General features: G+C 35.6%; 4 protein-coding genes and 1 pseudogene across 8 annotated transcripts in view; all 5 read left to right on the forward strand.

Moving 5' to 3' along the window:
* The first annotated feature begins 1,821 nt into the window (after positions 1-1,821).
* LOC120320351 (olfactory receptor 14A16-like) lies at positions 1,822-6,753 on the forward strand. The gene is made up of 2 exons (XM_039369971.1): positions 1,822-1,970; positions 4,141-6,753. Exon 2 carries the CDS (start codon positions 4,165-4,167, stop codon positions 5,095-5,097), a length of 933 nt encoding a protein of 310 aa, XP_039225905.1. The 5' UTR covers positions 1,822-1,970; positions 4,141-4,164; the 3' UTR covers positions 5,098-6,753.
* Positions 6,754-13,610: 6,857 nt separating this feature from the next.
* On the forward strand, positions 13,611-17,175 carry LOC120320348 (olfactory receptor 14A2-like). The gene is made up of 2 exons (XM_039369969.1): positions 13,611-13,748; positions 15,280-17,175. The coding sequence occupies exon 2, from the start codon at positions 15,290-15,292 to the stop codon at positions 16,235-16,237; it is 948 nt and encodes a 315-aa protein (XP_039225903.1). The 5' UTR covers positions 13,611-13,748; positions 15,280-15,289; the 3' UTR covers positions 16,238-17,175.
* Positions 17,176-23,537: 6,362 nt separating this feature from the next.
* LOC120320365 lies at positions 23,538-24,457 on the forward strand (annotated as a pseudogene).
* A 15,368-nt stretch (positions 24,458-39,825) lies between these two features.
* On the forward strand, positions 39,826-42,785 carry LOC120320371 (olfactory receptor 14A2-like). Of its 2 annotated transcripts, none has more exons than XM_039370008.1 (2): positions 39,826-39,935; positions 41,573-42,785. In XM_039370008.1, the coding sequence occupies exon 2, from the start codon at positions 41,599-41,601 to the stop codon at positions 42,181-42,183; it is 585 nt and encodes a 194-aa protein (XP_039225942.1). In that variant the 5' UTR covers positions 39,826-39,935; positions 41,573-41,598; the 3' UTR covers positions 42,184-42,785. The 2 variants fall into 2 exon arrangements, with proteins under 2 accessions (XP_039225942.1, XP_039225940.1); XM_039370006.1 differs by having other exon boundaries at positions 39,841-39,935; positions 41,238-42,785.
* A 26,828-nt stretch (positions 42,786-69,613) lies between these two features.
* LOC120320370 (olfactory receptor 14I1-like) overlaps positions 69,614-72,089 on the forward strand; it is a 2,577-nt gene continuing 101 nt past the window's right edge. Inside the window, exons 1-2 of one of the 4 annotated variants that reach the window (XM_039370005.1) lie at positions 69,614-69,633; positions 71,080-72,089. The exon at positions 71,080-72,089 is cut by the window's right edge and continues 101 nt beyond it. In XM_039370005.1, the coding sequence (XP_039225939.1) occupies positions 71,091-72,032 (942 nt within the window). In that variant the 5' untranslated portion in view covers positions 69,614-69,633; positions 71,080-71,090 and the 3' untranslated portion in view covers positions 72,033-72,089. Of the gene's footprint in view, positions 69,634-70,254; positions 70,317-70,478; positions 70,523-71,079 lie in introns of those variants that run through there. The other 3 variants (XM_039370004.1, XM_039370002.1, XM_039370003.1) reach the window with 3 other exon arrangements.

Here is a 72,089-nt window from a genome sequence, read left to right on the forward strand (position 1 = left end):
TAGCCTTATTCTGTTGTTTTTGTGCTGTTCTAGATGCTCAGTTATTCTTTGTTTCAATTCTTTTATTTCTTTGGTTAGAGGGTTTTGTTCTTCCTGAGGAAGAGGTGCCTGGTTTCCAAATGAGAAAGTTGTATATCTCTGCTGGATTCCTTCACTGCCAACTCCCCCTGGTTTGCCTCTACATTCTGAATTACTTCTGGTAAGGCTTTGATTTCTTTGCCCTGGGTAAGCCTTTGCAGTTCGTCCAATTCTGTTTCTGTGAATATTTTATTTCGTATTATAAATCGGTGTTGATCTGCTAATCTCTGTTCTGTTATTTTTGATTCTGGATGTTGTTCTTTCCAGAACTGGTGCATTTGTTTTAGATATCCTCTTCTTGTTGGACTTGATCTGTAGTAACAGATCATTATTTCTTTGTTTTCCATCACTGTGTATCTGCGACGGGTAAACACCTTTTCTTCCAGTAGTTCTGCAGATGCTGGCCCTGGTTGCTCAGCCAACAGTCCTGAGTCCTGTAACCCATTTTTCACCAGATATCCAGGAACTGCAATATCTAGTGCGGACCTTGTTAACCTGGGCGACGTCCGAGCCGGTATGGCATTCTGCAATTTACGCCTCACCATATTTTTTATGGGAGAGACACTCTTTGTCTGACTCCTCTGATGAGACCTGTCCAATATGGTTGAACCTCTGGCATAGCTCTCTTCTTCTTCTTCTTCTTCCTTTTCTCTTCTTCTTCTTCTTCATTCTCTTCTTCTTCTTCTTCTTCTTCTTCTTCTTCTTCTTCTTCTTCTTCTTTCTTCTTCTTTTCTTCTCTTCTTCTTATTCTTATTATTATTATTATTATTATTATTATTATTATTATTATTATTATTATTATTATCAATCATCGCACAGTCAGCCAGATGTTCAGACTGGATTTGGCATTTTGTCTACCTATCGAGTCCTTACCCAGGACCTGTTGTTATTATTATTATTATTATTATTATTATTATTATTATTATTATTATTATTATCTATGAGTGGCACCAAGAGCCATGGAAATATACATGCACTGCATTACAAGACAAGACTGAAAGACCTGCACATGAATTAGAGAACAAATGAACAAACAATATCATCAAGAGAGTTAAAGAATTGAAATGGAAATGGGCTGGTCACATAGCAAGAAGAACTAATGGCAGGTGGACCAAGGTAATCAAAGAATGGATCCCATTTGATAAAAGCATCCACAAAATAGAACTAAAACAAAATAAATTGATAATATCAGCAAATATTACAAGTCCAATTGGCAAAAGAAAGCTCAGGACAGAGGAGGCCTTCATCCCGCAGTGGATAGACAATGGCTAAAATGATGATGATGATGATGATGATGATGATGATGATGATGATGATGATGATACAGGTATACAGGCTGCTACATTATTATAAGTAGCTGCTAGTCAAGATAGAATGTCCTGCAGAATAGGCAATTTTATGGTTTTTAATTTAAATATTATATTTATTTAAAATAATATCACAATTGATCAAAATATGAACATTCCATTGCTAATGGTACCATGGTATACCTATGTCCTCATTTTTGTTCTGTTATTTCATCCAATCCACAGAATTCATATCTCCTTTACGGTACCATCTTATACTGCAATTCAGATTGGTTGGTAGCTTCCCAGGTTGTCATTACTTTGTCAGCTTTATTCCATTCCCTCGCGTTCTCTCTTCCATGATGTTACATTGTGCTATATTTATTATAAATTCCCTTGATACATGGTTTATTTTAAAAAAGTAAAAACTTTCAGCATACATGGGCACATGGATTAGTGTCCTTTACTTGAAGTGACTACTGTATATGAATTAATTATAGTATGCAGTAGCCTTTTCCAGTCTAGTGCTTTCCAGATATGGAAGTGAGTTCTTGAAGTTTCAGTTCCAACACTTTGAAACCTATTGCCTTTTGGATATTATCAAAGGTAAATGTGTATTTCTAGAGGCTTCAACAAAAGAAAGATCACGGAAGAGAGTATGTGAATGGTTTCATCTTATTTGGGATTCTTTGACATATATAGTTGCTGTTCCCTTGGATTCCAATCCTTTATGGAGAAATGAACTCATAGACTTTCAGATTACAGACTATACTCAATGTGTTAACTTGAGGAATTACTCTGGTCCCATTACAGAAAGTTAGAAATAGCATTTATGAAAATGGTAGATTCCTTTCAAATCACAGAAAAGTGAGTTTCATCTTTGGTAATCATGAATTTATACTGATAATTGCTAAAATGATTTTCCTGCTCTATTATATTTTATGCTAAAGTGAAAGTTGACAACCATACTGCAATAGTATTGAAGTTAATTTAACACAATTCAATTTCTTTAAGATATATTGGAAGGATTTAAACTAGGATCAGGAATGCAAACACTATTGTTGATTAATAAATCCATTGCAGTCCTTTAGTCATCCGGTTGGATTATAGTGGAACTATAATCAGAAAATAACTTAGTTAATTTCCCACAGTCATGTACTCTTGAGATTCTTTTGGAGCACTGAGATCAAATTTACAAAGATGTAATAAATATATTTCATATAGTTTCTGTCAAGTGTAGCACATTTTTCATCTCTAGAAAAAGTATGGATAAAAGTACATAAAGTTCTTGCTTTACTGGAAAAATATATAAGTATCATCTTGTAATGAAGTCCACTAAGCAAAAATGTGTAAGTGATTTACTATATTTCTGTGTGCAGTAATCTCTTGCTACATTGCTTAATTCCCTTATATAACATCCCTGGAATATTTCTTAAATCCTTAAAATATTATAGATATTTTCCAGATTGATTAAATAATCTCTTCATCACTTTGTGAATTATGCTGATATATTTATTAGAAAAAAAAATATCCCTATCATTTTAATCCTATCTGGTTTGATGTGCCACCTCAGGTATAACATTTTGATGAGTGTAGTAGTAGTGATTAGTATATGACATTAATAATGATAATGATAATAATAATGATAATAATAATAATAATAAAGTTGAAAGCGACTTGGAGGTCATCAAGTCCAACCCCTGCTCAGCAAGTAACCCTGTACCATTTCGGACAAATGGCTGTCCAGTCTCTTCTTAAAAACTTTCAGTGTTGGATCATTCATTACTATTTCTTTGAAAAAAAAACCTCTTTTATTTCTTTCATTGATGTACAGATTATTTTTAAGTAGCTGACATATTTTAAACAAATTTAGCTACCTTATAAAATGTTGTTTGCAAAGCATATTTAATCATAATTCAATATTGAGATTTTTTTTAAAAAATGACACCAGTCACTGGGTTGAATAGCAGACTGCTCTAATAGCAGACCATTTTAATATAGATTGGGTTATGATTTTTAAAAAAATATGTTCAATAAAAAATTGAATAATCAGATCAAAAAGTCAGAAAATGTTATTTTTCATTAGCAGACTAAGAGACTAAAAATATCAAGCTTTAAGAAATTAAATATATTTCTTTAGAGGTGGAAATTTCTATCAAAGTCATTCTTACACATTTTTGCAAGACTAATTTTAATTTAAATGTTATTAAATCCAATCATATATTTATTAATCTGGTTTACATGATACATCATCAAATTTGAGATGTAATATCCTATCTAAATCCAGTTATCATAATTTTAACTATGATTTCCAAAAAAACTTTCATAAAAAGCATAATTAATACTCCTCTATAATAAAAGTAACCTTGTGGGAAGATGGGCTGCAAACAAATGTAATAAATAAACAAAAATAAAGGAAAATAAAGAATTATAAGGAACCACCACACCACCATAATTGGGCTATTCTATTGTCTCTGTCTTCTGGTTTATATTTTCACATTCATGGATACTGAAAAGGGAATATGAACAAGGAAGAACAGCTTACTCCCACTACATATCAAATGTATTGATCTTTTTCACAATGTTTAATAATACATGAAGAAGCCAGTGATTTATAAAAATCAATAGTTACAACTTCATTTACTTTATGAACACACTACTAGAAATCCGAACACTTATAGACTTTAAATTATTTGTCAATGTTTCATGGCAAGAAGAAATTACAATTTAACTGTAAAATTATATTTTCAAAAAGTTTTATTTTGTTTCTTCCCAGGGACAGAAAATATCTCATGAAGCAATGAGCAATCAAACAATCTCTGGATTTCTTCTTCTTGAATTTACAACAAATTCAGAACTTCAGATATTGCATTTTGTTGCATTCCTGATACTGTACTTGGGAATAGTTATGGCAAATGTTCTTATAATCTCTGCAGTAATTTTTGACAGTCACCTACATTGCCCCATGTACTTCTTTCTAATGAACTTGGCCATACAAGACATTGGTCAAGTTTCAGTCATTATCCCCAAATCCATGATCAATTCTCTCAAGAATACTAGATACATTTCTTATTCTGGATGTGTTGCTCAGGTTTTTTTCCTTATCTTTTTCATGGGGTCTGATTTCTCTCTTCTCACAGTCATGGCATATGATCGCTATATTGCCATTTGCAAACCTTTACATTATGAGATGGTGATGAGTAGAACAGTCTGCAAGCAAATCATTGCTAGCACATGGATAAGTGGTCTTCTTTATGGATTAGTACACACTGCAGGCACATTTGCAAACACTTTTTGCTCTAATGTTGCCAATCAATTTTTCTGTGAAATTCCACATTTGCTTACTCTTTCCTGCTCAGACTGGTATTTTCATGAAATTTTAATTATTTTATTAAGTTGTAGTTTAGGTTTAGTTTGCTTTACCTTTGTCATTCTCTCTTATACAAAGATTTTGATTATAGTGTTGAGAATTCCATCAGTTCATGGGGAAAAAAAAGTGTTCTCAACCTGCCTTCCACATCTCATTGTATTTTCTATATTTATGTCAACTACAATGTTTGCTTATTTGAAGCCCAACACTAACATTGAATCACATCTGAATTTATTATTTACTATTATATATTCTTTAATGCCCCCACTACTGAACCCAATAATTTATGGTCTAAGAAACAAAGACATCGGACTTGCCTTAAAAAAACTATTAGGTTTCAAACCTTCTTCAGAAAAAAAGTAATGTCAATTTTTCAGCCTAATATGTTAGAGGCTGAAATAAAGGAATTCTTCATATTTCTGCTAATTCTTCTTTAATGTGATGAAAGCTAATTTGTTTTATATTTTGCTTCAAAGTCATTTAATTTGAAAACTAAAAACAAAATCAAATGTTGAATGTGCATATAGAAAGACATGTCAGTACTGTGTGATTGTAGCAGGAAGATATATCAGAAATTAATCTGAATCTTTAACTTATGTAAGTTTGGAAGTATTCTGAGTGCTAGTTGGTGTTGATGGATGCACTCTTGTAATCTTCTGCTTGTTTATCCTACATTAGTTGCTGTTACTGCCCTTACTCTGTATGTTTTGTATGACTCATTTTTTTTGGGGGGGGGAGAGACTGCTGGGTATTTTGCTTTACTTAGGGCTATAGCTGGTTACAAACAATAGTTTGAGTTCCTCTCACAATTACTGCTGATGAGTCCCATACCATCTATTCAATACTTGTGCATTTTGTTTTTCCTAACTAATTGTAAAACCTTCTTTTTTCATAACTGAATTGTATTTTATTGGATAGGTCCAGTGTTCAAGTCTCTCAAGGTCCTTCTGGATCTTGAACCTATCTTCTAAAATGTTGGCTATTCTCCCCAGCTTGGTATCATCTGAAAATTTGATGAGTTCCTTTTCTATCCCCTCATCTAAATTATTATGAAGATGTTCAAGAGTACTGAGCCTGAGACAGAACTTTGGTTTACCCTCTGCATGCTTCCCTTCATGTAGATGTAATCTCTTTGAAGACTGCACATTGAGTGTAGTTGATTAGCCAATTACTAATTCAATTGGTGGTGATGCTGTCTATCCCACAAGTAGGTTTTAGTTTACTTTGTCAAAATTATCTTAAGGTAAGATGGGCAGTCTATATATTAAATAAATAAATAAATAAATACTATGTCAGCAGCATTTCACTTTTCCACTAATTTAATTACTTTGTTAAATAATACAATGATGTTTGTTTGGCATGATCTGTTTTGGATAAATTCATGTTGGCTTCCAGTAATTTCTTTGCTTGTTTCTAGTTGTTCACAGATCAGTTGCTTGATTATCTTTTCCAGAATTTTCCCAGGTATTGATGTCAGGCTGATTGGTCTAGTTTCCTGGATCCAATTTTTCCTCCTTTTCAAATATGGGAACCACACCAGCTCTTTCCAAGTCTTCTGGTAGTTCTGCAATGCTCCAGGATCTTTAAAAAATATACTTCAGTGGTTCTAAGATCATTTCTACCAGCTATAGTGATGGCATGTGATTGTAATAGTCTATTGGTGGTTTCTGATATGTTTTTGATGTGTGGCAGTGTTATTATTTTCACAGCTTGTGTTGATTGTGCAATATTGGTTTGAGTGTTCAAGCACTTTTTGATAAAATTACATAGATATCCATTTTGTTGGAAGATGTTATACAGACGATCTCTTTTATTTTTCTGATATTCAGGATTGCTTCAATGTATTTGTGCTCATCTAAATAGCTTCTTTTGTGAAAAGTTGGATTTTATACTGTAGTGGAGCAGTTGGTTGGTGTGGGTAGTTTTATGATAGATTTCTGTTTCTAATTTGCCATCACTGATGAGGATATTTAGGAAGAGTAGAGTATTGTTAGTTTCTTCTTACCTTGTTAATTTCATTCCTTTGTCGATGTTGTTACAATGCATATTTTGTGTATTATTGTGATACAAGATAAGATTACTACCATGCTGGTCAAATACTGAAGTTAAATTCCTGATTGATTGCATGAAAATTCTCCCGAGCAATGAGATTTGTGGTTTCTCCCATCTTAATGTGTCTTTGTAACTTTATTCCACATGTTAACATAGTTATAAAGTGTAAGTCATAATTGTCATAGTGATACAATATTTTTATTATTATCTTTGCCTTCTCTTTATTAATCTTGACACCAGCTAATAGGCCAAATTCTTTAACATTTCAATTTCTTTAAAGGACTTTGAGTTTTTAAAGGTAATGGGAATAACTATTGTGAATCAATAAAACATCAAATGGAAAAGTGAAAGAACTGCCAAACAATACTCTTTTGTCATGGTATTGCAGTAGTATTTTTTCTCAGTGTCAAACCTGAACTACTTAAAAAAAAAATACATTAGTCAATTGGCAACTTGTTCAGAAATATCCCATATGAAAATGTTGTAGCCAAATATATTTAGAGTGGAAATTTTTGATAACTGAAATACTATTCCTTTACCAATAAGATAAAATGGATTTAGACACCAATCATTCTTCGTACCTGAATTTTTCAACTCCTTAATCAACATAAATTATTCAAGAACATTGTATTATCAGAGCAATCAATTTCTATTCATCCTTTTTGCTTTTCTTCCTAAAGAGAGCACAGAATGCCAAATCTTATCTATTATGACTCTGAGTTCCTGCTTCTGAAGTTATCTCAAGTTCAAGAGTTACAGATCTTACACTTCTTCCTCTTCCTAGCAATATACATTATCACATTGCTGGAAAATATTTTCACCATCATTTCAATTGTCCTTGGCCATCATCTGCACAAACTGATGTACTTTTTCTTAATTATATTATCAATTATTTATATAACTTCAATTTCATCCATTATACCCAAATCTGTGTTGAATTCACCCATGAGCAGAAATTTCATTTTGTATTCTAAATATGCCATTCAAGTTTTCTTTTTCTTCAATGAATTTGAGACCTGTCTCTTAATAGTAATAGCTATTACTAATCTATTATAGTATGAAGCAATAATAACAGTGGAAACTATATTAAAATGGTAGCCATAGTGTGGATAACTGGTTTGCTTTATGCCATATTGCACATGTAGTGTTACCTCCTCAGAGGCCACCAAAAACCAGGCCCTCCCAGCCCCGTCCCTCTTTGTCAAGCCCTGCAGTAGTGCTCTCTAGGGGTTGATAAGATATCTCTTCCAGCTGGAGCTCATGCAGAATTAGTGGGTAGTAGGATCTTGTCATCAAGGAGGGGCTTCTAGGAACAAAAATAACCAGTCATGATAGTCAATGCTATGATGGTATCCAATAGCCCAAGTCCGTTATAGTGGGATGGAGGAAAACCCTGGCTCCAGACGGTAGTAGAAACAACAACATTCAGTGTGTTGTAGCAATAGCTCGTCCCCCAGGGCAACTCCCCCACAATGTCTAAAACCTGTACCAGCAGCAATAGTCACAGTCCAAATAGCCTTCAGGCTTCGCAGCAACAGTAGCCACCACCAGTCTCTCCTCTCCTTCTGTTGTTTCTTCTCAGTTAGGTTTCAGCGTCAAAGCCCTCCCCCCTTTATCTTTACTGTTAAAATCTGAGGCTAGGAGCCTCAGCCAATTCCTTTCTACACATTCCCCCTTGCCTCCGTTTGAGATATCCTCCTTACGAAGGAAGCAATAAAACTCCACTCTCTCTCTCTCTTCCATTTGAAATATCCTCCTTACGAAGGAAAGCAATAAAATTCCATAGAATTTTATTCTTCCTCTCTCTAGCCTCTGTTTAAAATATCCTCTTTACAAAGAAAAGCAAATAAAACTTCCACTCCCTCTTTACCTTCATCTGACAAACTGCAACAGCCACCCCATCCCTTTCCTTTCCTTCCCTTTTCTATCTTTTCCTTCTGCCCATGCTGGCCACACCCAAAGCCAGCAGCAGCTGTCCCAATCTCTCCCTTCCCAATCAAGCTCCTGTAAACACTCTCAGACAGCCCCGCTACACACACAAGCAGTATATTTTCAATAACCTTCTGTTCAAATAAAGATGGCCATTTTTTCTGTAAAATACCTAAGCTACTGAAACTTTCTTCCTCTGACCTATACCTAGTTGAAGTTGTTCTTCTCGTAGTAAATTCTAGCCTAGGGGTGGGATGCTTTGTCTTTACCTCTACAAGTTATGTATGGATCTTCAACATTGTACTTCAAATCCCTCCTGTACAGCAAAAGGTCCCGTCCACTTACCTCACTGTTGTTTTACTGTACATTTGTATTGTTTTTTGTCTCTACTAGATCTCCCAGCAATAGTTAATCTTATTTAGACTTAGTTTTTGCCATAATATGTGATTATTTCTCCTATGATGAAGTCATTCATTTATAGGATTAGAAATAAATAGTTTCAGTTTGTCTCATGTAAATTCTTAAATGCTAGAAAACTGTTTAATGCTCTTTCCATGTTTGTTCAAAAATTATTGGGAAAATTATTTTTTCCAAAAGACCTCTCACTGCATTATATGTATATTTCATAGTTTATTCTGATATATAGTACAAATTGTTTGTAGGCATAACTAGTATATTTTGGGCACTAATTAAACTCAATATGAACCCTACTTAATTTGCAAAGTGGAAAAAAGGGAGAGGAGAGGAGAGGAGAGGAGAGGAGAGGAGAGGAGAGGAGAGGAGAGGAGAGGAGAAGAGAGGAGAGGAACTGTCTCATGCCAATTATATTGACTTGTCCCACCCAATGAAGCAGAGATGGCATGCTGTGAATCCCATTAGTTAAAGAATTTTGACCAGGATGTAGGAGAAGATTCTGTTGTCCCCATCCTTTGGGGTATCTTTCTCACAGAAGTGAGGCAAGCCTCTACACTAATGGTTTTCTCAAAGAATATTAAAATATGGCTTTTCCAATTAACATGGGATCTTAAGATTATGATGTGACCTGGGGGATAGCTGGTGGTTTTAGGGCACCCCTCCATCCTTCAGCCTTCTAATTTTTTAAATCCTGATTTTCATTTTAACTTGTAAATTTTAATCTTGTTCTTAATTCTGTTTTTAACTATACTTCTTAGTCACATACTTACATTGTTTTATTATATTGATGTCCACTATGTGTGATAAAATATATTAGGGTGGAAGTTGATCTACACGGGGCTAAGACTTTGTTTGATATTGGGAATTTATGCCATAAATGAAGATAATACAGCATTTCATAAAAGACTGACAGATCAACTTTTTGAATTTTCATATGAAAATTGGTGTCTCCTAGGGCAAGGGTGTCAAACTGCCAGCCCATGGGCTGGATGCATCATGCCAAAACCATGTCCACCCCAGCTCCAGCAATGGGAAAAAAGTCATGATACGTTGTGACATGTCACGTGACGTGGCAAGTTTGACACCCCTATCCTAGGGGATGAGAATATTGTGGTTTCTCCACAGAATCCATTTAATTGGCTCCTGGCAAAGCTTTCTGAAAAGCAAGAACTGGACACAAGGTATAATGAATACTAGGTTACAGATAGTCTTTGACATACAACCATAATGGAGCCTTCCAATATAGTCATATGTTATGGCAACCATAAATTGAATCAATCACATAAATGACCCAATTTGATGATCATTTCTGTGGAAGCTATTAAATGAATGCCATGGTTGTTAAGCTAACCCCCTTGTTCGCTATGATGTGCTTTTGCCAAAAACTGAAAGTACATTCTGATTTTTGACAAAACCATTGAAAACATGTTCATGTGACCATGAGATGCTGCAAATGGCCATAATACAGTCATGTTGCTGAGTGCCCAAAGTGCAGTCATGTGTTCAGTTGAACAATCATAAGAACCTTGAAGGCTGAAACTCCCTATCTAACAAAATGAAATTCAATGGTGAAAAAAGTAAGGTTCTACATTTAGGCAAGAAAAACCAAATGTACAGGTATAGCATAGGGGGTACCTTGCTCAATAGACCTCGGAGTCCTCGGAGTCTTCGGAGACCTCAGAGTCCTAGTGGACAATCACTTAAATATGACCCAGCAGTGTGCTGCAGCTGCCAAAAAAGCCAACTCAGTGCTGGGCTGCATTAACAGAGGGATAGAATCAAGATCATGTGAAGTATTAATACCACTTTACAATGCCTTGGTAAGGCCACACTTGGAATACTGCATCGTTTTGGTCACCATGGTGTAAAAAAGATGTTGAGACTCTAGAAAGAGTACAGAGAAGAGCAACAAAGATGATTAGGGGACTGGAGGCTAAAGCATATAAGGAAACGCTGCTGGAATTGTATATCTAGTTTAATGAAGAGAAGGACGAGGGGGGACATGAGAACAGTGTTCCAATATCTCAGGGGCTGCCACAAAGAAGAGGGAGTCAAGCTATTTTCCAAGGCAGGACAAGAAGCAATGGATGGAAACTAATCAAGGAGAGAAGCAACCTAGAACTAAGGAGAAACTTCCTGACAGTTAGAACAATTAACCAGTGGAACAACCTGCCTCCAGAAGTGGTGAATGCTCCAACACTGGAAGTTTTTAAGAAGAGACTGGACAGCCATTTGTCTGAAATGGTATAGGGTTTCCTACCTAAGCAGGGGGTTGGACTAGATGACCTCCAAAGTCCCTCCCAACTTTATTATTATTATTATTATTATTTATTTTTTTTTATTATTATTATTATTGCTATTGTTGTTGTTATTTTTATTATTATTGATATGTTGACATTGAAAACAGTTGCTAAGTAACAAGTTGTCAGTCAAGGTCTATTGCACCCAAGTTCTTGAGTAGAATTTTTTTTCCTTGGGATGGTTTGCAGAATATTCACTGGCATCAGTTTTAGCTGTAGTGAGCATATCAGCATTGGGGATGGCTGCAATTATACATCTGAATTTGTTACTGTCTGTTATATGGTATATTCAGAAAATATTCACTTTTGCCAATTTTGTTATACTGCAGCCTGATTCTACAGTTGTTGAAATTCATTTTTATTTCATTAATCTATATATGTCATGTCTCATACAGTATAAGGGATGCACACTTATCCTATAGACATGGCTTTTTAATAGGGATCAGATTAATATATTAGTGAAGGAGACATATTAATGAGTGCTTCCATGGGGAAGCATTTGTTACATTTGAAAGTATAAATAGGATATTTGATATTGTATCTGGGGATAACTCATTTCTATTCCTATCTATTTGATCATTTCTTTTGTGGTTCCCTTTACTTGACAAGCTTCCAATTGAAATGATGTCTCCATCTTTTCTTTAATGTATATGCTACTCCAGCATTAATGTAATGATAGACATATGAAAGTCTTAAAAATGTACTTTGGCCTGTGCAGATCATGAATCAAGCACTTAAAAATCTATATATTACATTATAGTTATGTTGTATTGTGTTGTGTTGTGTTCTTCTATAGTTTACTATATTATATTATATTTTAATGTCATCTACATGAGTTTGCTTTGAAAAACAATCCTCAAGCTTCAACTGGTCCAGCAGTGGTGACTGGACCAGTCCGTGCCTTTTGAGCTGCACTGGTTATCAGTTTAGTTCTTGATATGATTCATGGTGCTGGCCATTAAAGCCTTACATGCCACAGGCCCTGATACATGATATATGAACTGACATTAGATTCAGATGAGTTGTAGTGCTCTTTGATCTGAAGTGGGTAGAACAGTGCAGTGTCCTATGATTAATTTAAGCATTTTGTTGTTTAGGTGTCAACACTGGTCTCTGAAGCAATGAAGGACCAGAAAAATGCAATGTGATCTTACTTGTGAGTGGAATGACATTGCTTATGTGGATTTGGGGCAGGAAGACCAAAGCAATGATAAATATGTGAGAGCTACTTGGAGTGTTCAGCATTATTTCCCGATGATTTCCTGCCTTTCTAAACCTTGTTGAGCTTGATATTGCTTTACCATTGTCATTAAACAAATAAGGAATACCTGAAAAATGAGGACAATCTAAAATAAAGACACTACACATGTATAAAGAAGTGGGCTGTGATTTGGGTTTATGATCTTAGCTCTTTACATACATGCACCCATGCATGCATGCATATACACACACTTACACACACACGCACTGGGTAAGACACATTCATTTGAGAATGAATTTTCAACAACAAATTAAATAAAAAAGAAAGGACTTAATGTTTCTTGGTTTTTGCTCATGGTTCTACAAACAAAAGCAAAACTATATTTCATTTGAACTTGATTTTAAAGAGGCAACACTTCATTGAACAGCTGTACAGTAAATTTAGATCACACATCCGATTGAAATAAACAATTGTCAAGACTCTTCTGCTATTAAAAAGAAATATTGGAAGCATAATCACTTTTAACCTAAAAGTCAAAGAAATTTCTGCAATTGAGAAATAGCTTTTTGATAGAATAGTTTTCTGCTGTAATGTTCACTAATATTTAATTGGGAATTACATGACCATAGTAAAAGTCAGCAAGAGAAATGATGTGATTGTCATTACCAATTATATTTTTATAGTATGGGTTGTACTGTGTAGAAAATACATAGCACAGGGTATTTTTTTTAACTCTGACCATAAATGTGAAAAACATACTGAAAACAATTAAGAGATGAGGCAATGGGACCAAGAATAATTTAACCCAATAAGTTTATCAATAACAGAAACTATGTATAGACCAAGCTTTTTTTTTAATGAGGAACTATTTTTAATTATTTGTGGTGGACTCTTGGGTATTGAAGTCATGTCAAAGAAGCTGAATCAAAATCAAATTCATTTACAGATGCAACAAATCCTTTAAATCCCATATTGATTGGAAGAAATAATACTTAATAATGTGGCAATTTTCAAAGGAATCATAAAAACGCTTCAGTGAACAAAAAGGCATGGCTGAGTTACCAAAACCAGCATTATCCTAGAACTGCAAATAAATCTTAGTGAAATTTGCAAGTAAAGTAAGTAAATACATTTATAATTTATTATTTTCCTTGTCATCAATCACCACATCACAATATAATGGTCAAGACAAAATACAAGAATGTTGCTAGTTTTCCATCAGACTTCATGTTTGAATTGCACATCAGATTTATGGACTCAGATGTGGCTGCTTATTAGTCTACAAAATAACTCTGAATTTGATAAATCAAATTATTCAAGTTGGACTATGACCAAGCAAAATAAGGGTAGAGGACATTGAGAGGCAAGTGGGCTTAGGGAAAGCTCCATCGTTTCTGTCTCCAGACTATATTAGATATATTGTTATTCCTGCCAGTTATCTTCGCCAGTTGGAGACAGTGAACCACTGGAAAGCATTTTCGCTTTCACGGTGCCATGTACTTCCATCGGCTGTCCTGCACAGTAAATATATATAAAAAAAATACATTGACAATAAGACTCTGTTCCTGTGATTCAGGAGAGGTGGATATCAATGGGCATATACTCCTTCAATGCTCTTTCTATAGAGATATTTAAAAAAAACCCTTCCAATAATTCATAGGTACCTTGCCATTCTGACATTGCTTATCTCCAGTTGCTGCTTAAGGATGAACAGATTGTGATTACAGTGCAGATAGTTAGATTCTGCACAGCAGCACTGGGGATTAATTGGGAACATATGATTAACCCACTATAGCTATTTCACACAACTAATGCAGTAAATCCTTTTGTATTACTATTTTTTTGTATTTTAGTATTTAATGACTAGGAGTCTCACAGTTTAAGGATTGATATTATAGTATAGTTAGGCAAAGCTGTGTTTTGCTCATGTGTACCTGATAGATTGGATGCCAAAGTGTGATTTTAATATAGATTTTATCTGTTATTTATTATTTTATTCTAGGATTTTTAACTCTGGTCAAAAATTAAACCATGCTGAAAATTAAATCCTGACTGATTGTATGAAAAGTCTGCCCAGCAATGATTCTCTCATCCTAATATATCTTCATAGCTTCATTCTATGTTTTAATATACTTATTTTGAAATAACATACAATTCATAACTACCATATGATATTCAGCTTTGTTACCTTCTTTTCAATCTTAATATTCATCTTTGTTATCTTCTTTTCAATCTTTTATTTATCAATTGTGTTTCATATTCTACTTTCATATTTTTATTTACATCTTGTCTTCTCTTTATTAACCTTGAAACATGATAATGCACCAAATTAATTAATGTTTCAAATCCTTTTAAAGGATCTTGGCATTTTAAGGATGATTTTTTAAACATACATTAATCAATTGTCAACTTGTTCAGAAATCTCCCATATGTAAACAATATAGTCATATACATTTAGAGTGAAAAATTACAGTGTCTGAGATACTGTTCCTTTACCAAAAAGTAAAAACTGATTTAAAGATCAATTGTTCTGCTCATCTGATTTTTTTAACTCATTAGTTAATATAAACTAAATGATTCAATTTAAGGGCACTATATTATCAGAGCAATCTTTTTTTAAAAAACTAATCCTTCTTCTTCTTCCCACAGAGAGAACAGAATGTCAAATCTTACCTCCAATTCTGGATTCTTTCTTCTGGAATTTTCTCAAGTTCGAGAATTACAGATCTTATATTTCTTCCTGTTTCTAACAGTATACCTGATCACCTTGCTGGGGAACCTTTTCACCATCATTTCAATTGCTCTCGACCATCATCTGCACACACCAATGTACTTCTTCTTAATGAACCTGGCAATTATTGATATTGGTTCCATATCATCCATTATACCCAAATCCATACTGAACTCACTCATGAACAATAGTTTCATCTCTTATTTTGAATGTGCCATTCAAGTTTTCTTTTTCTTTTTCTTTGATGCATCTGAGATCTTTCTTTTAACAGTAATGGCACATGACCGTCATGTTGCTATTTACAATCCATTACAATATGAAACAATAATGAACAGTGGGGCCTGTATTAAAATGGTAGCCATTGTGTGGATAACTGGTTTCCTTTATGCCACACTGCATACAAGTGGCACATTTTCAATAACTTTCTGCTCAAATAAAATTGACCAATTTTTCTGTGAAATCCCTAAACTACTGAAACTTTCTTGCTCTGACCTATACCTAGTGGAAGCTGTTCTTCTTGTAGTGGGCTCTAGCCTAGGGATTGGATGCTTTATCTTCATCATTACAAGTTATGTATGGATATTCAAAGCTGTACTACAGATCCCTTCTGTACTCGGACAGAAAAAGGCCCTCTCTACTTGCCTCCCACATCTAATTGTAGTCTCAGTGCTTGTTTGTTTGGCTGTTTTGGTCTATGCCCGACCTCCCAGCAATAGTTCATCTTATTTAGACTTGGTTTTTGCCATGATATATGTGATTTTTCCTCCTATGATGAATCCATTCATCTACAGCTTTAGAAATAAGGAGTTTCAGAATGCCTTGTGCAAGTTCTTAAACCTTAGGCAACTTTTCCACATTTTTTCCAAGTTTTTCTAAAATTATTGGGATAATAGGTTTTCTTTTCCAAACAGCCCTTCTCCCTATATTATATACTTCATAGTTTATTTTAAAATATATCTATTGTTTGCTTGTAGGCACAGCTAGTATAGTTTTGATAAAAATAAACAATATTAATTATACATAATGAGAAAAATGTGAAAAAGAAAGGAAAGGGGAAGATAGGAGAAGAGAAGAAAACTTTTGTCAGGCAAGTTATTTTTTATTTTATTTTTATTTTATTATTCTATTCTGTTATGTTCTGGGTTTACATTTACATACTTCCACAAGTTGCTAGTTCAAAATTGAAACAATGCAGCATAATTAAATACAATCAATTTAATACAATACAATACAACACTTTATTAGTTTAAAATAACACTAGTTATTTTAAAGGATGTTACAGTATATTTAGGATAGGCGGAAAGGGCAGAGAGAAAAGAAGATTTTAAAACAGTGTATGATTTTTGATAAATCACAGTGGTAGATCTAGCAAGTTGATTGTTTATTTGTTTGGATTTTTTTTCTTAAGTATTAAAATCAGTTTGGACAATCATTTGACAAAGGGAGTAATATAGAAGAAGAATGCTATCCCACTAGAGTTTTTTAGTTTGTTTGTTTATTTGTTTGTTTGTTTCAATAGATGAGTTTTAACTTTAGACAGAAAACAAAGCAAGGATCTCAGAAAATATTCAGAAATGGTTTATCAAGTTATTTGATAATATTTGTTAGTCATTTTTCCTGCTACTGTATTAAAAATGAACAATTAATACTTATCCTAAAGAAAGTGTACCAGCTTTTTCTCATTCATCTCCACTATGAAATTCAACCTATGTATTAGTTTTATACAATGTGCAAAAAGAAACTGTTTTTCAATATTAAAATAATTATCAAAAGTTCTTCTTAGATTAAATAAATAAATGTTATTATATTTAAATGGCTGACTTCACTGAAGTAGCATTTCATCACATCATATATACAAGATTACATTCTTTATGCTTTTTTAAAGTGAGTGATCTATTGAAATACATATATACAATGAAAAAGAAATAATTTCTCCTAAAACATGTTCGATTGTTAAATATATTTCTATTCAACATTAAGTTTCAAAATGTTTGTTTTAAAAAGTCAGACCACTGAAAGATAAAGTGATGCAGCTCCAGTCATAACAAATACTCCCAGAATTGGGAGTAAAGCCACTGAAATTCTAAGAATTCTCTGAATACTGCAGTATCCAGAGGAAGAGATGAAATGCATAATGAATGAAACATTAGTTACCTTTATCTTAAACAATAGAATTATTGTCTGCACTGCACACTGCGAGTTACTTCTGCCATTCTACTTAAATACCTTTGACAATGCTTCAATCAGCAAATAATGCTTCAAGTCAGTGAAGTAAGAAGGGAATCTTCATATACTTTATTCTGCTTTATATTCCTTGAAAATTATAGCATATTCTCAAGTGCCCTGCTAGATTCAGATGTGCAGGAGAATATCTCCAATTTCAAGGTATGTGGGCTAGACTATGGTTTTGATCAGCAATTGTAAATAGAATGCAAACATTATCTTGCAAACATTATAGCCCGAGCCTGCAAAGATGAAGTGAAGAAAGCCAAGGCTCAAAATGAACTAAGGCTTGCGACCAAAGTCAAAAATAACAAAAAAAGCTTCTTTCAACATGTAAAAAACAAGAAAAAAGTGAAGTAAATGATTGGTCCATTAGTGGGTGGAAGTGGCAAGAAGGTGACAAGCAACAGGGAGAAAGCAGAACTATTTAACTCATTTTTTGCATCTGTCTTTACACAAAGGGAAAAAACAGACCAACCTATCAAAAATAGTGCCATAAAAAACAAAACAGAACCACAAGTTAAGATAGGCAAGAAAATCGTTAGGGAGCACCTGTCCAGCCTAGATGGGTTCAAATCGCCAGGACCAGATGGATTACACCCCAGAGTTCTCAAGGAACTGGCAGATGTGATATCGGAGCCACTGAACTATATTTTTCGAAGATCCTGGAACACAGGGGGACTACCAGAGGACTGGAAAAGAGCTGATGTAGTTCCCATCCTCAAAAAAGGAAAAAAAATGGATCCAGGAAATTACAGATCTATCAGCCTGACCTCAATACCTGGGAAGATCCTGGAAAAGATAATCAAACAATGAATCAACGAACACCTAGAGGCAAACAAAGTCATTACTAAAAGCCAACATGGGTTTGTCACAAATAGATCATGCCAGACAAATCTTATTGCATTCTTTGACCAAGTGACAAAATTAGTGGATCAGAGGAATGCTGTGGACATAATTTACTTGGACTTCAGTAAGGCATTTGATAACGTAGATCACAACCTACTACTTGACAAGATAGAAAAATGTGGGGTAGACAGAACCACCACCAGATGGATCCGTAGCTGGCTGACCGGCCGTACTCAGCGAGTGGTCCTCAATGGAACTGCATCTATATGGAGAGAAGTGTGTAGTGGGGTGCCCCAGGGCTCTGTTCTGGGCCCAGTACTCTTCAACATCTTCATCAACGATTTGGACGAAGGGATAGATGGGGAACTCATCAAATTTGCAGATGACACCAAGCTGGCAGGAATAGCCAACACTCCAGAAGACAGGCTTCAGGTACAGAAGGATCTGGACAGACTTGTACACTGGGCACTAACTAACAAAATGAAATTCAATGGTGAAAAAAGCAAGGTTCTACATTTAGGCAAGAAAAACCAAATGCACAAGTACAGCATAGGTGGCACCATGCTCAATAGTAGTAACTGTGAGAGGGACCTCGGAGTCCTAGTAGACAATCACTTAACTATGAGCCAGCAGTGTGCTGCAGCTGCCAAAAAGGCCAACACAGTGCTAGGCTGCATTAACAGAGGGAGAGAATCAAGATCACGTGAAGTACTAATACCACTCTTCAATGCCTTGGTAAGGCCACACTTGGAATACTGCATCCAGTTTTGGTCACCACGATGTAAAAAAGATGTTGAAACTCTAGAAAGAGTACAGAGAAGAGCAACAAAGATGATTAGGGGACTGGAGGCTAAAACATATAAGGAACGTTTGCGAGAATTGGGTATGTCTAGTTTAACGAAGAGAAGGACAAGGGGGGACATGATAGCAGTATTCCAATATCTCAGGGGCTGCCATAAAGAAGAGGGAATTAAGCTATTTTCCAAAGCACCTGAAGGCAGGACAAGAAGCAATGGGTGGAAACTAATCAAGGAGAGAAGCAACCTAGAACTAAGGAGAAACTTCCTGACAGTGAGAACAATTAATCAGTGGAACAGCTTGCCTCCAGAAAGCAGTAAATGCTCCAACACTGGAAGTTTTTAAGAAGAGACTGGACAGCCATTTGTCCGAAATGGTTTAGGGTTTCCTGCCCGAGCAGGGGGTTGGACTAGATGACCTCCAAGGTCCCTTCCAACTTTACTACTATTACTTACTATCTTTCATAATCTTTAATAAATAGAGAAAGGAGTGACATCTTTCTCATTAACTATGAGTTTTTAGCATTCTAAACTCTGCCATTATAATAATGAGATTGCAATAAATAGAGCAGAAAATGTAGGTATTTTCCAAGTATTTTAAATGTCTTTCCAACAAAACACTTTTTTCCCATTACATAAATGAACACAAATCATTAAAACCTAACATACAATCCAAAGTACTGCTATAGAACGAAAACTATATTGATCTTGCCCTAAAAATATATAACAATTGTATTTCCATAACTGAGGAAAAAATTATAGAAATCTGATAGTAATGCTTTTTTATGCATGTTGTTTAAAGATGACCCATCATTGAAGAATTAGTGCAATCATGAATTTTCTAGAAATTGGGCAAGTAATGTCCTGCAAGACGATCACTTATAATCTAATAGAATATCAGTGATATGATCCTCTGTCAGATCATAAATTCAAAAACTACAAAGGTACTGAAAAGCAATGTGTCACTGTAGATTTCATGGTTAAAGAAGTAAAAAATAGTAAACCCATAGAGTAAAATAGAAAGCCATACTTTTAAATACGTTGGGATTGATTTATTACAAGTGGGTTAATGCCACTTTAATAACAATAATGAGAAAGAGGAGAAGAAGCAGCTAATGACAATGTATTGCAGACATCTGTCATACTGAAGAAGAAATTATAGGTAGAATGAGAAATGAGTGTTAGTTTGTAATAAAATATTTGAGTTATATCCTGGATCCTCCAATGGTGTCAGGTTTTTCTTTTGCCTGTAGTTTTCTTATATCGAGAGAGGAACTAATCTTGTAATTATGAGAATTTATTGTATTTCTCCTTTCTCCCTCTTTATAGAGAATGCCATGTCAGCACAGTGGAAACTGTTGAAATTATCATAGTTCCTAAAACTAAAAAAATGATTTTAGGACAGGAAAAAGATTTTCACAATCCAATTGACTGAAAAAAAATATTTGTGTGAATTCATTTGGAAACAATGACAATATATAATGATCTAATGATAGTATCTGATAACTTATATTCAGTGGGGAAAGGCCTCATTAAATATACATGCTCCCGTGTTTATTAACTGATTACCTTCAGGAAGAAAATAGAAACCTAAGTGTGTGACCTGGAATGGCAGAGAGACCAATACTTTTTGGTAGCAGTGATGCAGGACTTCTGGGGAACTGAGAAAAAACAGGTTGGAATAGAATTACATTTATTAATAATTATGAGAAAATCTGTCTGTCTGTATATATATCTATAGCTAGCTAGCTTTATATTTTCCACAGTATACTTTTCTCTCTTTTTTTTTTTGTTTCTTTTACTTCACTGTTCCCTCAACATCTGAAGTGGTAAAATAGTAAGTAAAGATTTTTTTTACTATTTTTACTATTGCTAAAGAAACTTATATATAACATATATCTTATGACAACCAATGAAAAACTGCTTGCATGGGTCTAATTCTGCACATTATATTGCAAAGAAATAATGCTATAAGTTTACCACATCTTGTATTTATTAGTCCTCTGTGGATTAAATAATTGTTTTGAGTACATTATTGCTGCAAAAAAAGTGTTACATAAAATAGCAGTTTCATCCTTCATATTTCTAGAATGATCAGAAATTTGAGTGAAAAATCTTGTAAGACTTTTTAAAAACTGCTGTATGTCCTTTATGTCTGAAATCTCTCTCTCTCTCTCTCTCTTTCTCTTTTGAATGTTTTTCTTTATGCAATTTGATGGACAATAATAACTGGGAGTATGACAAGTTCCTTACTTTGGAATTTTTCCCTCCTTCCCTCAAATATCTGTTTTGTTTTTCAAAAGAGCCTCTCCTATGTAATCAATTTAATCACTTGCTTTCTTTCCAGTCAACTCTTTTATCAGTTTCATTGACTTGGCTTATTGGTTTCAAAAGAGACTTTCTCATATAAACATTTCTCCATATGAAAGACTGTAGAATAAAAGTTTTGTGTTATGAATTAGGGTCAAAAAAGGTTTGTTAAATTCTTATGATTTTCTTTCTATCCTCCTAGAGATGGAGGAAAAAATGCTGGGTAGAAAGACTAAATAACCTCCAAATAGCTAAACCAGAGAAATTATAGAAAATTAGCTTTTTACAATTATTTTTCAGTGAGGAATCCTTGGAAGGATTAAAGAATCTCACATCTTGTTTGTAATAATACCTTTTTAAATGCTATAAATAGGTTTTATGTGCTGTAAGAAAGTTATATGGGAAAGGAAATGAACAAATAATACGCAGAGAAAAGATTCTTCTTGTGAATCAGTTCCCCCATCCATTATTAACGACATTTTAAAGTTCTATGAACTTGACTTTCACAACCAAAACTATGCAGCAGATAAATAATTGTCTTACTTCCCCTCCTTTCCACCCCACCATACATTACTGCTAACTTTTTCTCTAAATAGTCCCAAAGGTGCTTTTTCAAAAGGCAACTAGAATTTCTTGTTTTTCTATAAAGACATTTCGCTTCTCATCCATTCAGCTCTGGTCATTTGCATTCTTTTAGAGAGTCTTTGAGGCCACTTGGAGGTTTATTTGTGTCCTTAAGGTCGCCTGAGTGGTGCAAATGGATGTGTACCTCCAAGTGGCCTCAAGGACTGTCTAAAAGAATTCAAATGACCAGCTGTCTGCAAGGAATATAAATCCTTCCATTCCCCCTCCCACACGCACACAATTCAGTCAGAACTAAAGAAGCTTCCTTGATAAGAAGTGAAACATCTTCAAAAATATCCAAGAAAGTCCAGTTGCCTCTTGAAAAATGTGACCTGGATGACTGAGAATGTCTAAGTAAAACAATACTATATGGTCAAAACAGTAAATATGCAACTTTAATTGTTCTTCCATTGTGAAATTATTTCCCTTCTTGTGACAGTAACATTTCCACTTTATAGCAAGTGTGCCCATTTTAAAATGTAACTATGTACACAGCTATGTCCATGTTCCTTTCCATTAATCAAGGACCAATCTGGTGATTTCCCATGGCTGCTGGAATGTTCATTTTCTTATGTTTCAGATTCTCTTTTATCTGACGAGTGGGCTTGATCTCACTTTTTATTGTCTCTTGCTCTACCTCTCAGTGGTCTTCAATCTGGAATGGATTTATTCAGCAGCTAAAAGTACTTAGTTTGCTAGGTATTTTTCTTCTTCTTTGTCTCTCCAACTTCAGATAGCTATTACATCCACATCAATTTCTATCCAACTCTCTAAGAGAGATTTTGTGTCTTTATGTAAACCCTACTTTCTCACAGTTCTTTCCCACTCTGAGGTTTTCAACTACAAGTTAAATAAAAGGACATCAAGAAGAATAAAATAGGACAGTGTTCTTAAAAATTGTTTTTATTAGGGTAGTTAGACAATTTATTTTGCCATTTGAAGAGATAAAATTGTCTTTTTTTATTTTGAATCAGGAAAAATTAGCTACTATGAAAAACTAGAGCTGACAGGGTTGGATAGAAAGTGAAGTCACTCTATTGGATACCTCATTTATATTTGTGTTTCATGCTGATGATGGGAGGACTGGATGATAAATGACTTCAATTATAGAAACATTGTAATGGTTTATTGTAGTTAAATTTCTGCCTTCTGAAATTTTATCAGACTTAACAATATGAATACTAACAAGAAAATAAATATATGAAATTATGATCCCCATCCTTCTCTATTCTTCAGTTTTCAAAGATCAATATGAACTGAGTACATTTGCACAAAACTTTCCAGCAATGGAATTCATCTCTACATATTAATTATTTGCAAATAATTTTTTTTTTCTCCCACAGATAATTATACACTTTAAATTTCCACACAGCATGCCAAATCTTACCAGCCCTACTGGATTTCTGTTCCTGGAGTTTTTTGAAGTCTATCAATTTCAGATTTTTTCAAGTTTTCCTGTTCCTAACAATATACATAGTATCCCTTGCTGGCAATCTTTTTATTGTTATTGTAGTCATCATGAACCATCGTTTGCATTCTCCAATGTATTTCTTCTTAATGAATTTGGCTTTGATGGATATTGGTTCCATTTCAGTCATTGTACCTAAATCTCTGACTAATTCACTCATGAATAGCAGGTTTATTTCTTATTCTGAATGCATTGCTCAAGTTTTTTTCTTGTTGTTTTTTGAAGCCTCTGAATACTTCCTTTTAACAGTAATGGCTCATGATCACCATGTCGCAATTTGTAATCCTCTGAAATATGAGACAATTATGAACAAAGAAGCCTGTATTCAGATGACAGCCATTGTGTGGATTGTTAGTCTGCTTTATGCAGTGTTGCACACAAGTGGCACTTTTTCAATAAGGTTTTGTTCCAATAAGATTGATCAGTTTTTCTGTGAAATTCCAAAATTGCTTAAAATCATATTGCTCTGACTCATATCTAGTTGAGGTTGGATTAATTGCCTTTTGTGGTATCATAATATTTGGATGTTTTATTTTTGTTGTTGCAACATATGTGTGGATTTTGTCCGCAGTGCTCAAAATTCCTTCTGTACATGGACAGAAAAAGGCCATCCACACTTGCCTCCCTCATCTCATTGTTTTCTCTTTGATGTTGTTTACTGGACTCTTTGTTTATATAAGACCACCCAATAATACTTCATCTGATCTTGAATTATTTTTTGTGGTGATATATGCAATCCTTCCTCCTGTCCTAAATCCATTTATTTACAGCAGGAGAAATAAAAAGTTTCAAAATGACTTGTGGAAGTTATACAAAGCTTCGTAATTTCAGATACAACTTGCAGATTTGCTCTTAATGGTTTAGGAAAATGATTTCCTTGTTTTATTAGAATATTCTACCCAACCTTGTGTGTGCGATTATCTCTCTGTGTATAAATAATAAAATGTATTATACTGAATTTTAAATGTCTGTAACATTACTCATATTCTGATAAATATTTTTTCTATGCTGTTTGCATGTATTTCATTGAATCTGAAAAAAAAAGTCAGCTGTGTATTTCTATACAGAAAATGTAAAAATGCAAAATTTGGTAAAAGACTTTCCATTTGAAATGAAAATTTGAGGCATATATCTCACACCTTATAAATGATAGAATCAGCCCTTCCTTCCTTCCTTCCTTCCTTCCTTCCTTCCTTCCTTCCTTCCTTCCTTCCTTCCTTCCTTCCTTCCTTCCTCTCCCGATGTCTCTGGGTACTTTCTACTCAGAAAAATGAAATAAAAGAACCCATGATATGAATCTAGAAAGGGAAAAACAACAACAAAAACAACACAAAAATCTTACAGGAGCTTACCAACCACTCTATCATTAAAACTGGGAAAATAACCAACTTTTCAATGTTTTTTGGAAGGTCTTTGAGATGGGAGCCATATGAATTCTGGGCAGATTATGTTTCATGGGGAAGTTACCACAAGAAATAAGGCATACTTCCAGGGTCCAATTAGATGGGGGTGATTTAAATGAAATACTCCCTTTCTTCTGGATCTTACTAAATGGGCAGAAGCTATTGGAAATAAATGGTGCCTTAACTAACCAGGCCCTGTAGTTTTTCTCCCCTCTTGTTAAATAAACAAAGTAGAGGAGTAATTACAGAAAAGCACCACTCTTACATTTTTTTTAAACCATACAGTATATTTATGTGCATATTAGCATTGAAAAGGAGATGGTGGATTCTAAATTCAAAAGAAGTCTGGTTCTTGTATGTACAGATATGTCTATCTTTAATAGGATGATTTTAAAAAACTATGTGAAAAAGAATCATAACTGATACTGAGGGAATAATACAACAATTAGCTAGATTAATAAACTGAAATATTCCCACCAATTTCCCAAATGTATCCCTGGGTTGAGGCAGTTGAACATCAGCACGATATATTTTTGACAGCTGTTTTTCAGATCCTCCTCCCTCAGAGACACATAACCAAAAGCAAAGTGTACACAATTTGCATGATATTACTCAGAATACACTTAGACACAAGCATATTATCACTGATGAATTCCAAAGTAATTGGAAAGAATTCTGGAATTTTATTTACGTTCTATAAAATATAGATCTAGGTGTATGCCCAGTTTAAATGTACTTTTCTTTTTCTTCTGATTCCCTGAATTAAAAGTAAATTTAATGCACTTCTTGATTCTTGATCTTCCCTAATTCTCTTTCTCAGATCTCACATCTATACATCTTTTTTTTAAAAAAAGTTGTCAATATTACTTTAATGAATTACATTTATTTTTATTTAATTAAACAGATGTGGAAAAAAAGAAAAGATAATAACAAACAATTTAAAATATGTCTAAATCATCATTTTTATCACATAACACACAAGTCTGAATGAAATATTAGTGAACATCAATGTAGGAGACATCTTTTTTACTTAGCAGGTATAAAAGCTATTTTTCAACTGCATAGATTTCTTTGTTTTATAGAGGCTTTGGAGATTTTAGAGATTATGCTTCCAATATTTTCTTAAGTTGCAGAAGAGCTGCTTTGTCAATATGATTATTTAAATCGGTATTCCTGGCTAGCTGGGAAATTCTGGAAGTTGAAGTCCAGATATCTTAAGTTGCCAAGCTTGAACAATACTGATCTAAATTGAACATTTGTGTTATGGTTGTTCAGTGAATTGTTTTCTTCTCTAAAGTCAAATTCATGTACATGTTCATCCTCAAAGAAATGGACCTTACCTACGGTGAGCTTTTCTGTGTGTACAAAATGTCAAGGTGGCATCCTCAAAATTTTGTGATCAAAGGCCATCTCATTATTTTTGAACAAAGCCTAGGCATACAGGTACTCCTCAACCTATGACCACAACCCAAAAAGGGGACTTACAATCTGAATCAATGTTCTGACAGTCACACCCTGTGGTTACATGACTGTACTTTGGTCATTGGCAACACAGTTGCCTAGATGGATATTTACACCAGCAATCATGTGACCATGTTTTATGAAAGTTTTGCCAAAAACTAGTATTTTCTTCCAAATTTTGGCAAAACTATGCCATAGTAAGCCATTGCCTTGCTTAAAGATCACTGTAAAAAAGGCTGTAAAGTTTAATAACATAGAGGCTGTTATGACTTACAACTGTAATAGGCAGTCCTTTAGGGTCAGAACAGTCTTTAGTTCCTAATTTTTATATGACATTTTTTTATTTGTTTGTTTATTTGCTTAAAATCAGAGCAAAAGTAAAGCAATATCAAGCTATACAGGTAGTTTTACAACTGACCCCCAAAATTTATGTTGCTAAGTAAGACATTTGTTAAGAGAGTTTTACCCCATTTTATGACTTTTCTCATTATATTTGTTAAGTGAATAATTGCAGTTCTTAAAATAGTAACATGGGTTGTTAAGTTTCCACATTGATTTTGCTTATCAGGAGGTTGCAAGAAGGACTCATATGACTTAAGGACACTGCAACAGTCATAAATGTTAGTCAGATGTCAAGGATCTGAATGTAAATCACATAACCATGGGGATGCTGCAACATAAATGTGAAAAATGGTCATAGGTTACTTTGTAACTTTGTGCAATTGTAACTTCAAATTGTCACTAAGTGAACACGGTTTACAAAGGCAAGAAATTATTGAGGAATTAATGCTTAACATTGTAATTGTACTTGTTTACAACTAGTTTAAAATATTTCACATTTCTTTGGTCTTCTTGTCCCAAGTTCAGATTAATAATAATAGTAGTAGTAGTAGTAGTAGTAGTAGTAGTAAAGTTGGAAGGGACCTTGGAGGTCATCGAGTCCAACCCCCTGCTCAGGCAGGAAACCCTATACCATTTTGGACAAATGGCTGTCTAGTCTCTTCTTAAAAAACTTCCAGTGTTGGAGCGTTCACTGCTTCTGGAGGCAGGTTGTTCCACTGGTAAATTGTTCTAAAGTATGACATTGTACTGAAAAACAAAGCCTCTTAGTCTTCATTATGTTTCTATGGTTTTCTTTTTGTGAGAGGATCCACTTCTCTTTTTTTTACAATTCACAGTAGTGCCAGTATTAACACTTTGGATAAATAGCAGTTTCAATTAACCATAATACACTCAATTTGCCAGCAAATTTGGAAAACTCAACAGTGGCCACAGGATTGGAAAAGGTCAGTTTGCATTCCAATTCCAAAGAAAGGCAATGCCAAAGAATGTTCAAACTATTGTACTATTGCACTCATTTCACATGCTAGTAAAGTTATGCTTAAAATCCTACAAGCTAGACTCCAGCAGTATGTGGATTGAGAACTACCAGAAGTACGGGCAGGATTTCGAAGAGGCAGAGGAACTGGAGATTAAATTGCCAACATACACTGGATCATGGAGAAAGCTAGGGAGTTCCAGAAAAACATCTACTTCTGCTTCATTGACTATGCTAAAGCCTTTGATTTTGTGGATCACAACAAATTGTGGCAACTTCTTAAAGGGTTGGGAGACATCTTATTTGTCTCTTGAGAAACCTATATGCAGGTCAAGAAGCAACAGTGAGAACTGAACACGGAACCACTGATTGATTCAAAATTGGGAAAGGAGTCCAACAAGGCTGTATACTGTCACCCTGCCTATTTAACTTATATGCAGAGCACATCATGAGAAAGGCAGGGCTAGATGAATCAAAAGTTGGAATTAAGATTGCCAGGAGAAATATCAACAACCTAAGATATGCAGATGATACCACTCTAATGGAAGAAAGTGAAGAGGAACTAAAGAGCCTCTTGATGCAGGTGAAGAAGGAGAGTGCAAAAGTTGGCTTGAAACTCAACATTAAGAAAACCAAAATCATGGCATCCGGCCCTCTCATTTCCTGGCAAATAGATGGGGAAGAAATGGAGGTAATGACAGATTTTATTTTCCTCCAAGATCACCTCAGATGGGGACTGCAGCCAAGAAATTAAAAGATGCTTGCTCCTGGGGAGGAAAGCTATAGCAAATCTAGACAGCATACTAAAAAGCAGAGATATCACCATGCCAACAAAAGTGCGTATAGTCAAGGCCATGGTTTTCCCAGTTGCAATGTATGGCTGTGAAAGTTGGACCATAAGAAAGGCTGAACGACTGACTTCCGGTGGTTTAGCGTCGGTGATGGCGGCTACTTTGTAGCCATCCTCCTGGGAAAGCGTGAGAACCGGGGAGAACAGCAGGCACCAGCTGTTCCGCGGCTCAAAACCTCCCTCCCGGGTGAAGGGGGAGAGGGGAGTATCACCTGAATAGAGGTAGAGCCTCTTGGACCCCCCAGGAATTTTTCTTTGGGGGGTGAAAAGAGAGCTCCTTTGGAGTTCGGGTTGCCTCCGCCTCCCAGGTGTCTTTGTTCCCTCAGGAGCAAAGCTAAACGCCGCTACCATCTCCACGCTTAAAGGGACCGGGTGAGTTACTTATACAAAGTGGACAGAGTTGGATAAAGGATTCTTTTTATTGGATTTTATCTGGACTTTAGTTTGAAAGGTTGATTTTTATTTTTTTATTTTTTCCTTTTTTTTGCTTCTCTTGTGGAGAGTGAAAGTAAAATGGCGATAGGAAAGTTTTTCTTGAAAAAAAAGTGAGTGAAACGGAATGTAATGGATTTGATGGTTCCTTTTTTAAAAATTTTTCTTAAGGTGGATTTGTGTTTTGGTAAGATTTTTTTCTTTTTTTTTGTTAAACTCTCCTTTGTTATTTTTTTCCCCTTTTAAGAGATTTTTTATCTTTTTCTTTTTTTCAAAGAAGGAGGAAAGAAGAAACAAGATTTTTTCTTTTTGAAAATGGCTTCAAAGCGGTAAGCAACATCTACAGTACCTAAGGTGGCTTCTTCTGCGATCTTACCAGCACAACAACCTAAAGCTACACCACCACCCTCTCCTCCTTTGCCAGCAATAATGGTACAAGATATGAAAGACATAATGGGAAATGCTGTATCTCAAATCAGAGGGGAAACGAAGGAACTTTTAGAGCAGAATAATACTATTTTGAGGCAAGATATAGTTATGGCTTTAACAGGACTTGCTTCTGTGGTTGAGAAGTTGGACTCTAGAGTGGAAGAAGTGGCAGATAAGTGGAAATTTTGGAAGATATATTTGAAGGTATGGAAAAAAAGATGGAAATTTCACAAGATGATATTGTTATGTCTCAGTACAGAGAAATGGAGTATGCTTTAAGAATCAGAGGCTTGAAAGAAGATATGCAGCAAGATTTGAGAGAGATTGTAGTAAATGACTTTGCTGCTATTCTGAATAGAGAGAAAGAGGAAATACTCAGAGAAGTTGAAAAAATATTTAGAGTTAACTCTTGGGTTGCAAAGCAAAGAAACTTACCAAGAGATGTGGTGATTTATTTTGGGAAGAGATCTCTGTGTAATGAAATCATACAAGCTTTTTATAATAAGAGGTTCCAGATTGCTGCTCAAGATGTTATTATTTTAAAGGAGATTCCATCCAAAATTTTAAGAAGGAGAAAAGAGTTTGCTTTCTTAGCTAATGAACTTAAAAAAAGATTGATGCCATTCAGATGGGAGATTCTGATGGATATTGTTGTGAGCCATGCGGGGACGCGTTATAGACTTAACACAGTTTCTAAAGCAAAGGAGTTTTACAAGTCGGTCCTAGGAGCAGGCTCACCATCACCTATGATGCAGAAAGTCTTGGATGGTAAAGAGGTGGAACAGCAGCCTGAAGAAGTAGTATTGATGGATGCTGGAAAGTCACAGGTGGAGTGGCTGCAACAAGCAGAGATTAAAGAGCAAAGAATGACCCGCACAGCACATAGACGTAAGGAAAAGGAACAACAGAAGAAAGAAGTTAAAGAAGCTCTTCAAGAAGTTGCTTCGGTGCCTGTGGGAGGAGCAAGACCCAAGAGTTCTGCAGTACATTCCTCAGTGGCAGATCTTCAAGCAGTCTTCTCCAGGCTTTTGGTTAAGGGAGATGGTAAAGCTCCTGACATGGAATGCTAATGGCCTCAACTCCCCTCAAAAGAGAAAGAAAATTTTTCATTACTTAAAGCAACATAACAATGATATTATTTGTTTGCAGGAAACACATATTATATCTAAAGATCAAAAATATTTAGTTAGTGCTCGTCTGGGATCTCATTTTGTATCTTTTGTTCCTGGGAAAAAAGGGGGAGTAGTTATTTATGTTAAGCAAAATTTATCAGCCTGTTTGGTAGAATCTGATCCCCAAGGGAGATATGTTATGATTGAAGTTGGTTTGTATGGTAAGAAAGTACTTATAGTGGGACTGTATGCACCAAATCAACAACAGGAACAATTTTACAGATTGTTACATCAAAAAATAATTTTGTTGGATTATAGATCTGTTATATTAATGGGAGATTGGAATGGTGTTTTAGATACACAAAGAGATAAAAAGGATCCTCTACTTCTTTTAAACAGGCTAAATTACCTAAAGCTTTTTTTGATTTGAAAGAGGACTGGGAGCTGCGAGATTGTTGGCGTGAACATAACCTGGAGGAGAGAGATTTCACTTTCTTTTCGGATAGACATCAATCTTTCTCAAGAATTGATTTTTTCTTGATTACAATGGATTTATATTCTAGGGTAAAGAATGTTAAAAATTTTCCCAGGACATTGATGGATGATAGTCCAGTTTGGATGGAATTGGTTGATGAAAAAGAGGAGAGGAGATCGTGGAGGATGAATGAAAATTTATTTAAACAAGAGAAGAACGTTCAAAAATTAAAGGAGCAATTAAAGGATTATTTTGCTTTAAATATGCATAAGGGAACTTCAATGTCAATGGTCTGGGATGCTGGAAAAGCCTATATGCGGGGGATTTTGATACAAATGAATAAGGTTCATAGACAGAAGCAGATGCAGAAATGTAAGGAGTTGGAAGATGAGATTAAACTAAAAGAAAAAGCTTTGATTTTAAATCCTACAGATGAGAAGATTAAGGAATCTATAAAATTGCTTAAATCACAATTTAATATGTTGATGGCTGATCAAACTGCAACTAATTTATTGTACATGAAACAAAATATATTTTGTAATGCCAATAAACCAGGGAGATGGTTGGCTTACCAACTGAGAAAGAAGCAGAGACAGAGAACTATAGATAAAATAAATTATAATGGCAAATTGGTATACCAGAAGGAGTTGATTAAGAAATCTTTTTTAGATTATTACCAAAAATTATATATGAGTTTCAGGTTTCAGATATAGATAATTATTTAAATGATGCTAACTTTCTTAAATTAACAGAAGATCAGAAACAAAAAATTAATGGTTTGATTACTAGTGAGGAAATTGAGACAGTAATTAAAGAATTAAAATTAGGTAAAGCACCGGGTATGGATGGTTTGACATCTATTTATTATAAAACCTTGGCACAAGAGATGATTCAACCTTTAAGTGAGCTTTTTAATAATATATTACAGGGTTCAGAGACTCCCCCGTCATGGGGTAGAGTTTTTATATCTTTGATTCCAAAAGAAGATCAAGATATTACTTTACCAAAGAATTATAGACCTATATCTCTCTTAAATGTAGACTATAAGATTTTTTCGAAAATTTTAGCTAATAGGCTTATGAGGGTCTTGCATCATGTAATACATATGGATCAAACGGGTTTTATAACTGGAAGGTATATGAAGAATAATGTTAGACAAATTATCAATTTATTAGAATATTTAGACAAAAACAATCAGGTTTCTGCAGGATTGATATTTTTAGATGCTGAAAAAGCTTTTGACCAGTTGAATTGGCAATTAATGTTAAGATTAATTGAGAAAATGAACTTTGGAGAAAAAATTTTACAAGCTCTTGGTGTTATTTATCAAAAGCAAACAGCACAACTTATAGTTAATGGGGGTTTGTCAGAGGTGTTTTTAATAGAGAAGGGGACTAGACAGGGTTGTCCATTGTCACCATTGCTGTTTGTTAGAACTTTGGAAATTTTGCTGATTAAAATTCGAGAATCACAGCAAATAAAAGGAATAGAAGTTAATAAAAAAGAATATAAATTAAGGGCTTTTGCAGATGACTTGGTTGTTACTTTATCTCAACCTACTCATTCTGTAATAGAGTTATTACAATTGATATATCAGTATGGACAGGTTTCGGGTTTTAAAATTAATAACAATAAGACTAAAATACTGCCCCAAAATATGACTAATTTGGATAAGGAGATTTTGGTTAAGTTGACAGATTTTGAGGTTGTCAATAAGGTAAAATATTTGGGGGTTATTTTATCTGTTTCTAATGCAAAATTGTACAAAAATAATTATGAAAGGCTGTGGGTCAAAATACAAAGAGATTTGGAAAATTGGGAGAAGTTGCAATTATCTCTTTTGGGAAGAATTGCGGTGATTAAAATGAATGTTCTGCCAAAGTTTCTTTTCTTATTTCAAATGATACCTATTTTAAAGAATGAGATTAATTTAAATGAATGGCAGAAAGGTATCAATAAATTTATTTGGGCAGGGAAAAAACCAAGAGTAAAACTTAAAATTATACAAGATATTCGTGAGAGAGGTGGACTCAAGGTACCGAATTTGAAACTGTATTATGATGCTGTGGTTTTAAATTAATCAGTGATTGGGTTAATTTAACAAATGTAGAAATACTCCTCTTGGGGGTTTGGGATTTACTTTTTGGATGGCATGCCTATTTAATTTTTAATAAAAGGGTTGATAGGGTTTTTAAATCTCATATTATAAGGATTTCTTTACTTCGGGTTTGGAAGAAATATTATAGAAGTGATTTTAAAATTCCATTATGGGCTATACCGGGGCATGTGATAGAAGGGATAAGGAGAGGAGTTAAGATGGATAGTGTTTCTTATGCACAATTACTTAGATGGGATTGTAAAAATTGGCAATTAAAATCGTTGGAAGATTTAATACAAGAAAATATTATCTATTCATGATTTCATTATAGACAAATAGTGGAGAGGTGGAAGATAGATTGCAATGCGGGTTTGCTCAGAGAAGATGAGAATTTATTAAAACAAATAAAAGATCAAAGACGAACTCATATTAAGAGAATTTATGGGGTGTTAGTAGAATTGGATTCAGAAGCAGAATTAGTTAAAGAATGTATGGTTAAATGGGCACAAAATTTTGATGAACCGGTTCCATTAGATACCTGGGAAATTATTTGGGTGAGGAATGTTAAATTCACACAAACCGAAAATTTAAGGGAAAATTTTTATAAAATGTTTTATAGATGGCACCTTGATCCACAAAAAATGTCTTGTATGTATCCTGACCTGCAGCCTAAATGTTGGAGATGTGGATGTTTGGATGCTACCTATTATCACATCTGGTGGTCATGTAAAAATATAAGAGCTTTTTGGATTAAGATATGGTGGAATATCCAAATAATTTTTAGAAGAAGGGTAAAATTTACCCCACAATTGTTTTTGTTAGGTATTGTTTCTGATTGTGATAGTAAAGAGACTATATTGATGTTAAATTTAATTACAGCGGCAAGGTTGTTAGTAGGGCAATGTTGGAAGAAGGAATCTTTGCCTACTTTGCAAGAGTGGTTTCTTAAAGTTTCCTACTTGGCGGAAATGGCAAAGATTTCGGCTTTCTTGAAAGATCAATTGCAAGAGAAGTATTTTTTGGTATGGAAAAAATGGATAGATTTTATACAATATAAGTTGGATATAAAAAAATATTATTTAGTTTTTCAATAATTTACATTTAAAACTTAAGATATTTTATAGATTTTTCCTTTTTTATTTTTTTATTTTTCTTGTTTTTCTTTTTTATTTGATTCTCCTTTTTTCTGTTTCCTTTTTCCTTCCTTCTTGTATTTTCTTTTTATATATTACTGTTAATTATTTTATAACTTGTTTAATTAATGTATTTAGATTTGCTTATAGTTTATATGTATTCTAAGATTTTTTGAAAAAAATTGAACTAAGCCTGTATTCAGCTCTGGGAAGGTCGGGGGGGGGTATGGGAGGGTTGGGGGGGTTTGGGGAAGGGAATTGTCTTGTAAAACTTAAAAAAAATTAATAAAAAAAATAAAAAAATAAAAAAAGAAAGGCTGAATGACAAAGAATTGAGGCCTTTGAACTATGGTGCTGGAGAAGACTCCTGCGAGTCCCTTGGACTGCAAGGCATTCAAACCGGTCAGTCCTAGAAGAGATCAACCCCGACTGCTCTTTAGAAGGCCAGATCCTGAAGTTGAAACTCAAATACTTTGGCACTACCGAAAAGGAAGGACTCACTGGAGAAGGGCCTAATGCTGGGAAAGATTGAGGGCAATAGAAGAAGGGGATGACAGAGAATGAGGCAGCTGGATGGAGTCACTGAAGCAGTAGGTGTGAGCTTAAATGGATTCCAGAAGATGGTACAGGAAGACCTGGAGGAATGTTGTCCATTGGGTCGTGATGGGTCGGACACGACTTCGCAATTAAGAACAACAACTTCTATTTCATACATCTGAAATTAAAGATCACTATAGCTAGTTTTGGATTGTATGTTCTAGGATTACTATATAAAAATAATATTTATTTCCTCCTTAAGATGACTTTGAACAAAGGCTTGATATATGATCTGATCTTTTAAAATATTTTATGTTGGTTCAAAAGTTGATGTTTTCCTATTTTTCTTTTCTACAAACTTCTATGGGACACATTTCATAGGAAATTTCATGCACATACCTACCTACCTACCTACCTGGTTTGCTTGGAATTAGTTGCTTGCTTGGAATTTTACTTGGAACTGCTTGCTTGGAATTTTACAACTGTGAGTGAAAAGAAGGGGGGAGGGCAAAATTAGCAAAGGCCCTACTGATTGGATACTTCATTGCATTTAACTCCCCAGAGTTTGCTGGAAACTGCTTGCTTGGAATTACTTGCTTGCTTGGAATTTTACTTGGAACTGCTTGCTTGGAATTTTACAACTGTGAGTGAAAAGAAGGGGGGAGGGCAAAATTAGCAAAGGCCCTACTGATTGGATACTTCATTGCATTTAACTCCCCAGAGTTTGCTGGAAACTGCTTGCTTGGAATTACTTGCTTGCTTGGAATTTTACTTGGAACTGCTTGCTTGGAATTTTACAACTGTGAGTGAAAAGAAGGGGGGAGGGCAAAATTAGCAAAGGCCCTACTGATTGGATACTTCATTGCATTTAACTCCCCAGAGTTTGCTGGAAACTGCTTGCTTGGAATTGCTTGCTTGGAATTTTACTTGGAACTGCTTGCTTGGAATTTTACAACTGTGAGTGAAAAGAAGGGGGGAGGGCAAAATTAGCAAAGGCCCTACTGATTGGATACTTCATTGCATTTAACTCCCCAGAGTTTGCTGGAAACTGCTTGCTTGGAATTACTTGCTTGCTTAGAATTTTACAACTGTGAGTGAAAAGAAGAGGGGAGGGAAAAATTAGTGGCCCACATGCCTAATGGCGCGCGAATCATATAACTAAAAATCATAAACAGCAGTGGTACATTCAGGGCAAGTGTGTCTGAGATTCTTTGTATCTAAGAATGCCTGGCTTAGTACAGCGCAACACTTGCTTTGCAGCTGTTTTTTGCAGTACCCTCTTCAAACCTGGAAACTGTCCTATCTGTAAACAAATCATTAGTCTACAAAGACAGATTATCTATCTAGGGTCTGTAATCTGTGCTCTTCAGGCAGAAATTAGGTGTCCAGTTCAGCCCTTCTACTCTATTGAGCCTCTGCGCTATCAGACCCTTCTACCACAAAGATCCTGCTGGAGAACGGCAGTGTGGACAACCGTGGGATCTGGCAGGGTGAGAGCTGTGAACCATAAACACAAAGCTTTCACTGTGTCCCTGTATAACAGATATAACGCCCTTGCTGACCTTAATAGGAAAATTAAGAAGACAGGTAAAGGTATTTGTGATGATAACTCAAATAAGCAGGGGATCATGGACCTAGATGAAGAATTTGTTTCCAGCAGGGAGAAGTGTGAATCAGGTAGTACATACCAGTCATCCAAAAAGAGAAGCCACCTTCTGGTTGGTGATTCAATTGTAAGGGATGTAAATTTAGGAACGGACACAGAGGTTTCAAAAGAGGTCAGATGTCTCCCAGGTGCTACTGCCAGTAGGGATAAGAAGCGTATTTCTAAAATAATTAAGAATACCAGCAAGGACTGGGATGTGGAGGCTATTGTACATCTTGGCACTAACTATCTGTCCCAAAAAGATGTATTCTCTGTGCAGAATGATTTCCGGAGCTTGGGGCAGGAACTTAGCAAAATAGGCTGTAGGCTAACTTTTTCAGAGGTTTTACCAGTGTATAAAGAGCAAAATGGAAAAGCCAACGTATAGCACAATTCAACATGTGGCTAAAGGAGTGGTGTAAAGGGGAAGGGTTTGGATATATTAGTCATGATGTCAATACTTGGACCCATGAAAAATTGTACAAAAGAGATGGTTTGTATCCATCAAAGAAAGGGACTGAATTACTCAGCTATAAATTCACAGATTTTCAGGAGGAATATTTAAACTAAACAGCGGGACAGTGAGTTAATTGATACAGAACATCCCTGCCCCCGGCAATCTAAAAACAATAGGGATCTGTCCCAAAAAGTTCATGTAACATAGATATGTGTGTGGACAAAAATACCAACTATACTGTCAAGCAAAATCAAGCTTTTAATAACGAGTGCCACACAAAGTGCACTAACCAAATAAGTGGTAAGATAATAGGGGAACTCAGGCACCACTCAGGTTATGTAGAAAGTAAACACAGGGTCGGTCATAAAGGACTCAAATGTCTATACACCAATGCACAGCGTATGAACAGCAAACAAGGTGAACTAGAAATTCAGGTTAATGAGGGCAGATATGATATTGTTGCCATTACAGAAACATGGTGGGATGAAACCCACAAATGGAACACACAGCTAGAGGGAGTTAAATTATTTCAAAGAAACAGATCAAATAAAAGAGGAGGTGGAATTGCTCTCTATATAAGAAATAACTACATCTCCACAGAAATAGAGCACAACAATGACGAAAACTGTCTTGAATGCATTTGGGTCAATATAAAAGGGAGAAAAAATGACATTGCCATAGGTGTATACTATTGGCCACCCAACCAAACAGAGATAATAGATGAACTTTTTGCTAGTCAGCTAACTAAGGTATGTAGGAAGCACATCACCATAGTAATGGGGGACTTTAATTGCCCTGACATCAACTGGGAGACAAACTCTGCACCAAGTGGAAGATCAAACAGATTTCTGACAAACCTAGCAGACAACTTTGTCTCTCAAAAAGTAGAGAAGGGAACTAGGGGATTAGCCATTTTGGATCTAATTCTCACTAACAGAGATGAAATGATAGAAGGTGTTGAAGCCACAGGAACCTTGGGAGGTAGTAATCATGCAATATTGATATTCAACATTATGGAAACACAAGCAATAGAACATAGTCAAACTAGAGTCTTGGACTTCAAGAGAGTTAATTTCAATAAACTTAGAGAGGGCTTGTGAAGGATTCCATGGATGAGAATCCTCCAGGGGAAAACAACACAAGAAGCTTGGAAAATTTTGAAAAGCAAGATAATAGAAGCCCAGTCTAGCACAATACCAACAAAGAGGAAAAATAACAGCTCTCAAAAGAAACCAGCATGGCTGCATAAAGAAGTCTCTGACAAATTGAAAGATAAAAGGACAAGTATAGAAAGTGGAGAGAGGGGCACATAACTAAATCAGAATATCAACAAATAGCTCGAGCCTGCAAAGATGAAGTGAGGAAAGCGAAGGCTCAAAATGAACTTGGAACCAAAGTCAAAAATAACAAAAAAGCTTCTTTCAACATGTAAAAAGCAAGAAAAAAGTGAAGGAAACAATTGGTCCATTAGTGGGTGAAAGTGGTAAAAAGGTGACTAGCAATAGGAAGAAACTATTTAACTCGTTTTTTGCCTCTGTCTTTACACAAAGGGAAAAAGCAGACCAACCTATCAAAAATAGTGCCATAAAAAACAGTATAGAAACACAAGTTAAGATGGGCAAGAAAATGATAAGTGAGCACCTGTCCAGCCTAGACGAGTTCAAATCACCAGGACCAGATGGATTACACCTCAAGGTTCTCAAGGAACTGGCAGATGTGATCTCAGAACCACTGAACTATATTTTTCAAAGATCTTGGAGCACTGGAACTACCAGAGGACTGGAAAAGAGCTGATGTAATTCCCATCTTCAAAAAAGGGGAAAAAAATGGATCCAGGAAATTACAGACCTATCAGCCTGACCTCAATACCTGGGAAGATCCTGGAAAAGATAATCAAACAACGAATCAGCAAACACCTAGAGGCAAACAAAGTCATTATTAAAAGCCAACATGGGTTTGTCAAAAACAGATCATGCCAGACAAATCTTATTGCATTCTTTGACCAAGTGACAAAATTAGTGGATCAGAGGAATGTGAATTAGTGGATCAGTGGATATAATTTACTTGGACTTCAGTAAGGCATTTGATAAAGTAGATCACAATCTATTACTCAATAAGATAGAAACATGTGGGTTAGACAGCATCACCACCAGATGGATTCGTATCTGGCTCACCGGCCGTACTAAGCATGTGGTCCTCAATGGAACTGCATCTATATGGAGGGAAGTGTGTAGCAGGGTGCCCCAGGGCTCTGTTCTAGGCCCAGTGCTCTTCAACATCTTCATCAATGATTTGGACGAGGGGATAAATAGGGAACTCATCAAATTTGCAGATGACACCAAGCTGGCAGGAATAGCCAACACTCCAGAAGACAGGCTTAAGATACAGAAGGATCTGGACAGACTTGAACACTGGACACTATCTAACAAAATGAAATTCAATGGTGAATGGTATTATTATTATTATTATTATTATTATTATTATTATTATTATTATTATTATTATTATTATTATTATTATCTACTTACCTACCTACCTACATACATACATACGTACATACATACATAAAAACTCTTTACTGAGTATTCACTGATAACAGGTGATCAGTTACAGGATAAGAAAAAAGATCCTCAAGATTATTTAGTTCCAACTTTCTTATCACTGAAACAAAGTTTAGATCTAGTAAAAACAAAATAAAATAAAATGAGGATCTATTTCCAATTAGCTACAATGAACTCCAGGGAATGGAATAAGTCTCTGATAACACAAAGGAGACTTGATGAAATTTGCTTCATACATAGGAAATCCTTTAAATTCCTCATTGATTAGAAAAGCAATATATAATTGCATGCTAGCTTTCAAAGAAAGACTACTAATGCTTAGTGAACAAAATGGTTAATTTCTTCATGAAACACTGAAATTAAAAATAGTGCTGAATGGAATTTATTGGGATGTAAGTAAATTTCTTCACTGTTTACTACCTTCTTTTCATCTTTCTTCCTCCCATGATCTTTTTTTAATAATATTTTATTAGTTTTTTAATTTTACAATTAAACATTTAAAAGCAACATGGAGACTGGGTTAATCAATAATTCAATAACATACATAAATCTTTAGTACAGAAAGAAATTAAAGAAATAATAGAAAAAAATGAATAAAAAGTTAACTGAATTAATAAAAATCACCTAAACATTTCATTGAATTATCTTACAATAATGTATGAACATGTGCTTAAATTTTTGAAAATATTATGAAATCTGTGTCAAATGGAAAAAAATTGTCATTTCTAATTGAAGACAAAATAAAAAAAATAAAAATATAGAACTTTATGCATTCAGATCAGTCCTAGCTCTGTTTAATTGCCTTTTCAAAAATGGATAAATTATATTTTTCTTGAATCCATTTTGATGTCTAGAAAAATAGCACTATTTTTAAAGAGTATTGATTATATTGACCATGGGGGAGGGAACAAGATGATTATAGAAATATTTGTAATATATGGGAACAGTAAAAAAAACCAATGCCAATAGGACAGTACAAGTTAAATCAATTAAGAATTTTTATCCTTTACATTATTAGCCTTTTAAAATATATGTAAGCTGTGAGGAAGACAAGACAGATTTACAGTTCTTTACTTTAGCACTAATTGTAATAATCACAGTACAAAGCAAATATAACTTCTTGTGAGTATTGGTATTTGCTAAGTGTTTACACAATAGAACTCCTTCATTTCATAATAAAAATATCTATTGGATAATGATATTTACCAAAATAGTTTGACATCTGTTTCAGCTCTGATTGTGCTTGCTTTTTAACCCAGAACAACATTTCGGACATATTAAGCTATTTAGAAAAAAATATAACATCTTTTATAGATAGGATTCCTAAAGTTATCAAACTTTAGTAGCCAAAGAAGACTTGATAAAACCTTTTCAAATCAATATGAATAATGAAAGATATGTGTAATGTCAACTTTTAAAAGATGAATAAAAGTGTTGCAAGAATTAGCAGAATATGAAAACCTAATCATATAAAATCAGGTAACAATTGTATGAAGGAGGAAAATAAGCAAATTCTTGATTTTTCCTGTCCATAATCTTAATTCCCATATTCTGAATCTATCTATCTATCTATCTATCTATCTATCTATCTATCTATCTATCTATCTATCTATCTATCTATCTATCTATCTATCTTTCATATCAAATGGAAATGTATAGGAAATATATTAACAATACTAACCTTTTACCTTTAGGTTCTCATATCTATGACCAGAAATGGATAATGATACTACAGTGTTTTTTCTCTTGGAATTTTCAAATACACGGGAACTACAGCTTCTGTATGCAATGATACTTTTGTTCATATATTTAATTACATTAGCAGAAAACTTTCTAATTATTTCTGCAGTTATTTTGGACTCCCATCTTCACATCCCCATGTACTTCTTCCTGACAAATTTAGCCTTTCAGGGCATTGGATCTGTCTCAGTCATTGTCCCCAAAGCTGTTTTCAATTCATTTATGAACATAAATAATATTTCTTATCCTGAATGTATAATACAAGTGTTTTTGTTTGTATTTTTTGTAGACTCTGATATTTCTCTTCTTACTATCATGGCATATGATCGGTATGTTGCCATTTGCAATCCTTTACAATATGAGATGATAATGAATAGGAAGGTTTGTACCAAAATAGTTTGTAGTGTGTGGATTGTCAGCTTTCTCAATGCTGTATTAAACACAATGGGAACTTTCATTACTCCTTTTTGCTCTAATATTATCAATCAATTTTACTGTGAAATCCCACCTTTACTTAAACTTGCCTGCTCAGATTTATATGTAATTGAAACTGGAATTGTAATATTTATTTTTACAATAACATTTGGTTGTTTTGCCTTTATCATTTTTACTTATATACAGATCTTTACTGCTGTTTCAAAAATCCCTTCTGCTCAAGGAAGGAAAAAGGCCTTCTCCACTTGCTTCCCTCATCTTACAGTTTTTTCTTTATTTTTATTTACAGCCTCACTTGCTTACCTGAAGCCTCAGTCTGACAAACCATCAAACTTTGATATCATTGTTACAATAATGTACTGCATTATTCCACCTCTGTTGAATCCAGTAATCTATAGCATGAGAAACAAGGATATTAAGGTTGCTCTATCAAGAATTCTTGGTGAAAAGACGCTTAAGGTGTAATTACAAATACTGAATATTAATTTTATGGTTAATATGAATTCCTACCCTCTTTTTCACACACGTTTTCACATATTTTTCACACTTTTCATATATTTTTCACACTTTTTTGTTTTATATTAAAAAGCTTATTTTAGATATTTTGATTCCCAGACCTAAATATTTAGTTTCCAAGCAAGTTTCATTTCTTGTGTTTAAATTGGAAAACATAATATATAGAAACTTTGATTTTATTTGTTTTGTAGGATTTGAAGAATGTTTCTCCAACAATGCTGATACAATAATTTCTTTGATAGATGATTATTCCTCCAACGATGGCCTACAATAGTTAACATGACAAATATAGAGTAAAGGAACATAATTTGCATAAGACATCTCCTATCTTTGCACATTATATATTGGTAAAGTTAGTCCATTGCTTTTTTTCAAGACAGATTGTCATATATACTGTAAGTTAAACTAAAGGGATAGAATTGAATGTAATCTGATATTGTTTGTTAACTAAGGAAACTGGTTCTAAATGTATTTTGGTTATTTATTTGGTTTAGATGATCTCATTTTACAAGTCATTATAAGATAATATAATTTTATTTACTAATTAAAAGAGTTGGAACAAAAGTATTTATTTATTTAATTATAAACTTATATAAATAATACTTTGTGTAAAGTATGTTTGATTCTTAAGTAGAGACCATGTGTATACTTTTGGGTAGGTAGAGAGCATAGGGAATGGCCTGGAAGAACAGGTTGAAGAGTCACCAACAAGGGAACTGTCAGAGAAGTGGGACTTAAGCCAAGATCAGGAAAACATCTCATACAAGATCCTCCCTAGTTTACCTAAAGATAAAGTGAGTGAGGGGAAATGAATTGAAACATACAAGACTTTGTTACTATAGCTGTTACCATAAAAGTTTCAGTATTTATAGTTATAAAGCAGGGGAGAGAGTTATTAATACAAATAACCCAATAAATGGATTTCCAGAAAAAGAAATAATAAAGGAGAGTATTTGTAGTTCAGGGGTGAAATAAGAGATCCTTATTTTCTGAGCTTGGTTGTTTTCTTGGAGATGTTCAGTTACCCAGACTAGGTAACATCATCAGTGCTAATATATAGCACTGATAGTGCTCTTTGAATCTCTTCAGACAAGGAAAAGAGATGACCCATAAGCTGTTCTTCATGAACAGACTGCAAGGTAATGGTTCCAGCAGATTTAGAGCCTAGGGACACAAGGAAATATCCATCTTGCTCAAATCATAGTCAGTATGTTTGAAAGGACACTAAGTTTGCAAGCTTCCTTTTCTAATCACTTTCAAGGATTATTTATTAACTTCTTTCAGCCATTAGACTGACAATTTTGACAGCACAGGGTAAGTTTCCCTTGAATACTTTCAACTTTAAGTTTAAGAGATTAAAAAAGACTTTGATTTTAGAAATTTACAAATAGACTAAGGATACAGATAAACTTGAAGTAAGATTTTTGAATTAATTATAAAGAATCCTTTTCACAGAAAAATGCTTTTGTTTTATTTTTAAAATAATAAGAATAGTGTCCCCTTTATGGATTACTGCCTTGTCGTGGCAAAGGGGCTTGTGTAACTCAATGAAGCTATAAGCTATGCCGTGCAGGGCCACCCAAGACAGACAGGTCATAGCAGAGAGTTCTGACAAAATGTGATCCACTGGAGAAGGAAATGGCAAATCACTCCAAGTATCTTTGCCATGAAAACCCCATGGACAGTACTAAAAGGCAAAAAGATATGACGCTGGAAGATGAGCCCCTCAGGTCGGAAGGTGTCCAATATGCTACTGGGGAAGAGCAGAGGGCTAGTACTAGTAGCGCCAGAAATAATGAAGCAACTGGGCCAAAGCTGAAATGATGCTCAGCTGTGGATATATCTGGTGGTGAAAGGAAAGTCCGATGCTGTAAATATTTTTTCTCCATAGAAACCTGGAATGTAAAATCCATGAATCAAGGCAAGCTAGACGTAGTCAAAAAAGAGATGACAAGACCGAACATCAACATCTTAGGAATCAGTGGACTAAAATGGACAGGAATGGGTGAATTTAACTCAGATGACCATCAGGTATACTACTGTGGGCAAGAATCCCTCAGAAGAAATGGAGTAGCCCTCAGAAGAAATGGAGTAGGAAAAGCAATACTGGAATAATAATAATAATAATAATAATAATAATAATAATAATAATAATAATAATAATAATAATAATAATAATGAAAAATCCAGCAAAAGGGGCAACACCAGGTAACTACAGGCCAATTACCTGCTTACCAACAACTTTCAAATTACTAACTGGTGTAGTAGCTGATGCAGTGCAACAGCATCTAGTTGAAAACAATCTCTTTCCACCTGAGCAGAAAGGAAACCGCCCCAATAGCAGAGGAACAAAAGATCAACTCCTAATAGACAAAATGATCTTGGAAAACTGCAAGAGAAGGAAGACCAACCTGAATGTGGCATGGATTGACTACAAAAAGGCATTTGACTCTCTGCCACATGATTGGATAATAAAGTGCCTAGAAATAACAGGAGTCAGTAGAAACATCAGAAAATTTGTGCAAAGATCGATGGCACAATGGAAGACACAGTTGCAGATCAATGGTGAGAGGCTGGGAGAGGTTAATATCAAGAGAGGAATATTTCAAGGAGATTCATTATCACCATTACTATTTGTTATTGCACTGTTTCCTCTGTCAACAATACTGAATAACTCAGGACATGGCTATCAAACATCAAAAACATCTGCCAGACTATCCCACCTCCTTTATATGGATGATCTGAAGCTGTATGGAAAAACATCATCTGAAATAGAATCGCTGCTCAACACTGTCCGTATATATAGCCAAGATATTGTAATGGAGTTTGGCTTGGACAAATGTGCCACACTTACTATCAAACAAGGAAAAATAGTGAAAACTGAAGGAATCAAGATGCCCCACGAAAATAACATTAAGAGTCTGGATGAGGAAGAGTACTACAAATACTTGGGTATCCTTCAAGCTGACAACATCAAGCACACTGAAGTCAAGAAAAAGATTAGAGGTGAATACATCAAGAGAGTGAAGAAGATCTTAAAGTCCAAACTCAATGGAGGAAATACCATAAAGGCAATCAACACCTGGGCAATCCCAGTCATTAGGTACACAGCTGGAATAGTGGACTGGACTCAAGCAGAACTAAAAGCAATGGATAGGCAGACCAGAAAAATAATGACAATGAATCATGCCCTTCATCCACGCAGTGACATTGATAGACTTTATCTACCAAGGCAAATAGGTGGGCGTGGAATGCTACAAGTACATCAGATGGTTGAAGAAGAAAAAATGGCTTTGGAAGAATATCTGAAGAACAATGATGAAGATGCACTGAAATTAGTATATCAGGAAGGCTTACTGACTACTGGAGAGACCAAACTGGCCTACAAGAAAGACCAAATGAAGAACAGAATAGAGGCATGGGAAGACAAAGCACTACATGGCCAATACATAAAAAAAATAGCTGGGAAAGCAGATAATAATAAAACCTGGCAATGGCTAAGAGCAGGAAAATTGAAGAAAGAGACCGAGGGACTAATTCTGGCTGCACAAGACCAAGCCTTAAGGACAAATGCATACAAAGTCAAAATTGAGAAGACAGCAACAGACAGTAAGTGCCGCCTATGCAAAGAAGCTGAAGAAACAGTGGACCACTTGGTAAGCTGTTGCAAGAAGATTGCACAAACTGATTACAAGCAGCGGCATGACAAAGTAGCAACAATGGTGCATTGGAAGATCTGCAAAAAATATCATTTGCCTGTAAGCAAAAACTGGTGGGATCATAAAATAGAGAAAGTCATAGAAAATGATAAAATTAAACTGCTCTGGGACTTCAGAATTCAAACAGACAAGCACCTGCAACATAACACCCCAGACTTAACAATTGTCGATAAGAAAGACAAAAAAGTCTGGATAGTGGATGTGGCAGTGCCTGGAGATAGCAGAATAGAAGAGAAAGAACTGGAGAAGATAACAAAATACAAAGACCTACAAATAGAAATAGAAAGACTGTGGCAAAAGCAAGCAAGGGTAGTACCAATAGTCATAGGCTCCTTGGGTGCAATCCCAAAACAACTGGAGCACCACTTGAACACCATTGGCATTGACAAATTCGCTATTAGTCAATTGCAAAAGGCGGCCTTATTAGGAACTGCTTCCATCCTGCGACGATATCTGTAATACCATCAAACATCCACATCTGCCTATCCCAGGTCCTGGGTAAGGACTCGATAGGTAGACAAAATGCCAAATCCAGTCTGAACATCTGGCTGACTGTGCGATGATCGATAATAATAATAGTAAAGTTGGAAGGGACCTTGGAGGTCATCTAGTCCAACCCCCTGCTCGGGCAGGAAACCCTACACCATTTCGGACAAATGGCTGTCCAGTCTCTTCTTAAAAACTTCCAGTGTTGGAGCATTTACTGCTTCTGGAGGCAAGCTGTTCCACTGATTAATTGTTCTAACTGTCAGGAAGTTTCTCCTTAGTTCTAGGTTGCTTCTCTCCTTGATTAGTTTCCACCCGTTGCTTCTTGTCCTGCCTTCAGGTGCTTTGGAAAATAGCTTAATTCCCTCTTCTTTATGGCAGCCCCTGAGATATTGGAATACTGCTATCATGTCCCCCCTTGTCCTTCTCTTCGTTAAACTAGACATACCCAATTCTAGCAACCGTTCCTTATATGTTTTAGCCTCCAGTCCCCTAATCATCTTTGTTGCTCTTCTCTGTACTCTTTCTAGAGTCTCAACATCTTTTTTACATCGTGGTGACCAAAACTGGATGCAGTATTCCAAGTGTGGCCTTACCAAGGCATTGAAGAGTGGTATTAATACTTCACGTGATCTTGATTCTATCCCTCTGTTAATGCAGCCTAGCACTGTGTTGGCCTTTTTGGCAGCTGCAGCACACTGCTGGCTCATATTTAAGTGATTGTCTACTAGGACTCCGAGGTCCCTCTCACAGTTACTACTATTGAGCATGGTGCCACCTATGCTGTACTTGTGCATTTGGTTTTTCTTGCCTAAATGTAGAACCTTGCTTTTTTCACCATTGAATTTCATTTTGTTAGTTAGTGCCCAGTGTTCAAGTCTGTCCAGATCCTTCTGTATCTTAAGCCTGTCTTCTGGAGTGTTGGCTATTCCTGCCAGCTTGGTGTCGTCTGCAAATTTGATGAGTTCCCCATCTATCCCTTCATCCAAGTCATTGATGAAGATGTTGAAGAGTACTGGGCCCAGAACAATCCCCAAAATGACAGAATGATCTCAATTCGAATCCAAGGAAAACCATTCAATATCACAATAGTCCAAATCTATGCCCCAACCATTGGTGCTGAAGAGGATGAAATTGACCGGTTCTATGAAGCCCTACAGCACCTTATACAATTAACACCAAAAAATAATGTCCTTATCATCATGGGGGATTGGAACACTAAGGTAGGAAGCCAAAAGATAACCGGAATAACAGGCAAGTTTGGCCTTGGAGTACAAAATGAAGCAGGGCACAGGCTGATAGAATTTTGTCAAGAGAATACAATGGTCATAACAAACACTCTTTTCCAACAACCCAAGAGACGGCTCTAGACATGGACATCACCAGACGGTCAACATAGAAATCAGATTGACTATGTGCTCTGCAGCCAAAGATGGAGAAGCTCTATACAGTCAGTAAAAACAAGACCAGGAGCTGACTGTGGCTCAGATCATGAGCTTCTCGTTGCAAAATTTAGGCTTAAATTGAAAAAAGTAGGGAAAAGCACTAGGCCACTCAGGTATGAACTAAATCATATTCCTGATGAATATACAGTAGAGGTGACAAATAGATTTAAGGAATTAGATCTGATAGACAGAGTGCCTTAAGAGCTATGGATGGAAGTTTGCAACATTGTACAAAGAGGTAGCAACTAAAACCATCCCAAAGAAAAAGAAATGCAAGAAAGCAAAATGGCTGTCTGAGGAAGTTTTGCAAATAGCTGAGGAAAGAAGGGAAGCAAAAGGCAAAGGAGAAAGAGAAAGATACACCCAATTGAATGCAGAATTCCAGAGAGTAGCTAGAAGAGATAAGAATGCCTTCTTAAATGAACAGTGCAAAGAAATAGAAGAAAACAACAGAATAGGGAGGACCAGAGATCTCTTCAAGAAAATTGGAGATATGAAGGGAACGTTTCATGCAAAGATGGGCATGATAAAGGACCAAAATGGCAGGGACCTAACAGAGGCAGAAGAGATTAAGAAGAGATGGCAAAACTACACAGAAGAACTATACAAGAATGAGCTTAACATCCCAGATAACCACAATGGAGATGGTCACTGACCTCGAACCAGACATCCTAGAATGTGAAGTGAAATGGGCCTTAGAAAATCTGAGCAACAACAAAGCTAGTGGAGGTGACAGTATTCCAGCTGAGCTATTCAAAATCTTAAAAGACGATGCAGTAAAAGTGCTACACTCAATTTGCCAGCAAATTTGGAAAACTCAACAGTGGCCACAGGATTGGAAAAGGTCAGTTTACATTCCAATTCCAAGGAAAGGCAATGCCAAAGAATGTTCAAACTATCGCACCATTGCACTCATTTCATATGCTAGTAAAGTTATGCTTAAAATCCTACAAGCTAGACTCCAGCAGTATGTGGATCGAGAACTACCAGAAGTACAGGCAGGATTTCAAAGAGGCAAAGGAACTAGAGATCAAATTGCCAACATACGCTGGATCATGGAGAAAGCTAGGGAGTTTTATAAAAACATCTACTTCTGCTTCATTGACTATGCTAAAGCCTTTGATTGTGTGGATCACAACAAATTGTGCAACTTCTTAAAGTGTTGGGAATACCAGACCATCTTATTTGTCTCTTGAGAAACCTATATGCGGATCAAGAAGCAACAGTGAGAACTGGACACGGAACCACTGATTGGTTCAAAATTGGAAAAGGAGTCCGGCAAGGCTCTATACTGTCGCCCTGCCTATTTAACTTATATGCAGAGCACATCATGAGAAAGGCAAGGCTAGATGAAACAAAAGTTGGAATTAAGATTGCCAGGAGAAATATCACAACCGAAGATATGCAGATGATACCACTCTAATGGCAGAAAGTGAAGAGGAACTAAAGAGCCTCTTGATGCGGGTGAAGAAGGAAAGTGCAAAAGTTGGCTTGAAACTCAACATTAAGAAAACCAAAATCATGGCATCCGGCCCTCTCATTTCCTGGCAAATAGATGGGGAAGAAATTGAGGTAGTGACAGATTTTATTTTTCTGGGTTCCAAGATCACCTCAGATGGGGACTGCAGCCAAAAAATTAAAAGACGCTTGCTCCTGGGGAGGAAAGCTATGGCAAATTTAGACAGCATACTAAAAAGCAGAGACATCACCCTGCCAACAAAAGTGCGTATAGTCCAGGCCATGGTTTTCCCAGTTGCAATGTATGATTGTGAAAGTTGGACCATAAGAAAAGCTGAGCATCAAAGAATTGAGGCCTTTGAACTATGGTGCTGGAGAAGACTCCTGGTGAGTCCCTTGGACTGCAAGGCGTTCAAACCAGTCAGTCCTAGAAGAGATCAACCCCGACTGCTCTTTAGAAGGCCAGATCCTGTAGCTGAAACTCAAATACTTTGGCCACCTAATGAGAAGGAAGGACTCACTGGAGAAGGGCCTAATGCTGGGAAAGATTGAGGGCAATAGAGGAAGGGGATGACAGAGAATGAGATGGCTGGATGGAGTCACTGAAGCGGTAGGTGTGAACTTAAATGGACTCCAGAAGATGGTAGAGGACAGGAAGATCTGGAGGAACATTGTCCATGGGGTCGCAATGGGTCGGACACGACTTTGCAATTAACAACAACAACAACAACAAAAATAGTGTGATTTAAAAACTGGACAATAGAAAGAACTAAAGATTACAATTAAAGGAGAACACCTAAATTCAAGTTACAATAATAGAACCGAACAAAATATTCGGACACTGGTCAATTTAAAGGACTTTTTTCTTAAAAAATGGACTCAGACATTAATATTAATAGTATCAACAGAGTCTTCTCTCTGTGTGGAGAAAGAGTGTCTACAAAAGGTTGTGGAAGAGGAACAAGTTTTATGAGACAAGAATGGATTAAATGCATTGAAAATGGATTAAAAATAGTAGGCTATAAGAATGAAATGGAAAAAAAGACATCCTACTAGACATACAATAGAAATTGGCTGATGATGTAATAACTAAATTGAAAATACAAACAATAAACCCAAAGAGTGACCTGTATATTTTTCCTATACTGGAGTTACAAAAAAGACTTGTTAAAGTTTTAAACAAACTCCTGAAAGCGGACAAAGAAAAAAATAAAAATAAATAAATTCTGTAACACTTGTTGAATGGACTAAATGTTAAAATTGTTAGAAGTAAAAGGAAGGAATATAAAATTTATTTCTTTGATCAAGGTTAAAATATATATATGTTATATATCACAATACTAGAAATAGGCAATTTGGTGAATATAAGAACAGGATATTGACATTATTTATATTATACAAAATTTAGATTGCATTTAAATTCATTTCTGAGAAAGCTGAAAAAAGCTTCAGGGAAAATTTGGGGAAATGGGAACAATAGCAATAGCACTTAGACTTATATACTGCTTCACAGTGCTTTAAAGTCATCTCTAAGAGATTTACAGAGCCAGAATATTGCCCCCTACAATTTTACTGACCTCAGAAAGATGGAAGACTGAGTCAAACTTGAGCCAATGGGAACTGAAATATCAAACTGCCGGCAGCTGGCAATTAAAAGTAGCCTGCAGTAATGCATTCTATCCATTGCGCCACCACAGCTTTTATAATAGTATATTGAAGAACACATTCATTTATTTCATGCATATTCCAAGGATTAGTTGTTCCAGAAGCATAAATCCAATGCACAAAGCCAAGGTGGTCGTGGTTTTTGTTCCTATACTAATACATATTTTTCTCTCTTTAAGATTTCTTTGAATTGATACAGTTTATAGTGAGATATGGTTGAAAATAGGAGAGTCATTCATATATTTTGATGCTTCTTAAAAGGCATACACAAACAAACCAAAAAAGAAATATTTCTAAAAAACAATGGTCACAAGTAAAAACAAAAAACAAAAACAAGTCCTTTAAATGTCTCCTTCTACTATATGCTGTTGTCAAATAGAATAGATTAAATGCCCTTCATTACAGATTAATAATATGGAACGACAAAATTTCCAAAGAGTATTTGAAATTCCTATTTTAGGAGGCATGGGACTATATTTTGAAAAACCAAACTCAGGATCACTGTGCTATCTTAATTAAAGATCCAGATTCTTTGTCTGATTTGCTGCTCAAGAGGGGACATGATATCAGTGTTCCAATATCTCAGGGGCTGCCACAAAGAAGAGGGAGTGAAGCTATTCTCCAAAGTGCCTGACGGCAGGACAAGAAGCAACAGATGGAAACCAATCAAGGAAAGAGGCAACTTAGAACTAAGGAAAAACTTCCTGACAGTTAGAACAACTAACCAGTGGAACAACCTGCCTCCAGAAGCAGTAAATGCTCCAACACTGAAAGTTTTTAAAGAAGAGACAGGACAGCCATTTGTCTGAAATGGTATAGGGTTTCCTGCCTAAGCAGGGGGTTGGACTAGATGACCTCCAAGGTCCCCTCCATCATCATCATCATCATCATTTCTTTTTCTTCCTTGAAATCTCTAAATAGTCACTCTTAGCAGTAAATTTTATGATTTCCATTTTGCTATCTGTAAACCTTTGCATCAGAAAGGAATTATGGATAAAGGATTTTGCATTCATATGATGGCCATTGTGAATCTATTATGTCTCCTCCTCCTCCTCCTGATAGCATGAGAAACAAAAGAGTTTTAGATAACTTTGTGGATGTTTTAAAATATTTGATAGTTTTTGTAATGTATTAGGTTAGTCATTATGTCCATAATTTCTCACAAAACATTTAGCTACATCTGCAGACAAGGCTGGAAATGAGTTCAACTTAAACCATCAAGCCTTGTTCTGACAGACTTTCAAAATTGCCATGTAGTGGTGAAAGGCAAAGCCACAATAAGAGTCAGCTTCAAAGAATTTGAGGATCCCCTCAACATCATGGTCATTGAAGGCCAGCACACCAGTTTGATTGGGCTGGACTGGTTTTTTGCCCTGGGCATCTGAGTAACTGGCATCAACCACACACAAACAGCTGACCTAGTGGCTGTGTGCCAGGAATTTGCTGATGTGTTCAGCCCTAATTTAGGTCAATACAAGGGAGCACCAATTTCCCTTAACCTCGATCCAATAGTAACTCCTCTCAGGATCAAACCTCACAGAGTTTTAGGCACTAAAGCCTAAAATAGATGCAGAGCTAGACAACAGAGTGCTTCAATCTGTAGATAGCAGCATGTGGGAAACCCCCATAGTAACCCCAGTAAAGCCCAATGGAGACATTTGTATTTGTGCTGATTACAAATGCACAATTAACTAAGCTTTGCAGCAACATGCTTACCCAGTTCCAGTGGTAAGCCACCTCCAGGCATCACTGCAGGGAGGTTGTGTATTTGCTAAACTGGACCTCGCACAGGCATATCAGCAACTGCCTGTGGATGATGCCACAGCAGAGGCTCAGACAATAGTCACACATAGAGGGGCATTCAGGGTTCGTCACCTGCAGTTTGGGTAAGTGTTGCCCCAGGGTTGTTCCAGAGTGTAATGGAATGCACACTTAAGAATATTCCAGGGGTGTGCCCTTATTCTGATGACAATTTGATTGCTGGGGAATCCGCAGCAGTCTTAGCAGAACGTCTCAAAGCAGTCTTCAACGGTCCCATGAAGCGGGGTTGAAGTTAAAAAGAGACAAGTGCCAAATTGGTGTGAATTCTACTGAGTTCCTGGGATTCAGGATAAATGATGCTGGAATCCACCCCTCTGACTCTAAGCTTAAAGCTATACAACAGGCATAGGAGCAGTTTTAAGCCATCTAATGGCAGATATGTGCCAAGGACCCATCGCTTACTATTCTAGAACATTATCCCCTGCAGAGAGGAATTATGTGCAGATAGACAAGGAGGATTTAGCCACTGTAGCTGGAATTTAAAAAAAATCCACAACTTCCTACATGGGTGCTCCTTTACCATTTTCATGGATCATAAGCCTCTCTTAGGACTCTTCACAGCAGACAAGCAGTCCCCACAGATTCTTTCTACTAGGATGCTGAGATGGTCAATATTCATGGCTGCCTATTCTTACAGGCTAGTCCATAAGCCAGGCAAGGAAATGTTGATGCACTTAGCTGATTTCCTTTGCCTCACACAGACCCCGACCCAACACCTGCAGCTCATATCCTGGCAATCTAGGATCTCCCTGAGACTCCCTTCATGCAGGAGATGTGGCTGCTGAAACTGCCACTGACAGAACACTCAGTCGTGTTCTGAACTGGGTGTTAAGGGGGTGGCCTGATAGCAGACCAGGTCCAAAATTTCATAGTTTCACTAGCAGAAAAGATGAGCTGTCAGCTCATAAAGGCTGCATGCTATGGGGAAGCGGGGTGATAGTCCCACCCATATTAAGAGCCAGAGTTTTAGAATCTCTGCATGAGGTCATCCAGGCATAGTTAGAATGAAGGCGCTTGTTAGGAGTTACTTGTGGTGGCCTGGTCTGGATAAGGACATAGAGGCTCAAGTAAGGAGCTGCCAAGTCTGTCAGGAGACACGACCTGAAATGCCTCAAGCACCAGTGCATCGCTGGGAGACCATACAAACTTTTTTGTCTTGTGTGCACATAGATTTGCAGGACCCTTCCAAAGACAGGTGGTCCTCATAGTTGTGGACAGCTACTCTAAATGGTTAGAGGTAGCATCTGTCCCATCTATGACTACTGCCAGGACCATCCAGGAACTGCATGGAATCTTTGCAACGCATGGCCTGCCAGATGTGATTATGTCTGATAACAGGGCACAATTCACAGCAGCTGAGTTTTAATCCTTCCTGAGGACCAACATGATCTGACACGCTACCTCAGCCCCCTTTCATCCTGTTTCAAATGGTCAAGCAGAACAAATGGTCAGAACGACCAAAGAAGCACTGAAGAAATTAACGACAGATGATTGGCATCATCACTTAGTGGATTTTCTACTCTGCCAACATACTGCTCCTTGCATCACTATGGGCCGTAGTCCAGTAAAACTGAGATGGAGACATTGGCTGACCACCAAGCTGGACCATATCTACCCTGACAGGGCTGCTGTGGAAACATCGCAACCCAAGTCTCCAAGAAGTTTGCCGCTTGGTAACAAAGTATGGGCAAGAAACTACAGGCTGGGGGCACTTTGGGTGGCAGCTGTAGTTTCAAAGGTGTCAGGGCCACTGTCTTATGAAGTGGCCCTGGATGGTAGTCATGTGGTTTGATGCCACATAGACCAATTGTAGCGGCATCAGGCTAGCCAGAGCCTGGCCACTGACAGCGATTAGTGGGTTGCCTGGTGACCGGGCCATGCCTGAGCCACCCAAAACTTTTGGGACTATGCCTGCAGAACTGGGGTCACCAATGAACCCTGTTCCAAGTCCATTAGGCAGTATCACAAACAAAGAAAGCAGCATTGGTCTACCCAGCAATAATGGACATGGCAGCACTGGTCTACCCAGCCAGAATGATCAATGAGGTACTGGTCTTCCCAAAGCGATTGGGCCAAGGGACCCTGATCTACCCAGGCCAACAAGGAGGCCTGTAGATCAGGGATCTCAAACAACAGCGCGTTGCTCCGAATGGACATGAAACCCACCTGCATATTTGAGTGATTATGTTCATAAGTTGCAATGTGTTGACTTATCCAGGGGGAAGGGGTGTAATGTATTGGGTTAGTCATTAATAGTTGTTATGATGTGACTTCCAGTTTAGGTTGCAGTGGCTGTAGGCACACGAAGAGGCTCTATTTGTTACCTGCTTTTCCTCTGCCGGTAGACCCTTAATCGGGTCGAAAAGTCACCCTGGAGGGGTGACTATTGATGAGGAGGACTCTCGTTGATTGCGGGGGGAGGAGGCAGCTCCTTCCGTGGTCTGAGGCAGCTCCTCAGGGCCAACAGAGAGAAAGATCGGACAGTAACATGGCCGATTATTTAGCTGCTCCAGCTGAAAGTCAAAAGAACATCTAAGCATTAAGAAACCATCGTGGATGATGCCGGTGAGATTTTTCCCTCTCTCCTTCTGCCTAACTACTCTCCTGTCAAAAGTCTTTTGGAATTACTTCCCTGCTTTGAAAGAGCTGCCTTTGTTTATCTGGGGAAAAGAGCTTTCCATAACAAAGGAAAAAACTTCTTATTGATTATTTTTACTCTTGGCTACTTGGGGGACCTGGAAAAATCCTTGTCATAAAACTTTATTATTATATCTTCTAAGCTGGAGAATAGTGTCTTCCTATGTCTTGGACTTACTTTTTTAAAGGGATAAATCTTTATTGTTTGAGAAAAACAACAACGACTCTATGAGAAGCCGGAAAAGAGACTCCATAGCTCTGACTTTCCTAATCTCATTCTTGATGTCTGGAAGAGACTTTCATAGTTTACTAAGGACATCTTGTGGAGAAATTTAATTTTAACTGTTTTTTGTTTGTGTTACTACTGAAATGGAGAAATCATACTCAAACTCAACTGTAAACTCATACCAGAAAAAATTTATGAAGCTACTGAGGAAATATGTTTCCAAATAAGAGAGAGAGATGCAGAAATAATAAACAGAAATTTTACTGTGAATTTACAAACTGACCTTCAGACTCTACTTGATCGTTCTACAGACCAAAAAGCAACAGAAGAAGAATTAATTTACATACAATTTATGGAGATTTTGGATGACCCAAAAATAATTGTAACTAAACTATCTACAATTGCAAAACTAACAGAAATGGACTTGAAATTACAACTGTTGGATAATTATGACAACCTTGATAATCAACTATTAATTATAAAATTGGACATGATTGAGTGTTTTATCCAGCAGACAGGAACTAGGTGTCAAAAACAGAGGATAGGAGGTCTTTTACTGACCCAAATGATATTACAAGCAATAATGGGAGATCTATTTGCTGAAATAGAGGCTTTGTTATGGAAGCCTTCTTGGTGTAGGAAGAAAGCCAGAATAAGACTAAAAAGAGAAATTTAAAATTATATGTAATGGATTAAAAATGTTTTGAGAAATATGGACTGATTTAAGGATTAAGATTTAGAGTTGAAAATTTGTGATTATTAGAATATATATGTTAAACAGAGTAAGAATGTATTTTCTAAAATAATATGTTTATTTGTATGAAAATTATTTTGTAATGGAATGAGAATAAGAATATGAAAGAGGCTTTTAGAAATTCAGATAGCTTTAACAACTAATTGAGTGTGTTAAGTTAGTAAGACGATGTTTTGTGTAATAATAAGTGTGTTCTTTTCTTTTTAGATATAATTATTTGGATGAGATTTAAATGCTATTTGAAGTAATAAGAGAGATCTGTGATAAAATCAATGGTTTATGAGATTATGAATTAGAATATATCTGGATTAGTATTTTAAAAGGGATACCCAAAGTGATAATACATTTATCTAAGGTTAAATTGGACTATGGTAATTGTAAATTAATAAAGCTCAAAACAGGATTAGGATTTATAGATATGTAATGTAGAAATGGATTGTGTTAAATAGGTTATGTCATTTGAGGGAATTAGAAAGGGAACATTTAATGTATTTACTTGAGCTATTATATGATTTTGTTTTTGGATGACAGACCACCTAACCTCCACGGTGTGTCTTGAGCATTCTGTTGTAAAAGTTAAAAAACCAATAAAATTTGTTATTAAAAAAAATAGTTGTTATGATACATTGTTGTGTTTGTTTGAAAAGAGTCTCTAACTGTTGCGGAGCAAACTGCATAGCCTGCAATTCAAGCGGGAAATTGTTCTTTAAAATGATTGGTGGCACTGTATAAATAGATGTAAAGTGGTTGTCTGAGCCACTTCTGTGTTTTCAGCAATAAAGAATAGTTGTATTACATCGGTCTGGTCTATGCCTCAACGAACACAATACACAACAGTTTTCATATGTAACATATCTTTCATTAAATAGTTCTGAAAGAGATCTTACTTTCTTAAAATATTTTATCAAACTCTAGAGAAAGAGAAATGTATTAACATTTTGTTAACATTTTATCTAGGATCAGCAATTCTTGCAGTCATATAATTGGAGGGGTTGACAAAGCATGTTCATTACATGTATTATACTCATGTAATTTAAAGAAGAAGAATATAGTTTACAGACTTGTTTAGGGGTTAAAAAGATTTTATACACGTAGAGTGATAAAATGATAGAACATGTTTTTTAAAAATAGATATGTATTTTTTGGAATTACATTATTATTTTAAATATGATAATTATTTTGAAATAGAGAGAGAATTTCTGTTTGATTTAATAATGAATGAAGGCTGGGAATTTCTTGACATTATACTTGATAAGTATTTGAAGGTATAAACTTCATAAAAGAGCTTAAAAGATAGTTTTATAGATGTAGATTGATGAAATTATAGAATATATTTTTAAAAATAGAACTGTATTTGTTGGATTTATATTGTTATTTTAAATATGAAAAATATGTTGTAAGAGCTACTTGTAATAGGGAAAAAATAGTCTTAATGAGTGATCTAATATTAAGGATACCTGAAATCCCAATTATATGTCTATTGAAATGTAACTGGAATATGACAATTGTAATTAGTAAAGTTTAAAACAGGATATAGATTATTATAATTGCAAGGTGATTGAGGATTTTTGTTTGATGGAATTTTATCTAAAATTGCATTAATTTTAATAAGTAATATTATTCCTTAAAGAGAGGAAATTGTTTATAATTAATTTGAGCTATATGTATATGATTTTGTTCTTGAATGATTTGACACTCTGACCACCACATTGTGTCTTAAGCTATTGTGAAAAATGAAAAAAAAACAATAAAACTTTTATTTAAAAAAAAGAATATAGTTTACAGTGTATGCATTGCAACATACAGTACTTAGGTAGGTGTATAAAATATGTGTAATAGCAATTGCTTCTAAAGCTGAATGTTTGGGTTCCATATGAAGCCTCTAATACAAGAAAGGTCAACTACAGACTTTGTCCTGTGGAAAAATTACAGATTGTTGAGGAGGGAGAGAAGGCAAGATCTGCAGAATGAATGAAGAGTCCTCCCCACTCCTTTAAATTTAAAGGAGGAAGAAGGCTTTTTTAAGACCATGCTTTCAGACCCAACCCTTTTAAAGTATAAGAGAGTTACTAAAGAATTTTAGAATTTTAGTGCGATGGGCTAGTAGTGAAGATATTCTCCTCCCATTCAGAAGCTTGAGTTCAATCCTAGGCAGCAGCAGATGTATCTCTCCTAGGATGCAAAGAAAAAATATATATATCTACTGTGAACTCTGCTTAGACATCAGGAAAGTCATCCGGCCAGTAAATGCTCGGCTCCATCCAGTTGTTCCAACTCTATCCTGAATTATGGGATTATAAGATCATAAAAAGGGAGAGTTACTGAAGAATTCATCACTAAAGAATAGTCTCACCCCATTATTTCCTGGAATGAACTTTTAATTGCACATATCCATTGATATTTATTTCAAGGAAAGCAGGGGCAAAGACATCTCACTGCCTAGTTCTGGAGTCCTACAGTTCTATTATTTTACAAAAGTGTATTTATATGTAAAATACAACATAATGAGATTCCTGGCTCAATTTGGCCTCAGCATGATTTTTTTAATTGTACACAAGTGTGGAAATGTTTGTGAAAGATTGTTTTGTTTTGATAATTTGGTGATCTTTAGAGAACTGCCTTTATTTTTCTTAGTTCACAACAAATAAAAATACTTCCTATTAAATATGGAATAGTGAATGTAATAAATGTATGTGCAGATTCTTAGTCATCCAGGTCATAGCTATCTCAAAGGTGCTTTTTTGCTCAAAGGCAATTGGGCTGTTTTTTTTTTCCTTGAGGAAGAAGAAGAAAACATTTTGCTTCTCATTTAAGAAGCTTTCTCAGTTCTGATGACAGGGGGACGAAAGGATTGTGATGGTGGTGGGAATGAAAGGATTTTGTTTCTTTTAAAAATATATATATTTTATTTATTTTTTTTACAATATCAATCTTTAGTGCTTAGTGAACAGTGTGTTGTCCGGGTTCATATATTTAAAAACTATCAATAGTGATTAATTTCTATAACTGATCAATGTATTAGTTAATAATATATATTCTTGATCCTCTCTTCTTCCGGTAATAGTCTCCTTTTGTCTACATTAAACAAATATAATTCTTAATACATTCAACACATACAAAGTTGAGTATAAATATTTTTCTAGTATTTATATATATAACAATAACATCAATTTATAACATCTTTTCTAATCAGCTTATGTTTCAATTGTATTTATAGAAGTCATCTTATTAAGTCGTTATATGTCTGGTTTTCAAGGTTCTTATTTAAGCTTAATTTCCCCTCAATATTCCAACCACTCATTAGTCATGATTTTTTCAAAGTTCAAAGTTACCTTTGAATATCCAAACTTTTCATTCAAATACACCGTCTCAATATTTTTACATTTCATATATTATAACAGTATTATATTACTTATATATCTTATTCCTCTTACTATAGGGCCCCTTTATGTCCAAGCTTTGTCTGTTTTTTTGGCCATATTCAAACAAGTATTTAATCATATAGTACACCATCTAGTAATCTTACTATAGGACCTCTTTATATCCAAACTTTTTTTTAACCGTATTCAAACAAGTGTTTAGTCATATAGTATTCCATCTGGTAAGCTGAATCACATCTCTTAACTCTAACTCTAATCTTCTTCTTTTGCCAGGTCACTTTCCAAATCAGTAGGTTTAGCTTGCTAGATTGTATTTTTGTGGATGTTGTTGGGTATAAAAAAAGACAAGTTGAGTAGAATATTCATTTTGATGATTTTCCTGACAGCTCTGTAATCCATTTTATTAAATCTTCTTTTTTCTCCACCAGTTTTTTTTTTTTTTTTTGAGGTTCTGGAAGATAAAACATCCTTTTAATTTCCTTTGTTGTACCAAATTTTTGCAGATTTCCTTTTGTTTGTATTAAGTTGTAGTTCTCTTCATTTGTAGCTTCCATATTTGAGTCACTTTCCTCTGATTTGTATTCTATTATCTGATTTGTTTGTTCATTCTTTGTCGACATTTTTTGAGCATTATTTAATTGTAAGTTTAAGTTAGAGATATGTTCATTTATATTATCAAAGTTGTTTCTAATCTCATCATGATTTAAGACAATTGTCATTTGAATCTGTCACAGCATTGCATATATTTTCTCCTGGAATGTGTTTGCTTTGTCTTGAGTCATTTTTCCTGCAGATCTCTGATTTCCAAACTGAGGTCCTCAAGAGGAGATGTTGGATGTGGTTTTCTATTACTTTTGGATAAATATACAGCATCCATTTTATCTCCCCCCTCTAAGTAGTTTTTCACTGGTACCATAGTCTCTTTAATTAGCTTTATCAAACCAGCCTGTCTTAAAATCCAAACAACCAAGTATTATGTAGTTCTTATATTTATATATGTTTTTTTATATATAATCCAATATGTTTCCAATTTATCAAGTCACCACTGAAATAGTATTTTGTAACAGTTCTTCTTTTTAGGGATCTTATAATTATCAGCCAGCCAAGATTTTAGTCCAAAATATTTAACCATCTGAAAGCTTTCCAGAATTCCACTTTAGAAGATTAGCCAAAGGTCAAGGTTTTTCGTTCTCTGCAAACAGTTCTTAAACTTAATAATGCAGGTCAATGTATTTATAATTCCAGCAGTTTCTAAATATATATAGTTTCACTCTGTAGTAGATAGCTCAATGCTTTTTTCCTAGCTGGGTTGTTTTTTTTCTCTTCTATTTCTGGGCCACTTGCCAAATTCTGAATAAATGCAGCTATAGTTTTTTTCCTAATCCTCCACTAGATGTCACTGTTCATTTCCCAACTTTTAAAGCAAAGATGATGATGATGATGATGATGATGATGATGATGATTATCTCAATCATCGCACAGTCAGCCAGATGTTCAGACTGGATTTGGCATTTTGTCTACCTATCGAGTCCTTACCCAGGACCTGGGATAGGCAGATGTGGATGTTTGATGGTATTACAGATATCGTCGCAGGATGGAAGCAGTTCCTAATAAGGCCGCCTTTTGCAATTGACTAATAGCGAATTTGTCAATGCCAATGGTGTTCAAGTGGTGCTCCAGTTGTTTTGGGATTGCACCCAAGGAGCCTATGACTATTGGTACTACCCTTGCTTGCTTTTGCCACAGTCTTTCTATTTCTATTTGTAGGTCTTTGTATTTTGTTATCTTCTCCAGTTCTTTCTCTTCTATTCTGCTATCTCCAGGCACTGCCACGTCCACTATCCAGACTTTTTTGTCTTTCTTATCGACAATTGTTAAGTCTGGGGTGTTATGTTGCAGGTGCTTGTCTGTTTGAATTCTGAAGTCCCAGAGCAGTTTAATTTTATCATTTTCTATGACTTTCTCTATTTTATGATCCCACCAGTTTTTGCTTACAGGCAAATGATATTTTTTGCAGATCTTCCAATGCACCATTGTTGCTACTTTGTCATGCCGCTGCTTGTAATCAGTCTGTGCAATCTTCTTGCAACAGCTTACCAAGTGGTCCACTGTTTCTTCAGCTTCTTTGCATAGGCGGCACTTACTGTCTGTTGCTGTCTTCTCAATTTTGACTTTGTATGCATTTGTCCTTAAGGCTTGGTCTTGTGCAGCCAGAATTAGTCCCTCGGTCTCTTTCTTCAATTTTCCTGCTCTTAGCCATTGCCAGGTTTTATTATTATCTGCTTTCCCAGCTATTTTTTTAATGTATTGGCCATGTAGTGCTTTGTCTTCCCATGCCTCTATTCTGTTCTTCATTTGGTCTTTCTTGTAGGCCAGTTTGGTCTCTCCAGTAGTTAGTAAGCCTTCCTGATATACTAATTTCAGTGCATCTTCATCATTGTTCTTCAGATATTCTTCCAAAGCCATTTTTTCTTCTTCAACCATCTGATGTACTTGTAGCATTCCACGCCCACCTATTTGCCTTGGTAGATAAAGTCTATCAATGTCACTGCGTGGATGAAGGGCATGATTCATTGTCATTATTTTTCTGGTCTGCCTATCCATTGCTTTTAGTTCTGCTTGAGTCCAGTCCACTATTCCAGCTGTGTATCTAATGACTGGGATTGCCCAGGTGTTGATTGCCTTTATGGTATTTCCTCCATTGAGTTTGGATTTTAAGATCTTCTTCACTCTCTTGATGTATTCACCTCTAATCTTTTTCTTGACTTCAGTGTGCTTGATGTTGTCAGCTTGAAGGATACCCAAGTATTTGTAGTACTCTTCCTCATCCAGACTCTTAATGTTATTTTCGTGGGGCATCTTGATTCCTTCAGTTTTCACTATTTTTCCTTGTTTGATAGTAAGTGTGGCACATTTGTCCAAGCCAAACTCCATTACAATATCTTGGCTATATATACGGACAGTGTTGAGCAGCGATTCTATTTCAGATGATGTTTTTCCATACAGCTTCAGATCATCCATGTAAAGGAGGTGGGATAGTCTAGCAGATGTTTTTGATGTTTGATAGCCATGTCCTGAGTTATTCAGTATTGTTGACAGAGGAAACAGTGCAATAACAAATAGTAATGGTGATAATGAATCTCCTTGAAATATTCCTCTCTTGATATTAACCTCTCCCAGCTTCTCACCATTGATCTGCAACTGTGTCTTCCATTGTGCCATCGATCTTTGCACAAATTTTCTGATGTTTCTACTTACTCCTGTTATTTCTAGGCACTTGATTATCCATCATGTGGCAGAGAGTCAAATGCCTTTTTGTAGTCAATCCATGCCACATTCAGGTTGGTCTTCCTTCTCTTGCAGTTTTCCAAGATCATTTTGTCTATTAGGAGTTGATCTTTTGTTCCTCTGCTATTGGGGCGGTTTCCTTTCTGCTCAGGTGGAAAGAGATTGTTTTCAACTAGATGCTGTTGTACTGCATCAGCTACCACACCAGTTAGTAATTTGAAAGTTGTTGGTAAGCAGGTAATTGGCCTGTAGTTACCTGGTGTTGCCCCTTTTGCTGGATTTTTCATTATTAGGTAGGTTTTCCCAGTTGTTAGCCACTTTTCAATTTCTCCTCCTTGTAGTATATTGTTGAATTGCTTGGCAATGAGTGGGTGTATAACAGTTAGATGTTTCAACCAAAACCCATGCAGTTCATCTTCACCTGGTGCTGACCAATTTTTGATTTTCTTTGCTCTTTTTTCTACCATTTTTGTTGTTATTACTAGTTCTTTCATTTCAACTTCTGTTTTATTTGCATCCACCTCTTTTAACCAAGCCGCATCCTTGTTGTATTTCTTTGGGTTATCCCATATCTGCTTCCAGAACTGCACTGTTTCTTCCTTGTCAGGTACTGACTGATTCCTTGCAGTTTCTCCATTGATGGATTGGTAGAAACGTTTCTGATTGGATTGAAATTGGAGGTTCTGCCTATAGTTTGCAATTCGAGCTTCATATCTACTGATTTTCCTGGCTATAGCTGTTATTTGTTGCTTTATTATTTCCAGTGCTTCCTTGATCTTCCTTGTTTCTAAGTGGTATTTCTTGATTAGGTATTCTTTGGTCTTCTTGTTCTTCAGCTTCTTTTCTTTCATCTGTTCTAGCTTGCTTGCATGTGATCTTAACTTGCTGATCTTATTTTCTAGTCTAACCTTCCATTTTTGTGGTGCACTGTTTGTTTGTTTTTCTTTTTTGTTGATTTTACATCCCAGGTATTCTGTTATAACTGCAGCTGTGCTGTACATTAATTGGTTTGTTTCTTGCAGTGAATTGGTGCTTATACTTGCTATTGCAGTATTTGCATCTTTTAATGCTTGTGCTAGCTGTTTCTTTGGAACAAGCTTCAATGCAGGCAGCCTTATTCTGTTGTTTTTGTGCTGTTCTAGATGCTCAGTTATTCTTTGTTTCAATTCTTTTATTTCTTTAGTTAGAGGGTTTTGTTCTTCCTGAGGAAGAGGTGCCTGGTTTCCAAATGAGAACAGTTGTATATCTCTACTGGATTCCTTCACTGCCAACTCCCCCTGGTTTGCCTCTACATTCTGAATTACTTCTGGTAAGGCTTTGATTTCTTTGCCCTGGGTAAACCTTTGCAGTTCGTCCAATTCTGTTTCTGTAAATACTTTATTTCGTGTTATAAATCGGCGTTGATCTGCTAGTCTCTGTTCTGTTATTTCTGATTCTGGATGTTGTTCTTTCCAGAATTGGTGCATTCGTTTTAGATATCCTCGTCTTGTTGGACTTGATCTGTAGTAACAGATCATTATTTCTTTGTTTTCCATCACTGTGTATCTGCGACGGGTAAACACCTTTTCTTCCAGTAGTTCTGCAGCTGCTGGCCCTGGTTGCTCAGCCAACAGTCCTGAGTCCTGTAACCCATTTTTCACCAGATATCCAGGAACTCCAATATCTAGCGCGGACCTTGTTAACCCGGGCGACGTCCGAGCCGGTATGGCATTCTGAAATTTACGTCTCACCATATTTTTTATGGGAGAGACACTCTTTGTCTGACTCCTCTGATGAGACCTGTCCAGTATGGTTGAACCTCTGGCATAGCTCTCATCTTCCTCAGAGTACACAAGCCCCACAACCACGTCAAGGTAGTGCCTCACTGGATTATTATTATTATTATTATTATTATTATTATTATTATTATTATTATTATCGATCATCGCACAGTCAGCCAGATGTTCAGACTGGATTTGGCATTTTGTCTACCTATCGAGTCCTTACCCAGGACCTGGGATAGGCAGATGTGGATGTATGATGGTATTACAGATATCGTCGCAGGATGGAAGCAGTTCCTAATAAGGCCGCCTTTTGCAATTGACTAATAGCGAATTTGTCAATGCCAATTGTGTTCAAGTGGTGCTCCAGTTGTTTTGGGATTGCACCCAAGGAGCCTATGACTATTGGTACTACCCTTGCTTGCTTTTGCCACAGTCTTTCTATTTCTATTTGTAGGTCTTTGTATTTTGTTATCTTCTCCAGTTCTTTCTCTTCTATTCTGCTATCTCCAGGCACTGCCACGTCCACTATCCAGACTTTTTTGTCTTTCTTATCGACAATTGTTAAGTCTGGGGTGTTATGTTGCAGGTGCTTGTCTGTTTGAATTCTGAAGTCCCAGAGCAGTTTAATTTTATCATTTTCTATGACTTTCTCTATTTTATGATCCCACCAGTTTTTGCTTACAGGCAAATGATATTTTTTGCAGATCTTCCAATGCACCATTGTTACTACTTTGTCATGCCGCTGCTTGTAATCAGTTTGTGCAATCTTCTTGCAACAGCTTACCAAGTGGTCCACTGTTTCTTCAACTTCTTTGCATAGGTGGCACTTACTGTCTGTTGCTGTCTTCTCAATTTTGACTTTGTATGCATTTGTTCTTAAGGCTTGGTATTATTATTATTATTATTATTATTATTATTATTATTATTATTATTATTTTATATATAATTTCAATACTTTTTCAGGTATGAAGTTTTAGCAGTTTTCTTAATTTTCAAATTTATTCAGACTGTAGTATTTTTAACCTCATTTCAATATATTTTTGTCCCATGTGAGAGTTGAATTTGCCGCTTCCATCTATGAGAGGGTGGGGGTGTAGTCACTTCTCACTTTGGGAGGATTTTTGCTTCTTGGGGATCTTTTTCAAGAAATCAGATATAAAATAGGACAGAGAATGTTCACCATTATTCTGTTTAGTGACTTTGGACATCGGCTGCTAGTAGCTTGGGCTGGTCAGTGAAGTGTAGCCAGCCTTTCTCCTGTCAGGTTGGAGGACTTTCTCTGGATCAAGCAGAATGATCACTGCCATTCTGTGATCATCAGAATACCCCTCTTTCTTCGTTGCCTCTCCAGGGTGACTTTAGACCCATTTAGGATCCCCTGGTAGGGCAAAACTAGCTATGGGGTGAGGAGCTCCACAATCGCATGGCTGTGTGCTACGGTGCAAAACTGGAAGTCCAGGCTTGTGTTTCTTTTCAGTCATCTGGTTGTTAGCATTCTCTTAGAGCAGTTGAAGCCATTTGTGGTTTGTCTGTGCCCTCAGGGTCACTGAAGTATGCTACAATTGGTTGTGTAATCTTCTTGGAAATATTATAAGAACTATCCCTCTGTTAATGCAGCCCAGCACTGTGTTGGCTTTTTTGACAGCTGCAGCACATTGCTAGCTCATATTTAAGTGATTTTCCACTAGGACTCCGAGATTCCTCTCACAGTTACTACTATTGAGCAAGATACCCCCTATACTATATGTGTACATTTGGTTTTTCTTGCCTAAATGTAGAACCTTATTTTTTTCACCATTGAATTTCATTTTGTTAGATAGCGCCCAGTGTTCAAGTCTGTCCAGATCCTCCTGTATCTTAAGCCTGTTTTCTGGAGTGTTGGCTATTCCTGCCAGCTTGGTGTCGTCTGCAAATTTGATGAGTTCCCATCTATCCCTTCGTCCAAACCATTGATGAAGATGTTGAAGAGCACTGGGCCCAGAACAGACCCCTGGGGCACCCTATTACACACTTCCCTCCATGTAGATGCAGTTCAACTGAGGACCACACACTCTGAGTACAGTCGATCAGCCAGCTGTGAATCCATCTGGTGATGATGCTGTCTAACCCACATTTTTCTATCTTATTGAGTAGTAGGTTGTGATCTACTTTATCAAATGCCTTACTGAAGTCCAAGTAAATTATATTCACAGCATTCCTCTGATCCATTAATTTTGTCACTTGATCAAAGAATGCAATAAGATTTATCTGGCATGCAGAGAAATTTAAAAAGTTATTAGAAGGGGAAATAACAATGATGGAATTAATAGAAGCAATCAACAGACAAAAAAAAATGGTAAAACACCAGGACTGGATGGACTACCAGCAGAGCTATATAAGATTTTGCAGGAAGTACTAGGCAATGTAATGTTGGAACTTTATAATGAACTTCTTTCTGAAGCTAAGATACCAGATTCGTGGTCTGAAGCTCTTTTTACTCTGATACCAAAAGAAGAAATGGAAAACACAGAAAATAAAGAACTACAGGGCGATTTCCCTACTGAATGTGGACTATAAATTATTTGCATCAATAATGGTGGAAAGACTTAAAAAAATTTTAAATGAATTTATACAATCAGATCAAAATGGCTTCTTACCCAAAAGACAGATTAGAGACAATATGCAAATTGTATTGAACACATTAGAATACTATGAAACACATTCCGAGAAACAGACAGCATTGGTGTTCCTGGACACACAGAAGGCATTCAACAGTGTGAACTGGCAATTCATGATAAGCCAATTACAGACTATGATTTTGGGGAGAAATTTATAAATGTAATCAAAACAATTTATAATAAGCAATCAGCCAAAGTAATGATAAATGGAGATATGACTGAGAAGATCAACATTATGAAGGGAACAAGACAGGGATGTCCCCTATCTCCACTATTGTTCTGACATTAGAAGTATTAAATAGACATATAAGACAGAATAATGACATAAAAGGGATGAAAATTAAGAGGGGAGAATATAAATTACAAGCATTTGCACACAATTTAGTATTTATTTTGGAGGAACCATTAGAGACAGGACCTATATTAATAGAACAAATAGAAAAATATGGTGAGATAGCGGGGTTGAAAATTAATAAAGATAAAACCAAAATGTTAGTAAAAAATATTACTGAAAAACAAAACAAAAAAAGAACTAGTGGGAAAATTAGATATACAGATTGTAAAGAAGATAAAATATTTAGGGATCTACCTGATAGCAAGATGCACAACAATTAAAGAGGATAATTATCATAAATTGAAAAGACAAATTGAAGTAGATTTGGATAAATGGAAAAATGTACAACTATTATTAATGGGAAGGATTGCAATAATCAAAATGAATATATTACCACAATTATTGTTTTTGTTTTCAACAATACCAATAAGATTAGATAAGAAATATTTTGAGGGGCTTAATAAAATAATGTTGAAATATATTTGGAGGGAAAAAAGGCAAGGATTAATCTAAAAATGTTACAAGATACAAGATTGAGAGGTGGGTTTGGTCTACCTAATTGGGAATTGTACTATCAGGCTGCATCATTATCATGGATGAGAGAATGGATCTTATTGAGAAATACAAGATTATTGACATTAGAGGGACATGATTTACAGTTGGGATGGCATGCTTTCATATGATATGGAAAAAACAGAATACATAGCTATTTCCAAAGACACCAAATAAGGAATTCTTTATTTGTGGTCTGGGAGAAAGTAAAGAGAAAGCACTATTTGAAGATTCCAAATTGGCTCTCAACTATGGAGGTGCTAATACACCCCAATATGCTTAACATGGGAAATATTATAAGATATAAAGACTTACTAACAGATATGGGGGAGTTGAAAACCAAACAACAATTAGAGGAAGAAGGAATAAAGATGGATTGGTACATGAGAATGCAAATACAATCTAGATATGAAAAAGATGTTAAAATAGATGGTGTTAATTTGGGGACAACAGAGTTAGATGAAATACTCACAGGAACGGAAGAAAAATGGATTAAAAATGTACAGTTATCTATACATATGGAGTTAGAGGAGGAACAAGTGAAAGAGACAATGATAAAACGGACAAGGAATTTTGGATACATGATTGAATTAGATAGATGGCAGCAACTATGGGAAACAAACTATAAATTGACAATGGTGACTGCGTATAAATAAAATATGTACAAAATGTTTTACAGATGGCACATGTCTCCAGAAAGATTAGCTAAAATGTTTAAGGACAGGTCTATGAACTGTTGGAAATGTCATCAGATACCAGATTCCTTCTACAATATGTGGTGGACATATGTAGAAGCTAAAACTTATTGGAATATAATTAGAACATGGATAGAAAAGATGATACAATAACATATAGAACTATGACCAGAAATATTGCTGTTGGGTATTCTACCAGGGAAATACAATAAAGAGAAAACATATTTAATTATTCATATAATTACGGCAGCCAGGATTGTGTTTGCGCAAAATTGGAAAGCACTGAAAGCCCCCCCAGAGGGAGAGGTGATTAGGAAAATACTGGAATGTGCAGAAATGAATAGACTAACAATGATAATTAAAAATAAGACAGAGCCAGACTACTATGAAATCTGGGGAACTTTTTATAATTGGCTGAAAAGAGAATACAGTTAAAAGATAGTTAACATCAATTTAGATGGAAGAAGAAGGAGCAGATAAGGAGGGAGACCTAAGTGACACAGTATTGAATAACTGGAGGTTGTATAAATATTTATAGAAGTATATACCAAAAAGTTTAGATAAATAGAAGTATTAATGTAAGAGAAAATTAATCTTATTGTATATAATACAGATAGGGAAATTTGGAGAGAGGAGTAGCTTGGACATTACCCCTGAATTATATCTGAAGAGGGATGAGAGGGAAGAAAGGAGAGGAGAGAGAGGAGAGTAAAGGAGGAGGGAAGGAAGTAGGAAGGTTGGAGGAGAAGAGGAGAAGTGGGGAGAAAGGGGAGGAGAGTGGTGAAGGAAAGAGAAGAGGAGAGTAAGAAAAGGGAAGTGGGGAAGAAAGAGAAGAAAGGGAGAAAGAAGGTAGAGAAGAAGGAGTGTGGATACAGTGAAAGGGGAAATGGATGAGCAACACCAAAAGTCATGTGTATGTATTTATTTCACTTTATTAAAAATATCTTATATGTAATGTAATAAGAATGTAAAAAGAACGTATGTTAACATCTGATAAATATCACGGTACATATATGGGGGAGTGTTTGGAAAAATAAAAAAATAAAAATTAAATTAAAAAAAAAGATTTATCTGGCATGATCTGTTTTTGACAAACCAATGTTGGTTTTTAGTAATGACTTTGTTTGCCTCTAGGTGTTTGCTGATTCGTTGTTTGATTATCTTTTCCAGAATCTTCCCAGGTATTGAGGTCAGGCTGATAGGTCTGTAATTTTCTGGATCCATTTTTTCCCTATTTTGAAGATGGGAACTACATCTGTTCTTTTCCAGTCCTCTGGTAGTTCCCTGGTGCTCCAGGATCTTTGAAAAGTATATTTAGTGGTTCTGAGATCATATCTGCCAGTTCCTTGAGAACCTTGGGGTGTAATCCATCTGGTCCTGGTGATTTGAACTCATCTAGGCTGGACAGGTGCTCACTTACCATTTTCTTGCCTTTCTTGTGTTTCTATTCTGTTTTTTATGGCACTATTTTTGATAGGTTGGTCTGTTTTTTTCTCTTTGTGTAAAGACAAATGCAAAAAATGAATTAAATAGTTCTGCTTTCTCCCTATTGCTTGTCACCTTCTTTCCACTTTCACCCACTAATGGACCAATCATTTCCTTCACTTTTCTCTTGTTTTTTACATGTTGAAAGACGCTTTTTTCTGTTATTTTTGACTTTGGTCACAAGCCTTAGTTCATTATGAGCCTTAGCTTTCCTCACTTCATCTTTGCAGGCTCGGGCTATTTGCTGATATTCTGACTTAATATAATATAATTTAATATAATATCTACTAAACAATACTTTATATACCAAATTTAGAGAAAAAACATCATAATGTAAGGGCAGGTATGCAAATTTCTATTAAAACTCTTCAATAACTTTGAAGGATAATTTTAATGAACTCTTAATTGAAAGTATACAACTTTGTATGTAAACATAAAATGAATCAGAAATATTTTAACAGTTTCTATTTTATCTTCCAGATCTATCATATATGAGACCAGAAATGGATAATCATACTTCAGAGTTTCTTCTCTTGGAATTCTCAAAGTTATGGGAAATACGGATTATGTACTTAACTTTGTTACTGGTACTCTATTTAATGACAATAATGGGCAATTTTCTTATCATTTCTGTGGTTTCTTTAGATTCCCACCTTCACTCCCCCATGTACTTCTTTCTGATGAATTTAGCTCTGCAAGATGTTGGTTCTGTTTCAGTCATTATTCCCAAAGCTGTTTTCAATATGGCAATGAATATCAGGTATATTTCCTATTCAGAATGTGTTGCTCAAGTTCTCTTGTTTGCCTTCTTTATGAGTTGTGATATTGCCCTCCTTACTATCATGGCATATGATAGGTTTGTTGCCATTTGCAATCCTTTGCATTATGAAATGATAATGAACAAAAACTTCTGTAACAAAATGGTTGGCATTGTATGGATTGTCAGCCTCATCAATGCTGGGCTGCATACTATTGGCACTTTCACTAATCATTTTTGCTCTAATACAATCAATCAGTTCTATTGTGAAATCCCACAATTACTTAAGTTTGCCTGCTCAGATATATATGTAATTGAATTTGGATATATTATATTTATTATGATATTAGTATTTGGTTGCTTTATTTTCATCACTATTACTTATGCACAGATCTTTTCTGTTGTTTCAAGAATCCCTTCTGTTCAGGGAAGGAAAAAGGCCTTCTCTACTTGTTTTCCCCACCTCACAGTTTTCTCCATATTTTTGGTTGCCTCCTCATTTGCTTACCTGATTCCTCGACCTGACAAACCATCACATTTTGATTTTACTATTACAATAACCTATTCCATTATTCCACCCATGTTAAACCCAATAATCTACAGCATGAGAAACAAGGACATCAAAATTGCTCTTTCAAAAATTTTCACTCTGGGAATTAGAAAATGGACAATGTAATAGCAGAGAATAAAATATGAAAGACGGGTTTAATGTGAATTCTACTATCGAGTTTCA

This window comes from Crotalus tigris, unplaced genomic scaffold (assembly GCF_016545835.1).
Source record: "Crotalus tigris isolate CLP2741 ecotype Arizona unplaced genomic scaffold, ASM1654583v1 scf7180000021329.891317, whole genome shotgun sequence".
Lineage (NCBI taxonomy): Eukaryota > Metazoa > Chordata > Lepidosauria > Squamata > Viperidae > Crotalus > Crotalus tigris.

What these genes read in the sequence shown, in the direction of transcription:
- LOC120320371 (XM_039370006.1), top strand. Translation starts at nt 41,260, where the DNA reads ATGGATAATGATACTACAGTGTTTTTTCTCTTGGAATTTTCAAATACA.
- LOC120320348 (XM_039369969.1), top strand. Translation starts at nt 15,290, where the DNA reads ATGTCAAATCTTACCTCCAATTCTGGATTCTTTCTTCTGGAATTTTCT.
- LOC120320351 (XM_039369971.1), top strand. Translation starts at nt 4,165, where the DNA reads ATGAGCAATCAAACAATCTCTGGATTTCTTCTTCTTGAATTTACAACA.